The sequence below is a fragment of the Gossypium hirsutum genome, chromosome D11 (assembly GCF_007990345.1).
Source record: "Gossypium hirsutum isolate 1008001.06 chromosome D11, Gossypium_hirsutum_v2.1, whole genome shotgun sequence".
Classification (NCBI taxonomy): Eukaryota; Viridiplantae; Streptophyta; class Magnoliopsida; order Malvales; family Malvaceae; genus Gossypium; species Gossypium hirsutum.
Genome location: NC_053447.1, coordinates 53,872,197 through 53,944,285, shown reverse-complemented (window position 1 = coordinate 53,944,285; position 72,089 = coordinate 53,872,197). Strand labels below are relative to the sequence as shown.

The following is a 72,089-nucleotide window of genomic DNA, read 5'->3' as shown; positions in this document are numbered from 1 at the left end:
CTAGGTTTGATTTTCACGAACACAGTGCCCTAACTTTTCAAAACCTACATCCAAAAGAGAATCTCTCTTCAATGAAACGATCATACCTTTTTCCCTCTTATGACAAAGTTGCCTCTGCTCCAAACGAGTTAACTTCGACTCTGTAACGGACGAGGGACGTCTGATTTCATCGGTCACTATAGAACCTTCAAGAATATAAAAACTGTCGGTTCTTTTACCTTTTAATAAACGAGGGCTCCATGAGATACTTTAATGTCGCTCTACTCGATGTTGATTCTGTATCCTTTCAAGTCTAAAATACTCAAGGAGATTAAATTCTTTCGTAAATCAGATACATACCTGACATCTGAGAGTGTCCTAATTGTCCCATCGTGTATCCTAATTTTAACATTACCAATACCAATTACCTTACTGGATGAATCATTTTCCATGCGCACAATTCCACCTTCAACTGAACTGTATGTGGAAAATCATTCTCTATTTCGTAGTTCTTTGACGTGACCTAACTTTTTACAATAGCAACACCTTTTGTCTCGCTTCTTTAATGCTACCAAAATGGAAGTTTGCTTATCTGCCTTGCTATCTAAACCAAAGTCATTATCGAGTTTGTCTCTACTCAACAAATGATCCTTCACATCTTCGAATGAGAGTTTGTCTCTGCCATAAATCAAGGTCTCCTTGAAAGACTTGTATAAAGAGGGTAAAGAGCACAATAATAGCATAACCTGATCTTCATCGTCAATCTGGACATCAACGTTCTTTAAATCATTTAAAAGAGTAATAAATTGACTGATGTGATCTCTAAGAAGCTCACCTTCATTCATTCGAATTTGGTGGCCCCGAAACATTGAAAAACAGGTTGTTACATTAGCCTTTCCACGATTCGAGCCTGGTCGATTTATTTATTAATCTAAAATAATAATTTCATTCAATTATCAACTTCTAGCAACATAATTAACTAATTTTATGCAAATGTATCATTTTAGACATTTTTACAAAATTGCCCTAATATTTTACCTTTTATACAATTTAGTTCCAAAGTCCAAAACTTGCAATTTCACCATTTCAAATTAAAACTTAGCTCATATGAATCATTAACTACTTCACTACATCACATACTTGCTGTTATTTTACATTAGTTGAACTTTTATCACTTTAACATTTTATTCCTTTAACATTAAAATTACTAAAAATTACTCGACAAAATAGTCTTATTTAACAATTAAGCTTAATAATATATCATAAAACTTCAAAAACATATTAAACTCATCAATTACATAATCCATAACATTTGATAGTTTTACAAATTAATCCTCGGGTTAGCTAGATCAAGCTAAAACGAGCTCAAAAATATAAAAATTACTAAAAATGGGAAAAAATTACCTACTAAATAAGAAACCCTAGCTTGGTTGAAACTAGCAAGGTCCTCTATGGTGTATTCGATTCTCAACAACAACAACAAGAAAGGAAACTAATGACCTCATTTGAAAAATAAGGGAAAGAAAAGTAAGGGATGGAGGAAAGGTGATTGGGAAGAAAGAGGAGAAGAAAGCGAGCCTGCATTCAAACTGTATTGTCCATGCTTCATTAACAGACTTGGATTTTAGGAATTGAAAGAAATTACTTCTCAAAAAAGTAGAGGGAGCCTACAGAAGAATGAAGAGTGGCTAATACCATAACCAAATTTGCACATGTTTCAATCAAATTTGTTATGTTTTGGTGTTTCATGAAGAAGTTATTTCAATGGCTGATTCAAATGCAATGAGTACACAAAGAGTAACCATGATTCAAATAAAAAAGTACATACTAATATTACAAATATATTTAAATTTTCCATCTTAATATTCTATTTCAATTCATCATTCTCGCCATCATCTTCCATCTTGATCTTCTTTTTCAACCTATCATCATTTAGACATGTCATTTTTTGCTCAACTCATGGACAGGTCTAATAATCTTTGATCAACATTAGACTTCTGATGCAATCAATTACTTTGGATTTGTAAATTACTTAAACAATAATAACAAATTGAAGATTTGTATAAAATTATAATTATAATACTAATTAAAAACAAAATTATAAATTAAAATTAATAGTAATATATAATTATAAAGTGAAGCTTTTATATTAGACAATGATAGGGGAAAGTGAATCGTGAGTATTATAATTTTACCTTATTATTGATTAAAATGATCTTTCATCACTTTTCGGTATCTTTGCCCTTTGACTATGACTTGAAATATTCTCCTCATTATTACTTTAATACTTCATTATTGTTGAGACACTTCAAACTTACCAATATTAATAATCTCCAATTGTTTAATGCTATTTATAATGATAAATCTTAATTTTAATTGGCATATAACTATTAAACTAATTAAATGATAATTTATTTAAAATAATATATATTATTAATAATTAAGATACTCAATTGTGTATTTCAAACCATTAAAAACTCTATTATAAAAAAATGATATGATTTTATCTATTACTTTTATAGACAATTTTATCTATTATTCTAAAACGAATACTATTATTTTAAAAAGCACTTATTTATTTAATGTTATTTTAATAATTAAATGAACATTAAAAGATATTCTCTTCGATTTAAAGTTTTTCAAACTCATGCTTTTATATATATTATAAAATTTTAATTTTCACAAAATATATTTCAAAAATAATGAAATATGTAATAATTGTTTAATATGACTTGCTAATTTTAAAAAACAAATATTGTCAATATAAAAAAGGCTCTATTTGGCAATTGGCTCATAGTTGATAGCTGATTGCAGTGACTAGTTTGACCAACTGATTCTATTAGCTGTTTATTTAAAAGTGTTTGGTAAAACTTAGCTGATAGTTGAAACTTGATATGTGTAAAATGACAATAAGGGCATGACACATTTTATTGTTAAGTATTTATTTATTTATAACACTTTAGTCTTTATTGGGTGAAATTATTAAAATAAAACACTATTACTAAGGAATTAAAACATCCATTATGAAAATTAATTAGTGAATATTTTTGAAAATTTAAATAGAAAATTTTCTTAAGTTCCTTATTTGCAAATATTAAACTTGTGTAAATTGATAAATATTAATAGTATTTCAATATAATTGTAAACTATATTCTTAGTGATAATTATGTCATGTTCTTAGTATGTAAATTAGTGATAATTATGTCACACCCTGAATAAATTTGTCAAGTAGCATATTTCAACTAATATAAAGTTGTATAAGAAATCATTTTACACAAGTAAATTGAAAATAACTTAAGAGTACATAAATATTCAAGAAATAGATACATGTGGCAAAGGGAGTAATTTTTGAGCAAGCATGGTGTAACACCCCAAACCCGGCCTAGATGTTATGGCCAAATTCGGAGATGTCACAGGGTAGGATTTTGGAAGCAGAGTCGTTTCGATAATTCATTAAATTTTTATAACCTCTATTCGTTTACAACCTATACCAAAAGCGTTATTTAATTAATTCATTTACCAAAGTGTATTTTTCAGCGGAAGTCAAAAAAATCGTTTAATTTGAAAATCTCATTTGTATTTTTGAAAAACCTTTTGTTTTAGTAAAAACCATGTTTTTAGCTAATCATCTCAATTAAAGTGTTAAATCAAAAACCCCGAATCCAAAAATAAAATCAAAGAGTCCGAAGAGTCCAATTAAGAGTCCAATTATTACAAAATTCCAAGAAATAATTCTTAATTTAAAAATAATAACTATAATTTTAAACAATTTACGAACTCGTGGTCACCGTAAGGCTCCATCACATCGATCCGTCTAAGCCCGTGGATTACCTGAACAGAACAGACAAACAAATGTGAGTTTTCGAAAACTCAGCTTGTAACCCTACAGTTCAGACGTGTAATTCATACAGATATCACATACATAGTCAGATTCAGATTTGTATTCGGACTTAAGTCCTTTACAGATACAGTTACAGAAAATAGAATCAGATATAAAGAATCATACCCCCAACCTCTACACACCAACTCCGACCATCCCATCACACCATGTGGGGTTAAAAACACCCACACATCCTTACACACCATATTGTGTCATTACGACACATATTAGATAATATACAGCCAAGCTACCAGAATATGGGCGAAGGTCACCATAAAAAACACTTCTTGCACATATATAAAACCCACCACAGTCACATATACAGATATAACAGATACAGTAATCCCATGCATAACATGCTAATATACATATGTCATATATAATTAACAAAATAATCAGACATGCACAACAGAGTCCTACTCAGAGCAGAATATTAGATCACATAGTTTTAGGGTTTGGTTAGCTCTTACCGACCCTACGGTAAACCCACAGCCGATCGGAATGAACCGTCCGACCATAAGAAAAAATTTTGAATTATGGGCCCACACGCCCAAACAGGCCTCACCTGCACAGCATATACGGTTTGGCCCAAAACCCACACGCCCATGTGGCATGCCCGTGTGGGCTCACACACCAAAACTTGGCCTAACCCGTGTTGCCCACACGGCTACACCCACACCACCACACGGTTGTGTCTTGCGCACAGCCATGCCCTCGTCAAACACACGATCGTGTCTCGCACACGGCTAACCACATGGCCAGGCACACACCCGTGTGGCGTCGACCGTAAGATTTTTTGACTTTCTTTGAAGCTCGATTTTCATCATTTTGGGAACACACCTGGTATGGTTTGATGCGAAACAATTCTGACTTTCTGAAGCCTAAAAATAGAGTACCCAACAATGAATTTAGCAACCAATTCACAAATCTCTCAAAACTAAACAGAGCAATGTGCACTTACTTATCGCTAACACACTCGTTCACCCGCACAGATTAGGCTGTTGAAGTGAAACTACTACTTCACTGTCTTCTCCTACGCAATAAATACACCAAAGTTTCAAACTTTAGAAATCAAACACTAAAAGAATACAAACAAAAGCCGACTTACCGATTACATAAAAAACCAAGGATTCGAAACGCCCAAGAGTAAGGATTATTGACAGAAAAAAAAGCGGAGGAAAGAGTTTAATTTTCTCATCAAAGAACAAAGAAAAAGAGAGACGCATTAATGAGGATTTCATTCTTTTTGGGAAGAAGAAGAACGCCAGAAAAAGAAACATGGGATTTTTAGGGAGAGAGAAAAAAATAAAACAAAATAATTTAATTTAAAACAAAATCCTACTAAATCCCAACTCTCCACTAACCCACTAAGCAACAACTAATTCAAAATTCTAACTGCACTAAAACTCTATTATTCAACTGAGCAAAAATAACATCCACGCTCACGCAGGGATTCGAACACTAGACCTCCAACACACTAACTTCCATACCATTCGAACCAGCAAGCTCATTCTAATATGAATTAACAGACAATTTAATATAAGCCCACTCAACAAGGGTAAGGCTTGGATCTAAAATAAAAAAGTTTTGCCAAAAGGAAGACTTGAACCTAAGACCTCATACACATACCCAGAACACTTAGCCACTGAAGCAAATACACATTTGTGTCACAAATTTACAGAAACAAAAATAAATTTATCATGGCGTTACAACTCTACCCCATAAAAGATATTTCGACCTCGAAATTTACCTAATCAGAACAGATAAGGATATTGCTAACGCATCGAATCCTCAGGTTCCCACGTGGCTTCCTCAGTGCCATGATTCTGCCATAGAACCTTCACTTACGGTATGGATTTCCTTCTCAGAACCTTAATATCCCGATCCAAAATATAAACTAGCTCTTCCTCCAAACTTAAATTCGGTCTAATCTCGATCTCCTCAATAGAGACAACATGAGATGAATCAAACCGATATCACCTGAACATCAAGACGTGAAACTCATCATAGATACGGTCTAACTCTGGAGGTAGCTCTAACTGATAAGCAACTGGTCTTACACGCTTCAGAATCCGATATAACGCAATGAACCTAGGGATCAACTTGCCCTTACAACCGAATCTCATAACTTTCTTCCACGAATAAACCTTAAGAAATACAAAGTCACCCACAGAGTACTTAATATCTCTCATCTTCATATCTGCATACAGCTTCTTTCTATCAGAAGCCACTTTTAGACGATTTCGAATCAATCTAACTTTATCTTCAGTCTTGGAAACCAACTTAGGACCCAAAACCCAACACTCACCCAACTCAGTCCAACATAGCAGAGTACTACACTTACGACTATACAAAGCCTCGTATGGTGCCATCTGGATGCTAGACTAGAAACTGTTATTGTAGGCGAACTCAGCTAGCGGTAGAAAATCCTTCCAAGTACCTCAAAAATCAATCATACAACTCCGAAGCATATCCTCCAGTATCTGGATCACCCTCTCAGATTGCCCATTGGTCTGAGGATGGAACGCAGTACTAAAGTCTAATCTCGAACCCAGAGCCTCATGTAATTTCTTCCAGAATCGAGAAGTTAAGCAAGGATCTACGTAAAAAAATTATCGAAACAGAAACCCCATGTAGTCCTACAATCTCAAAGATATAGAGATTTACTAACTTCTATAGAGAATAGTTTGTTCGAACCGGAATAAAATGAGCAGACTTGGTCAATCGATCCACGATGACCCAAGCAGAATCCTTCTTAATGGGTGCTCAGCCTTAACTTGCTAGCACGTCAAACAACGAGCAATGAAATCTGTAACCTCATGCTTCAATCCCAACCACCAGTACAGCTCACGGAGATCCCAATACATCTTATTACCACAGGGATGCATAGCATAAGGGCTACTATGCGCCTACCTCAAAATCTACTACCTCAAATCAGAATTATTTGGTACACAAATCTGACCTCAAAAACACAAAACTTCATCCTTATTCTATCTAAAATCAGAAGTACTGCCACTCTCAACCTGACGAAAAACCAAAGACTCATCCTCCAACTACTTCTATTGAATCTGCCTAATCCAAGTCGGCTTAACTTGCAACTCGGCTAGTAGGCCCTCATCATTAAATAGAATAAGACAAGCGAACATCGCTCTTAATCTATCATCGTTCTATGACTGAAAGCATCAGCCACCACATTGGCCTTACCAAGATGATACTCTATCGTGCAGTCATAATCTTTAAGCAGCTCAATCCATCGATGCTGTCTAAGATTCAACTCCTTTTGAGTAAGAAGGTACTTAAGGCTCTTGTGATCGGTGTAGATGATACACCTCTCACCATATAGATAGTGCCTCCAAATCTTTAACGTAAAAATTATAGAAGCTAGCTTGAGATCATAAGTCGGATAATTTCCCTTTATGACTTAAGTTGATGGGACACATAAGCCACAACCTTACCATCTTGCATCAGTACACATCCCAAACCTCTCACCACTCTTTACCAGATTCAGGCTGTATCAAAACAGGAGCTTGAGCCAGAAAAGACTTGAGCTTCTCGAAACTCAATTGTTGCGCATTAGTCTAAACAAAACGAACACCCTTGAGCAGAAGCTTAGTCAAAGGAGCTGCAATTAGAGAGAACCCCTCGAAAAACCGTCAATAATATCCTGCAAAACCCAGAAAAATATGGATCTCAGATATATTCTTAGGCTGTTTCCAATCAAGCACAACCTCAATCTTTCTAGGACCAATTCGGATCCCTTCAGCAAAAACTATGTGCCCTAAAAAAGTTACATCACGCAACCAGAACTCATACTTGCTTAACTTAGAGTAGAGTTATTTCTCTTGGAGCATCTACAGCACCAATCTAAGATGTTCATCATGATCGTCCTTAGTCTTAGAGTAAACCAAAATATCGTAAATGAAAACCAGGATAAATTGATCTAGATACGATTGAAAGACTCGATTCATCAAATCTATGAATGCAGCCGAAGTTGAACCGGTGCCCCACACGGCAACACACTAGAGCGGATTAAACCACGATCCAGAAGCTCTTGAAGTTGAACCTTAAGCTCTTTAAGCTCCTTCGGTGCCATATGGTATGGAACAATAGACACCAGAGCTGTACCCAGTATAAGCTCAATGCTAAACTCAACTTCTCAATTCGGAGGTAAACCCGGTAACTATTCGAAAAAGACATCTGGAAATTCCATCACTATTCTGATATCCCCAACAGAAGAGTCCCTATAAACTAAAACACTGATGAAAGCCATAAATGCCTCACACCCTTTTCGAACCAATTTCTCAGCCACAAAAGCGGAGATCACATTAGACAGATAATCTCAACGCTCACTGATCACAACCACTTCCTTATCATCCTCGGTCCTCAGAACGACCCTCTTAGACGCGTAATCCAAGCTAACTGGGTGCTCAACCAACCAGTCCATACCCAAAATTAAGTCAAACTTTTCAAATGGAAGTTCCATTAGATTTGCCAGAAATACAACCCTTTGCACTTCTAACAGTACATTCCTATAAAGTCTATTAATCTGAATAGACTGCCCCAACGGACTCAGTACAGTAACCTCATTAGAAGTGCTCTCAATAGAAATCTCTAAGTTTTTAGAAACAATACTAGCTACATATGAGTGTGTAGAACCTATGTTCATCAGAGTGGTATAAGGTACATCAAAAATAAAGAATGTACCCATGATAACGTCAGGAGTGTCTCTATCCTCTCGGTATCGAGTGGTATAAACTAACACAGAATGTCTCGCCTCAGTCTGACTAGTACCTTTGCCCAGTGCTTTCTGACCTCACCCTATACCATTACCACCCTTAGCCAGTCCAGGGTCCTTAGGTGGCTGCTAAACCACCCTCCAAGGTAGTACAAAGCCAAATCCCAAAACTTTCATTTGATCAGCACTCTATGGACACTCTCGAATCTGATGCTCTAAAGATCCACACTTCAGACAAGCCCCTAACCTCCTCCAACACTCGCCTGGATAGCGCCTACCATAATCACCACATGATTGAATCCCTGTAGGAGCAATAGGAACCCCCACTCTAACCGACCTATTAGGTCTGCCCTATTTCTTAGGCCTCTGAACAGAATTAGAGGGTTTCGAATCCCTCTTATTCTTACCTCTCTCTCGGTATCTGTTTTAGCGCTCCACGCGCTTAACCTCTTCGGTGATCTTTGCCTTATCTACTAGAACCGTAAACTCACGATTCCTCTGCAGAGTTGTCAGAACCCTCAACCTGTCCTTCAGACCATCGTCAAAACGAACATAGTTGTTGTAGTTAGCCACCACCATACCTCGAGCATAGCGGCTCAACCTCAAAAACTCGGCCTCATACTCGGCCACTAATTTATCACCTTACGTGAGATTCATAAACTCACGCCTATGAGCACCCACATAGCTCGCCCTCACATAATTCCCCTGGAAAGCAGTCTCAAAAAAGTCCCAGTTTAAATGATCGGCTGAGTACCCTTCTCAACCGATAATCATCACTGATAAGCCTCGTCGCGAAGCAAAGAGACTGCACCCTTAAGTTTGTGCTTAGGAGCACAGTTACTGTCGTTCATGATCCTCTCGGTGGCCTCCAACCAATACTTGGCCACAGTAGGGGTGATTCTAGTGACACCTTTAAACAGTACAACTCCATTAGACCGGAGTTGTTCAGTTACCGACCCATTACCCTCAGATCCAGAATGGGGTCCAGCGACCCTCTCCAACACTCTCAACATGGCTTGGGATAGGGCATCGTCCCCAGTCGGGTGGCTTTGAGACCCTGCCTCAGTGGCAGGTGAAATCGATGTCTCACTCATGTCTAAGTTTGGCATACTGTCCAAAAAGGAAGACTCAGCTCGAGCCGCCTGCGGCCTCTACCGCACCTACGAATTCCATAATTGCGAATTCCACGAGCGCTCATCGTATATTTCAAATTTTATCTACATTATAAAATTTTATGTATCAGTTCCAGTATTTATTAGTAGATATTTTATGCGTAGATTATCAGAAGTTCAGAAATGTTTTCAAAGGTTTCAGTCTCTAACTAACTCAGTATAGTTTCAGACAATATTAACTACAGTGTTTTTAGAATATTCTATCTAAGTTCAGAAATACTTATAGGATCGGCGCCGGTGACTCAATGTACCACATACTTTCTCAAATTATCCAAATTATTTTAAAAAAACTCAATTCTTTTTTAAACGCAATTTTGGAACCCAAAATTCAAAGCCCGAGTTTTGCAACCTGACTCTGATACCACTAAATGCAACACCCCAAACCCGACTAAGACTTTATTGTTGAATTCAGAGATGTCACAATGTAGGGTTTTGAAAGCAGAGTTATTTCGATAATTCATTCAAGTTTTATAACCTCTATTCGTTTACGACTTATACCGAAAGCGTTATTTAATTAATTTATTTACCAAAGCGTATTTTCAGTGGAAGTCAAAGAAATCGTTTAATTTGAAAATCTCGTTTGTATTTTTGGAAAACTTTTTATTTTAGTAAAAACCATGTTTTGAGGTAATCATCTCAATTAAAGTGTTAAATCAAAAACCCCGAATCCAAAAATAAAACCAAAGAGTCTGAAGAGTCTAATTATTAAAAAATTCAAAAAATAATTCTTAATTTAAAAATAATAACTATAATTTTAAAAAGTCTATGAACTCGTGGTCACTGTGAGGCTCCGTCACACTGATTTGCCAAAATTCGTTGATTACCTGAACAGAACAAACAAACAAAAGTGAGTTTTCAAACACTCAGTGTGTAACCCAACAGAATTAGACGTGCGATTCATTCAGATATCACATACACAGTCAGATTCAGATTTGGATTCAGATTTAAGTCCATTACAGATACAGTTACAAATAATAGAATCAGATATGCAGAACAGATATACATAATCTTACCCCCATCTTCTACACACCAACTCCGACCATTCCATCACACCATGTGGGGGTAAAAATACCCACTTATTCGTACACACCATATTGTGTCATTACGACACATATCAGATAATATGCAGCCAAACTGCCAGAATATGGGCTAAGGTCACCATAAAGAACACTTCCTCCACATATACAAAACCCACCCCAGCCACAGATACAAATATAATAGATACAGTAATCTCATGCATAACATGCTCATATACAGATGTCATATATATAATTAATAGAATAACCAAACATGCACAACAGAGTCCTACTCAGACCAGAATATCAGATAAAATAGTTTTAAGGTTTGGCTAGCCCTTACTGACCCTACGGTAGGCCCATTATGCCCGGACTGGCCTTACCCGTGTGGCCCACACGGCCTGGCCCAAAACCCACAAGCCCAAACTTGGCCTATCCCGTGTGGCCCACACGGCCTATCCCAAAACCCACACACCCAAACTTGGCCTACACCGTGTGACCCACACAGCCACACCCACACCACCACACAGCAGTGTCTTGGCAAGGTCATGCCCTCGTCAAACTCACAGTCGTGTCTCGCACACGGCCAACCATACAGCTAGGCACACGCTTGTGTGGTGTCGAAAGTAAGGTTTTTTTGCTTTTGTCGAAGCTTTATTTTTTACGTTTTGGGAACACACCTGGTACGATTTGATGCGAAACAATCACGAGCCTTCCAAAACCTAAAAATAGTATACCCAACAACGAGCTTAGCAACCAATTCACAAATCCCTCAAAACTAAATCAAGCAATGCGCACTCACTTATCCCCAACACACTTATTCATTCGCACAGATTAGGCTGTTAAAGTGGAACTATTGCTTCGCCGTATTCTCTTACGCAATATATACACCAAAGTTTCAAAATTCATAAATCAAACACTAAAAGAATACAAACGAAATTCCACTTACCGATTACACAAAAAATTAAGGATTCAAAACACCCAAGAGTAAGGATTAGTGACAAAAACAAAAAGTAGAGGAAGGAATTTAATTTTCTTGTCAGAGAACAAAGAAAAAGAAAGACACAATAATGGGGATCTCTTTCTTTTTGAGAAGAAGAAGAACACTCGAAAAGAAACGCGGGATTTTTGGGGAAAGAGAAAGAAAAACATAATAAAAAAATAATTTAATTTAAAACAAAACCATACTAAATCCTAACTCCCCCACTCCCCCACTAACCAACAACTACTTCAGAATTCCAACCCTGCCAAAACTCTATCATTCAATTGAGCAAAAATAACATCCACGCTCACACAGGAATTTAAACACAAGACCTCCAACACACTTACTCCCTTACCACTCGGATATAAGCCCACTCAACAAGGGTAAGGCTTGGATCTAAAATAAAAAAGTTTTACCAAAAGGAATACTTGAACCTAAGACCTCATCCACACATCCAGAACATATACTATCCAATCCTCCATTTGTTCCCAAATATTCTAAAACAGGCCCAAAACTCTGTTTACCAAACACCCCCAAAAATAAATCAAGAACACATGTTACAAATAGGTTGAGAATAAGAATACATATAACTAAAAAAAGCATTCAAGTCTTACAACGTGCATAAAATCACACTTGAAGTAAATGCAACATAGTTGTTCACTTGATCCTTATTAGACTTAGAGTTGCTAAAGGTGTGTTCATCACTCCATGTAACACACAACACTTTATTTTTCTTCTTAAGAGTGTTAGCACATTCAGCCTGAGTATGACCATAGTCAAAGGCTTTCATCATATTGGATGCATTTCTTATTTTCTTTCTTATTCTCCTATTTGACAACAACACCTTTGCTCTTAACCTTAAGAGTGTTCTTTGATGTTTCAAATTTATTGAACCTTCTAGCTTGCTTCCTAAAGGCTTTATTAAAATTCTTAGTTAGAAGATCAATATGCTCTTGAAGTTTTTCTATTGTAGAGGTATTGGAAATTTAACATTTCATCAACAACTTGGAGTGTAATGCTTCTTTCTCTCTTTGACTTAACCTCTTGGATTCATCCAGGTTCAACTTGAAAGTTTGTAAAGACCTTATCAACTCATCAATCTTCAGGCTCTCCAGACCTTTAGCTTTTTTAATAACAGTCACCTTAATTGAAAACCTTTCAGGTAGTGACCTCAAGATATTTTTCACAAGTTTAGAGTTTGAGTACTCTTCACCAAGGGAAAATGCCTGATTAGAAAAGTCACACAATTTAACATAAAACTCTCTTATCATCTCAAAATATTACATTCTTAAAGTCTCAAACTTTGTGGTTAGCGTCTACATCTTAGATTGCTTTGTAGTATTTGTTCCCTCGTGAGTAGTTTGGAAAATTTCTTAAGCTTCTTTACATTCGAACTCTTTCATGTCAATACCACATAATATGGAATGCAAGACCTAAGAGTTTGCATTGTCAACCCTCTCTTCTTTAGTTGTCCACTCAACCTCAAGTTTAGGAACCTTTCCAGCATTAGAATCTACAATAGGGGCTTACCACCCAGTGAGTACAAAATGACATGCTCTCTCATCAACAGAATTAGCGTAGGCTTTTATTCTAGCCATCCAATAGGGATAATTTCCATTCTCAAGCATAAGGGGACGGGTAGTTGAAGAACCTTCAATTGTTAACAAACAACAACACTAGGATTTACCACTAAATACGATAAATGTTTGATCCTATCCAAATTATTTCTACCTACAGTTGATGTTTGCTTAATTAGAAAATTATTAATGGAAGTACTTGATCGTAGTGGCCATTACGACAGGGAACTACGAAAACTGTTGCAAATAAAAACAAAGGATGCCAATGATTTGTTTACACAGTTCAATTTCTCTACATCTATGGAGCTTAGTTCAGTGCATAATTTCAGTATTATTAATCACAAATAAAACAAATGATTCACAATCTATCAATTTCCGAGTATAGAGATCTTACCTTTATACCTAAAGGCTGAACACTCAACTGTAAATCCTCCCTTGAGAACTTGGGCAATAAACACTTAACAATGTTTACAATTCAACTTGCACTCTCTTACAAAACATATTCAAGTTCTCTCAATAAGGCCTCATACAAAACTTAGACAAGCCTTAAAGCATATAAAAATTTTAGTTTGTTAACATAGAATTACTCCTTGAAAATAACTATTATAATATAAACATTAAAAGTATAATCAATTGAAGATATGTTCTCCAAAATTAGCAATGTAATCTCGATTGAATCTCCACATTCTAAGGGTTGATTTGATTCATTCTAATCCAATCCAATCCGATCCGATCATCAAAAGCCAATTTTCATATATGGACCTTAGTATATTCAATATAACAACACATAAATAGGTCCAAAGATTTTTTTTCATTAAATTGCCAATCCAAATAAGACAAGTAATTAAATTGCCTCGGAAGCAGTTTGCAGTAGGCACTACTAGATGTCACTCAACTTTAGTATTCACATCTTGTCTAAAAAATATTTTTTTAGAATGTGAAATGTTGATGTCAAAAGCTTAAATAAATAGCAGCGAATAGGTGAATGAGAAAGCCAAAATAGTACAAGAAGAAGTCATTCTTTCTTCTATGACACATTTAGTTATTAGTGTAATAATATGAGAAAATTGGTTTTTTAACATTAATCTCATTATAGGTTCTTATCATATGAACTCTTTTTGATACAATGCCTAGAACTACTCATAGCCCCTTCCCAACCCTTAAATAGGAGGATAATGCTTATGCGTTGTGAACTAACTAAAAATTTTACTAAGGCAAGTGTACCGATTAATTAATAGTATAACTACGGTGAACAAGGATATCGTTCCCATTAAGACTATAAGTATTTCGAATTACCATCTTTCTATTATTTAATTGAATAATTTGGGTGATGGATTAAAAACTAAAATTAACTAAATTAATTAACTAATGAACATGGCAAAGAACAAAACACGAAAACAATTTAATAACAATCAAGAAGCGAAACAACACCCATGAAAGAATTCACCTAGATTTCATCTGTCATTATTAATCTAAATTACTCAATTTCTTTAATTAGTAATTTGATCAGCAGAAATCCCTAAATTATGCTAATATCTCTTTTGAGAATAAGAGCAACTGACTCTAAGTTGATTAATTGCAATTTCTTCCTAATTAAAACCCATATTATCATTTTAACTCGTGCTATGGATTCCCCTATTAGATTTGAGTCTAATCCGGTAGATTTATGTTGTCATATTCTTAGGATTGCATGCAACTCCACTCAATTACACAAGATCTACTCTTAAACAGGGTCTATTTCTCCTCTGATTTAAGCACATCAAACATGGATCAATAATATAGAAATATTAAACCAAGAATTAAACACACATAATTGTGAATAAGATTTAAGTATTTATTGTGCAAAATAAAAATCAAATGACAGAATCCATCATAGGGTTCATCTCCCTTAGGTATTTGGAAAATTAGTTCATGCTTGAAAATAAAAATATCCAAGATATAGTATAACCAAAAGAAATAAAGAAACTCATGATAATCTCCTAAGAATCAACTGAAAATCTTCAATCTTGATGAAAATCTGTTTCATAGTTGGCTTCAATGGTATTTTTCAAGTTGTTTTCTTGAGTATTCTGTGACGGCTCACTCTTATCTTATTATTTTTGTCATATATACGATTTAGAATGCCCGAAAAACCTAAAAATCACATTTTTTCAAATTCTAGTGTGCAATGCCATGAAAATGACACGCCTACCACATGGTCGTGTGGGTCATACAATCGTGTGGCCAGCACGTGTGGAATGGGTCAGCCCGTGTAGCTCCTGTAGCTTACTCCAATTTTTTGGTTTTCACTCCTTTTGCTCTCAAGCTCTCTTAAGCATCAAAACATGAATTTAAGAGATTAGGAACATAAAATTCACCATTAACATCGAATAATCACCCAAAAATGCATTAAGAACTATCGAAACCACTTTTAATTTTGGAAAAAAACAAAAAATTAGTTGTCGATAAAAATTTGGAGTCGCCACCAATCTTTTATTAAGGTGTGATTGGGTCACCTAAAAACGACTTTGGTCTACGAATTTTAGTAAAAAATGGGTCCGGGAGTCGGTTACGTATGAGGAAGGATTAGCACCCTCATAACGCCCAAAAATTGGCACCTAGTTAATTAATTAATGTCTTAATGTCGAAAATTTGAAAATACATAATCCTTAGCAAAAATTTAAAAACGTTACGTATTAAGACCCTTATCATTTCAGAGAAAGAAAATGCCACACCCAATGCGTTAGGGCACGACATTCTAATTTCCTCAAAAATGAATTAGGCCAAAATACTCATGTAATAAAAATTTAAAAGAATATTCATTTATTCAAGATTTAAGAAATCGCGGCCCAATACGTTAGGGCACAATTCCTCCAAAATCCCAAACTCAGAATATTTCCTTTATTATTTTTTAGAAAAAATCTTCATTTCGAGAAATCAATGCGTCACATCCAATACGTTAGGACACAACGTGTTGAACTCCCAATAATGAGTTCTTTATTTTTTGATTAAAGAGAAATGCTCGATTGTTAGATTTAACAAAGAAAATCGGAACCCAATACGTTAAGGCTCAATTTCCTTGAAAATCCTAAATACAAGCATTCTCTCAATTTTGAAAAGTTTGAAATCGAGTAAAAAAAATGATGTGATGCTACATTAAATATACAATACAATAATAAATATTACAATGGTATAGAAATAATGCATACAAATAAATAAAACTAACATTCATAAAAAAAAATAAACAACGTCATGCAAAGTATCACATAAACGAGCAAAATAATATAAATGAAAACACCAATTAATAAACAAATGAAAGAACTAATAAAAAATAAAGAATAAAAGGTACATAATATATACATTGAACCCCTTTTTTTGAAAAAAAACAAGTGGATTTACACATAAAATCTAGAATTATAAAATTTACATATAGCAAAATCTATAATGCATTTATAAAAATAAAGAAAAAAAACATAATTATACTTATATATATAATAAAAGTAAAAAAAATAAGTAAATATTTAATCATTTCAAAAACATAAATATATACATATAAATATAAAAATATTCATATATAGAGAAATATTCATTAAAAAAACAAAATATATATACACATATATAGATAAAAAATAATTACATATATATAAAAATTACATTATCAATTAATTTAAAAAAATAAAGAAAATAAAAAAGACTTAATTGAACTGTAGACAAGAATCTGGGGAAAATCTGTAAATAATTAAAGTCTGGAGGACCAAATCGAATGCGCCGAGAATACAGAGGGGCTAGAAAGGAAATTTTCCCTTCTCCTCTAAAACGGCGCCGTTGAAAATTGGACCCCATTGAAATTGAAATAAATAAAAGGGTAGATCTAAAAAATAAAAAAAAACTTAATTGGGAATATATTAAAAGGCGGAGGGGCTAAAACCGCAATTTGCCCCTTCGCTAAAAAACACGCAGATCCTAGGCCGGGTCGGGTCGGAGTAGGGTCAGCCCCCTAAAACGACGTCGTTTTGGGCGTCTGAGGGCTCTCCAAAACGATACCGTTTTGGTACCCTATATAAGCCCTCATTCTTCCAAAAAACTCATTTTAAAACCCTTTTTTAAAAAAAAAAACAAAATCCTTTCAAAAATTCTCTCAGCCCCTCCGTTCTCCTGTTAGGGCCCGGTCATTGGCCGGTCGTCAACCACCACGTCGCCGCCGATCTCTGGCACTGTCACCACCGTATGCGGTGGCCGAAAAAGGGGAAAATCCCCGGTTTGGCCTTCTCGACCCCTCTAAGCCCGAATCCGGGTTCAAAATCTCAAAAAAAAAAAAACAACAGAAAGCGCGAGGAGATCACAAAACCTTTCGGTTTCTGGCCACTGATCCTCGGGGGTGGCTCCCTCAATCGTCTCGACGTCACTTTCGAAAAAAAGGTTGTTTCTTTCCTTTTATTTAGTTTATTTTTTATTCGAATAAAAAAATAACAATAGATTAAAATAAAGCAAGATGAAAAAAACTCTAAATGTAAACCTTGGATTGATTTTGCTCTGTATTGTATTCTCTATGAAAATAATCGTTTTCTTATTGATTTTCCCAATCCCGATTACAGTGTGTTGGTGGCTTTTTTATAGCCGAATGAAACAATTAAAAGAAGAAACAAAGTATGTTTTCTTTTGATTTGCAAATCTTTGATTCTTTCCTTTTTTTGTTTTTCCTTGATGTGCAGGTGAAGATCCATGGAGATTCAGAGGGCTGCAGCGTGAGATGTTGCTGTTGCTAGGGTTCCAAAAACTGTTCTCGCCATTTGGGCGAAACTGTAATTGGGCTTTAGGTTCGGGTCATTTATTTTAGGCCTATTTCGCTGTAATTTGGTTTGGGTTTTGGGCCCGTTTTGTTGTAAAAGGACCGTTTTATTTTCTTCATGTAAGCCGGGTAAAATTGAGGTATTACAGCTATCCCTCTTTGCTCGTTATCGTGTAATGGAAACGGAGCAAAGACTTTAAAAATGCCCAATTTTGCCCGGTCTTGGTAGTCTTCTTCTTCAAATAGCCTCATTCCCTCCTACTGCATCTTCAGAGGTATAGGAACTAGTGCTGCAGTTTACTCCACTGCAATGTTAGGGAGATAAGACTAGATTCGATCTGCTCTCTGCAACTTCAGAGAGATAAGATCTGTGATTTTAATCCGCTCCACTGCAACTTCAAGGAGATAGGACTGTCGGCTTTAACCTGCTCCACTGCAACTTCAGGGAGATAAGGTTTGCCATCTTCAGTCTACCCCACTGCAACTTCAGGGAGATAAGACTAGATGCGATCTGCTTTCTGCAATTTCAGGGAGATAAGATTTGCCGTCTTCAGTCTGCTTCACTGCAACTTCAGGGAGATAAGACTTGCTTACTTAGTCTGCTCCACTGCAACTTCAGGGAGATAAGATTAGATGCGATCTGCTCTCTGCAACTTCAGAGAGATAAGATATGTGGTTTTAATCCGCTCCACTGCAACTTCAAGGAGATAGGATCATTGGCTTTCGATCTGTTCTCTAGGGAACATGACCTATAAAAATCTATTCTATGAACTTAATTATGCCTAGTGATTAGGATGTTATGATCAAAATGAATTCAATGTGTAACACCCCTTACCCGTATTCAATACCGGAATAGGGTACGAGGCATTACCAAAACACATGCACTTGTAAACGTATTTAACCGAGTTATAAAATTTCATTTAAATTAAAACTTTCAAAATAATTAACATGCTTCTATAACTTTTCACAGTATATCATCAAAATGTTATAATAATAATAATTAGGGCTTACGAGACCCGATACATACTCATGCAATTTAATGCTTCATTTCCATTTCCCTCAATTCGCAATTTCTCATGCTCACGATTTAGATCATATCACTTGAAATTTCCATTTAATTCACGTACAATTCAATGACATCAAGTTCAACACTAATACGTATTTACCATTTAGCTCAATGTTTATTGATTATACCATTCAATAACACATTTATGAAATTCTCAATTTTGCAACGAAAATATCATTTTAGCTTGAATAACAACATCGTCCTGATATAAATACACTACCACTTATCCATTTACTTTAATTCTTTTGGGCCCATTTGTCACTTACCATCCTTAATCAAATTAGGGAACGGTTACGGAAAATTGAGTACTTCACTTTCACTTTGCCATAGTATAACTATGGTCTTACATATGATCACTTATCACTTGTCCCTGATCAGATAAGTGTAGCTAGGCTACCACTTATCACTTTGTCACTTGATCAGATAAGAGTAGCTAAGGCTACCACTTATCACTTTCTCACTTGATCAGATAAGTATAGCACTTATCACTTTTTCACTTGATCAGATAAGTGTAGCTAAAGCTACCACTTATCACTTTGTCTCTTGATCAGATAAGTGTAGCACTTATCACTTTTTCACTTGATCAGATAAGTGTAGCTAATGCTACCACTTATCACTTTCTCACTTGATCAGATAAGTGTAGCTAATGCTACCACTTATCACTTTATCACTTGATCAGAAGTACTCAAATCCGGCGTTCCGCTCAATTTGATCATTTATTCATATATCAGGCTTACCAACATGTGTTAATTCATAAACCATTCATGACATCATTTCATGCCACATCATTTATTGAATATACCATACACACATACTATGAAACTTTATTTTCACACATGAGTTTAAACCATGACCAATAATGCACAAATATAAGTATAATTCATATTTCATCGTTTATCAATTAAAATCAAGCATATGACCAATTATACACAAATCATTCATATATTTCCCAATTTTCCTCCTCCTCCTCTCCATTCCACATCCTTAATGTGTATAACACACTTAAACAACATTAGCTATAATTTCACTATTCACTCACATGTATATTCAAAACTGTTTATCCGAGTCAGAGACACTAAATTACTTTTATCCGGATCTACAGAGCTCCAAATTAAGATCCGTTAATTTTTTCTGAAACTAGACTCACATATCTTCATATCATAAAATTTTCAGAATTTTTGGTTCAGCCAAATAGTACAGTTTATTCTTTAAAGTTTCCCCTGTTTCGCTGTATGACAGTTCCGACCACTCTTCACTAAAAATTAATTATATCATTGTAAAGAATTTGGATGATGTTTTTGTTTGTCTCTTATAAAAATAGACTCATTAAGGATTCTAACCATATAAATTATAACTCATAATAATTTTTGTACGATTTTTAATGATTTTCCAAAGTCAGAACAGGGGAACCCGAATTCATTCTGACATTGTCTCACAAAATCTATTATATCTCATGATTTACAATTTCATTGCTCACACCATTTCTTTTATAAGAAACTAGACTCAATAAGCTTTAGTTTCATATTTTATTCATCCTCTAATTCAATCTGTACAATTTTTGGTGATTTTTCAAAGTTACACTACTGCTGCTGTCCAAAACTGCTTTAGTGCAAAATGTTGATTTCCATTTTGCCCCAAATTTCACAGTTTATACAATTCGGTCCTTTCTCAATTAACCCCTCAATTAATCTAATTTTCTCAATTAATACTTTACCTAGACATTATAAGTTGTTACTCAACTATTGAAATCCAGAATTTCCACATATAACTCTATCTTCAAACTCTTTTACTATTAGGTCTCAAACATTCACTTTCTATTCAATTCTTTCAATAAAATCAGCATATGAACAATTTAAAGCTCTAATTTCATGATAAATCATCATATAATTCTAGCACATATTCATATCAACTTTCAACTTCTTTCATAAAATCAAAAACTAATGAATTTAACAAGTGGGCCTAGTTGTAAAAGTCATACAAATACAAAAATTTCAAGAAATAGTCAAGAATTGAACTTACTTGTAATAAAAATATGAAGAACCGGCTTGAAGAAGCCCTTCCATGGTGTTTTAGCTGATGAGAATTCAGAAGAATGAAGAGAAATCTAGATAATTCCTCTTTGGTCCTAACTTTATTAAGCAAATTTTGCAATATTTCAATTTTGCCCTTAATTCTTCTCAATTTCTTGCTGATTTCATGCCTTTGCCGTCCAGCCCAAATAGACCTTGGGTCTATTTGCCTTTTAAGCCCTCTTCCTTTTATCATTTAAGCTATTTAATCATTTCCCAAAATTTTGCATTTGTTACAATTTAGTCCTTTTTGCTCAATTAATTATCGGAACTTTAAAATTTCTTAACGAAACTTTAATACTAACTTTTTAACACTCCATAAATATTTATAAAAATATTTATGGCTTGGTTTAAAATCCCTGAGGTCTTGATACCTCATTTCGATTCTAATTATTTTAATATTTATTTCTAGTGCACTATTCACTATTTCAAAAATTTTCCTAACTTCACATTTAACTTATACTTACTAAATTAATAATATTTTCTACCCATTTGTCGAATTTAGTGATCTCGAATCACCGTTCCGACACCTCTGAAAATTCAGGCCATTACATTTTTTTTCTCATCGGATTTGTGGTCCCAAAACCACTGTTCCGACTAGGCCTAAAATCGGGTTATTACACAATGCTCCTAACTAGACATGTATGAATGACATTTGAATGAATACAGAATGTCATTTTCTAAGAATTATCACTCAAGTTATTATTTAAAGTTTATTAAGTTTTTGTCGCTGACGCCTTTTGCTTGGCTGACATCACCAAAGAAACATTCAATCAAATTGCCCTCCATTGTGAACTTCAAAGCTCAATCCATTAGGACGCAGAATTTGTACCATCCTCCTTCCACTGTGACCCAATGGTAGGAAAATTTGACTCTTCTCAGTCATCTCTTATCGTAATTCAAGAATGTAGATCATGAAACTCTTTTGCACCAATCCCAAGGTGTCATACCAAATGCTCATGCACAAATGAAGAGTTTTCCTTCTAGAGGGAATTTCCTCCTACTCGGTGATTGAAGCTTTGTCACTAATCAAGAATTCTTGTCATCTCATTCAGTATTTAGACAACCAAATCCGAAAAGGCAGTCTTAATTTAGATTTTTTCCTTCTTAGGCTTTTTAACTTTTGAACTTGGTACGTTCTAAACAATAGTCCTGTTTCAAGTTACTAAAATATTTAGAAATTCTCAGAGTAATATGCAAAACTTCTTTTTGTGAAAATTTATTAGTCCATCGATCATTATTCTAATGCGACATGCTTGCACAAAGATCAAAAATACTGAGTAAGAGATGAATTAATTTCGGTCATAACTCGAATAATAAAAAGGAATTTATTGATAGTAAATGTCTTGAAAAGAAAAAGTATTCAAGAACAGCAAAGAATGAAGTATTTACAAGAACCAACAAACTTGGTGCAAATAAGATGAAGGCTAGGTACTTTGGATATCGCCGCTTGAACTTCTCTGTATAAAACAAGAACCATTCTGAATTTAACGTGTGTTTAGGGGATCTACAGTACTGTGTCGATGCCCCAAGACGTCGTATATCCTTTTCTTGTTGACTTAAGTGTAACAGGATCACCATATGCCCCAATCTGACAGTGTTTGAGCCGTCCTTTTTGGGTTTTCAACTCAAACCCCTTTGGTCCCAAGACGCCCTTTTCAGGTTTTCGCCTTGGCCTCTTCATTTTTTTTTTGAAAGCGCCCTTTGCGGGTTTTCACTTTGATTCCTTCTTTTCAGGTGAAATACTTCTTGACCAAATTTGAATTTACAGAATTCAGAAAATTTTTGCCATCCATTTCACTCAAAATCAAAGCGCCTCCAGAAAAAGCCTTTTTCACAACATAAGGTCCTTCCTAGTTTGGCATCCATTTCCTTCTAAAATCTCTTTATAAAGGGAGGATCTTTTTCAAAACCAAATCTCCCTCATGAAATTCTCTAGGACGAACCTTCTTATTATAAGCTTGCATCATTCGCTTCTGATACATTTGACCATGACGAATAACTTTTAGTCTTTTTCCTTCTATCAGATTTAACTGATCATACCGAGATTGGATCCATTCAGCCTCATCCAACTTTAGCTCAGCCAATACCCGGAGAGAAGGAATCTCAACTTTAATGGGTAAAACTGCCTCCATTCCATAAACCAAAGAAAAAGGTGTTGCCCCAGTAGAAGTCCTGACAGAGGTTCGGTAAGCAAGAAGAGCGAATGGTAACTTCTCATGCAAATCTTTGTAAGTTTCAGCCATTTTCGCCATAATTTTCTTGATATTTTTATTGGCCGCCTCCACTACACCATTCATTTTTGGGCGATACGGTGATGAATTATGGTGTCTAATGTTGAACTGACTGCAGACTTCCGCTATTGTGCTGTTATTCAGATTCAGCACATTTTCAGATATGATTCTTTCAGGCATTCTATATCGACATATGATCTCTTTCTTCAAAAACTTACTGACTGCTGACTTCGTGACATTAGCATATGAGGCTGCTTCTACCCACTTAGTGAAATAGTCAATAACCACAAAAATGAAACGATATCCATTAGAAGCCTTCGGTGATATTGGTCCAATGACGTCCATACCCCACATGGAGAAAGGCCATGGAGAAGTCATAACATGAAGAGGTGAAGGAGGCGTGTGCATTTTATCCCCGTAAATTTGGCATTTATGGCATTTCTTGGCATGATTGATGCAATCTCTTTCCATGGTGGACCAGTAATATCCAAATCTCATGATCTGTCCAGCCATTGTGAATCCATTAGCGTGCATTCCACAAACACCCTCATGGACTTCTTCTAAAATTTCTTTAGCCTCTACAGCGTCCACGCATCTCAACAGTACTCGATCCTTTCCCCTTTTATATAGGATCTCTCCATCTAGGACATGGTCAATAGCTAATCTCCTCAATGTCCTCTTATCATTCTCCGTTGCCTGATCAGGATATTCGCGATTTTCACATATAGTAATATATCTTGGTACCAGAGACGATTATCATTCTCTATTTCTTTAATGTAACAGTGGGCCGGGATGTCATAAATACTAATTTGAATGGGTTTCATGTCCTCCAACTAATCCACTTTAATCATGGAAGCTAAAGTAGCAAGAGCGTCAGCCATCTGATTTTCTTCCCGTGGGAGATAACAGAAGGTAATGTTGTTAAACTCTTCAATCAATTCTAGAACCAATCTCTGATAACGGATCAACTTAGGGTGTCTTGTCTCTCATTCCCCTATTAGTTGGTATATTACCAATGCTGAGTCTCCGTACACTTTTAATGTCTTGATTTTTCGCTCTATTGCTGCCCGTATACACATGATGCAAGCTTCATACTTATCCATGTTATTAGTGCAATCAAAGTCCAATTTACTAGTGAAAGGATGGTAATCTCAAATCGGAGACACCAGGATTGCCCCAATCCCATTGCCTAACGCATTCGATGCTCCGTCAAAGTTTAATCTCCAAGAATGATTTTCTTGGGGATCCTCTTCAGCATTTGCCACATACATCTAATCTTCATTCGGGAAATCAAAGTCCAGAGGCTCATAATCTTCTAGAGCTCTGCTAGCCAAGAAATATGCTATCGCACTCCCTTTGATGGCCTTCTGGCTTACATATACTATATCAAACTCGAAAAGCAAGATTTTCCATCTAGCCATTCTTCTCTTCCACGCCGTTGATTCCATCATATACTTTAATGGGTCTAATTTTGAAATTAGCCAAGTCTTGTGATAGAGTAAGTATTGCCTCAACCTCTTGGTTGTCCAAATCAAGGTACAACATAGTTTTTCGATAGGCGAATATCTCATTTCACAATCAGTGAATTTCTTACTGAGATAGTATATCGCCTTTTCCTTCTTTCCAGTCGCGTTATGTTGACCTAGCACGCATCCCATGGAGTTATCGAACACCGTCAAATACAAAATCAATGGTCTATCGAGGCTAGGTGGTGACAGCACTAGAGTATTGGATAAGTATTGCTTTATCTTTTCAAAGGCTTTCTAGCATTCTTCATTCCAGACATCAGGATTATGTTTCTTCAAAAGGCAAAATATGGGATGACATTTCTCGATCAACTGTGAAATGAACCGAGTAATGTAATTCAGTCTTTCTAAGAAACATCGAACTTCTTTCTGAGTACGTGGTGGTAGTAAATCTCGTATTACCTTGACTTTGTCTGGGTTAATCTCGATTCCTCTTTCACTGACTATGAAACCCAACAACTTTCCAGACCTGGTTCCAAAAGTGCATTTTGTCAGATTGAGCTTGAGCTGAAACTTCCTTAGTCTTAAGAACAATTTTCTTAAGACCTGTACATGGTTTTCCTCTGTTCTGGATTTGGCGATCATATCATCAACATACACCTCAATTTCTTTGTGCATCATATCATGAAACAAAGCTACCATGGCTCTCTGATATGTTGCTCCCGCATTCTTTAATCCGAATGGCATTACTTTATAACAAAATGTTCCCCACAAAGTAATGAATAAAGTTTTTCCCATATCCTCCAGATGCATCTTTATCTGATTATACCTTGAGAACCCATCCATGAAGGAAAACAGCGAATATCCCGCCGTATTATCGACCAGAGTATCAATATGTGGCAATGGGAAATTGTCCTTTGGGCTTGCTTTGTTCAAATCTCTGTAATCCACGCACATTCGTACTTTTCCATCTTTTTTGGGAACTGGAACGATGTTGGCTACCCACTCAGAATATTTGACCTCCTGTAAAAATCCAGCATCAAACTGCTTCTTGACCTCCTCTTTTATTTTAAGCACAATATCAGGCCTCATTCTTCTGAGCTTCTGTTGAACTAGCCTGCAATCCTCCCTTATAGGTAAGCGATGCGTTACAATGTCAGTACTCAATCCGGGCATATCCTGGTATGACCACGCGAAGACATCTTTGAATTCTTGGAGTAATTCAATGAGGTCTCGTCTTGTCCTTGCGAAAATTTCAGTTCTAATTTTCACCTATTTTCCTTCTTCCAAGCTCACAATTTCTACTGATTCTTTGTGAGGTAGGATTTGTTTTTCTTCTTGTTCTACCATCCTCATCAAGTCCAGAGATAAACCACAATCTTCATCACCTTCAAAGTCGTGCAATCCTTCTAAACACATGTTTCGTTCAAAAGGATACTCTGAGTTCGTAGCGGCGTCATTCACGTCGTTAATATATAGGGACCTAATATGGTTACAAAAGAATGTATGAATTTATGTACAATTAATTGTGTAATGATTATAAATGAAAGAATATATTTACTTGTATGAAAAGAATGAAAGAATATTTGCTCGAAATAATTGCAAAGATGTTTTATTAAAATAATGATATTCAAACATAAGCCTATTTCACAAAAGAGTTCTTGTAATTTCTAGGCTAAAACAACAAGTTTTTTATGAATATTACTCTAAGACAGTTCTAAAGACTTTAGGTATTTCTTCCGCGGTGTAATTATCTAGAACACTCCCAGGCTCATAAGGACGAATATCTAACCAGCTCCTCTCCTCATTCACATGCTCATGAATGGCATTGATGTGCATATTTCCCAACTTCTCTTTAATGCTTTCCTCAACTGGTATCTTTCTCTTAGCATGAATAACTCCTCCAGATACAAAGGTTTGGGATACGTGTGGAATTATCATTGGCTCCCATTTGGTTTCCTTCCCATTTAGACGTGCCCTATTCTTTCCTGTCTTTTTTCTAACTCCTTTTCTTTCTCTGTCCTCTATCTAGCTTGTATCCTAAGCCAAAATAATCTTGTTTTCCTTTCAGTATTGGAACCTCAATCCTCCCTTGAAGATATCTCCCCAGCCCTTTTCCAGGTAAAGCTCCTTTTCCTACCAACAACTGTAAACCCATCTCTGTATTTTTTGATAATTTAGGCACCAAAATTTTGCTTCCTTTAGGAACAAATGCCACATTTACAAAAAGATCGAAATGAGCATTCTACTAACTCATCATTAGTCTCCACGTACGGCATCTCATTGGATACAACTGCTATTATATCCTCTTCGGCGTTTATTGTCACTAGCCGAGCTTCTAACACTAACTTCAGCTTCTGATGTAGTGATGACGGTACTGCCCCTGCCGAATGTATCCATGGCCTTCCTAATAAACAATTGTAGGAAGGTTTGATATCCATCACAATAAAATCTACCTCATAAATTGTTGGGCCAATCAGTAGGGGTATCTCAATTCTTCCCATGACCTTTCTTTCTGTACCGTCAAACGCCTTCACCATATTTTTTCATGTGAATAATGGCAACACGTTCAAAGCTGATCCATTGTCAATCAACACTCCTGGCAAAATATGCCCCTTGCATCATGCAGTGATATGCAAAGCCTTAGTAGATCCCATGCCCCCAAGAGGTATTTCATCATCATTCAAGAATATGAAATTATCAGCACTGATATTATTGACCAACCGATCTAACTTGCCGACAGAAATATCATTGGCCACATAGGTCTCATTTAGCATCCTCATCAACCCACTTCGGTGTACTTCTGAATTCAAGAGCAAGGTTAGTACGGATATGTGAGCCGATTGTTTATGCAACTGTTCGACAACATTATACTCACTGTGCTTCAAGAATTTAAGGAATTCCACGGCTTCTTCCTCCTTCACTGGCTCGTTGCTAGACAACACAGGCTTAGCTATTTTCCCCTCTTGTTCCACTATTATGGCCCTTCCTTTCACATGTTCTGGATCGGCACTCACATCCTGATCCTTTGTAGTCTCCATTCCAGGGACAGTTGTATTGCACTCATTCCACGGAACCTTCCTACTATCTTGGTAAGAAAAGGTTGCAGGTTTCTTTATTATGATTCTTGGCATTACTGGCACTCTCACTTCATCATTCCTTGGTCGCGAGATGATGACCACAAGCTAAGTTACTCTTGGAACCTTTGTGGATTCGGATGTGCAAATACTCCCCTCCTCCTTAGCTTCTTCATAAAACTCCATTTCCTTATTAACCATCAGGTCTTGAACCAAGGCTCTGAATTCTGTGCATTCTTGAATCTCATGTCCCTCCTTATGATGGAACTCACAGTAGTTTTCCACCTCTTCAAAGCTTCTTTTTGAATCCAATACAAGCAACCCTCTTTCTACCATCTTCTTCTAGATCCATCTCAAAGGAATCTTCACTTCTGCGATATCTTCTTTGATTTTCCTACCCATGTAGCCTCCTATCATGTTCACTCCATTTTCATTATGATTAGGTAACAGATTCTCTGTACTGGGCGAATCATCCACTTTAACAACACCCATGCTTATGAGTCTTTTTACCAGCTTCTTGAAAGCCGTACAATGTTCTATAGAATGCCCCATGATTCCTGCGTGATAATCGCATTGTACGTTTGCATCATACCACTTGGGGTATGGAGGCTGCAGAGGTTTCAAGTGGTAAGGGGAAACCACGTGTGCATTGAATAGATTCTGATATAATTCCCTATACGACATCAGAATCGGCGTAAATTGAAGCTTCTTCGTATTTTTCCTTGTGCCGGATCCTCGTTTTGATGATCCTTATTGGTTAACAGCCACTTTTCCCAATTGATTCACCGTAATCGTCTTTGAATATGAACTTGTGTTGTTGACCTCATTCTCCTTCTTCTTCGAGGTCGACCTCCTGCTACTTTCTCCCGCATCTATCTTCTCACTTCTGATAGCATTTTCTATCATTTCGCTATTCATAACTATGTCAGAAAAGCTTTTAGTAGCACTTCCTAACATATGTGTAATAAATGGGGCCTTCAATGTGTTAATGAAAATTATCGTCATTTCTCTTTCTAGAAGAAATGGTTGAACCTGTACGGCAACCTCCCTCCATCTCTGTGCGTATTGCCTAAAACTTTCGCCAGGTTTCTTTTTCATATTCTGCAGAGTGATCCTATCAGGTACCATGTCAGTCACATGGCTGTACTGCTTTATGAACGACTATGCTAGATCTCTCCATGAATTAATCTGGGTACGGTTCAATCGATTGTACCACTTGGATGCTACCCCTGTGAGGCTATCTTAGAAGCAATGTATCAAGAGTTGGTCATTATTGACATAACCAGTCATTCATCTACAGAACATGGTAAGATGAGCTTCGAGGCTACTAGTTCCGTTGTACTTCTCAAACTCTGGCATTTTGAACTTGTAAGGGAGTACTAAATCTGGAACCAGGCTCAATTCTTTAGCATCCATCCCATAGTAGCTTTCCGCACTTTTCATCGCTCTAAATTTCTCTTCCAGCTATTTGTACTTTTCCTCTAACTGTTTTCACAACTCATCATTCATTTTCTCCTTTCCAGTCGTCTCATCAAAATCAGAGATAGCAGGATTAACAAGGTTGGTTCCGGGGTTAGAGCCTGATCCTGCCTGAAGATTCATTAGCATTGCAGCGTCTCCCTAAAATTGCTAAGGATTAATGGTGATAGAGGACCTACGCGGGTATTTCTCAACTTGCTGAAAGGTAAAGTCTGGAGGATAGACAGGTCCCTCATTGTCTCTTTCTTCAACATTGAGCACAGAGCCTTTTCCTTTATCAGTTCCCTTGTTCAACCATTGAGCTAACTGAGCCATCATACTCCCTTGAGATTCCATCATTTTGTCTATCATTTTTTACTGCTCATTCATTTGCTGTTGAAGTTGCTCCTGCATTTCCTTTTGGAACTGTTCTAGCTTTTCCATCCTTTGATCCATGTCCCTAGTTTTTAATCGAGCACCGTAGCGGTGTTTAGTAGGCTGGTTGGTTTCCAGATTAACTGAGGAGTGATTTAAATTAATTAGAATCTTTTAATATTTTTAAATGCATATAAAGTAATGCAATGCATGAAATGAAAAAAAATGCGTCAATTTTGATTCAATTCCATTTAAGAAAACTTTACTAGAAATTAAATTTCTTTACATAAAGTGAATTACAAATAAGACTTTGCCCTAGTACCCAGAACTCTAATCTTTCTAAGTAACAAAGCTAATTCTTGCCCCCGATCCGATTCTAATTCATACTTCACACTCAGCATGTTAGCCTGTACTGCTAAAGTCTGTATGTGATCAGCTACTTCTCGAATCTGGACTACGGCTTCTTCCATAAGATGATCTCTGTTCCTAACTTGACTCTGAAAGTAGCAGAGCTATTCATTATTATGACTTTCATTTGCTTTCAAGTGCTTGATCTGGATCTCACCATTTTGCAGCATCGTTTCTAGCTCTTCAATTCTTTTCTTCATTTATTCAATCTTGCTCAAGCTTGCTTTCAACTCTATTGCGGAATTTCGATTTTGATACTAACGAAGAGATCCTTCCAACACGATCACCCTATCCTTTAACTTGCCCTTTTCCTTTTGGCTTTTGGACAAACTATTTTCTAAAGCCTCGTTTCGCTTCTGGAACTCTTCGAATTTTTGTTCCCATCTATCGGCTTTGTCCATTTCTTCTCGAATTTCTGCTCACCACTATTCTGATGTTTTTCCCAGCCCAGCAGTTCTCATTGACAGACGCAAATTTTTATAATCCGTCTTTAGACTACCCAGCTCCTCCTCAGCCTTATTTTTCTCTTTCCTTAATTTCTCAGTTTCAAGCTTCTGAGCATCTATGTCCAATCTCAAGTTCATCTTTTCCTCCTCCATTTGCTCTATCTTCTTTTCTAAATCCGCATTTCTTCTCTCAAAATCTTGTCTTATGATTTCCAACTCAGAAGGGATAACTCACAAATGTTCCTCTATTGGTTGGCGGCCTTCCTGACTTACCTTGGGTATATTGTCGTTGATTCTCTTACCCCACCATTCATTATACTCAGGAGTTGTAATCGGACCCACAGCTAACCCTTTCATTCGGTGAATCTATTTCCATGCGCTAGACATCTCTTGAATCTTCTTTCTATAACCATCATCTTTGTACGAAAATTCACAATCAGCTATCCCTTGGGTCGCAGGTATAAATTGTCTTGACCTATACTGTCTCAGCACCAATAATGGGCATATCCAATAGCTCCCCAAACCCCAAGTAGTGGAACCCAATCAAAATTACCACACCTATACAGGATCTCATCTGGAAGCAACCAATGAGCTCTCCACTCAACGTCTTCCTCCTGAAAATTTTAAAGAATTGCCATCCACTTCTCCTCTGAAATGTCGTCTCTCCTCGGCGTAGCTACTATCTCCTTTAGTGGTGAATAATTTTTAGAGAAAGCCCGATATGAAACCTTATCCACCTTCCAAAAATGACTAAGAAACCATACAAGTAGAAGCTGTACACATCCAATAAATTTGCCCTCACCTGTTTTCCGGCATGCACTCAATGACCTGAAGGTTTTTGCCAAAATTGCCGGAATCGGTGTAACCTTCTTATCAAGCCGGTCAAATAAATCGGTGACTGCTTCATCCACATGCCCTAAGGCCTTGGGGAAGACAACCAAGCCATATATACTTAAAGCAAAGACATCTAACCTCTTTCTCACGTCAAGGTGCATTAGAATTGCATCTTTCAAACTTCTCCAAGGAACGCATTTACTATCCCCCTTTTGCTTAATCCGTGCAGCAACCCACTTCTCACTCATCCCTGTTATACCCATCAACTTCTTTGAAAATGTTTACACATTTACCGCTCTCGAGTAAACCCTGTCCACTTGAAACTTTGAACATCGGAGTAAAGCCACATATTCTTCTATCGTAGGCACCAAATCGACTTTCCCAAATGTGAAGCAGCTGTAAGCAGGATTCCAAAACTGGGCGAGGGCTTGAAACAAATGCTTGTCTACCTTCACATCAAGCAAATAAGACAAATCCCCATAATTGTCATAAAATAACTGTCTAACCTCATTATTCCACTGATCCCAGATTTCCTTCAACTCCTGCAAATTGTTTTGAGTTACACTGATGCGAGTAAAATCCCATAATTTCGATACATACCCATCGGTCAAGCTATCACCCTTTTCTTACTGCGTTGTTTTAGACCAAGTTCGGACAGCCGCATTGTCCTCCACTTTATCAAGAAACCCTTTTTCCATGACAAGCTTTCTATCTAGCAATTGAATCTGAACTGATGCCTTTTATGATGAAATGAAATGCCATGTCATGCAATCAAAATAAAACACAAAAGTCAGTATCAAATATAAGCATATAATCAAGGAAGAGTAAAACGTCTATTAGGACATCTACTAGGGTTTAGTGTGGTTCTACCTATGGCAAGCTCCTAAGGCTCATTATATGCGGTTTGGCTCTAAAGTAAAGGTACCCGAACCAGTAGATTCATCGATCTTCACCCATTATAGACTCATATAGATCAAGTTCAGTTCAGGGGGACACATTTTCCCTATGACTATACAGAGATGAAAATCTCACGAAGGCATAGGTACCGATGTATCCCGAAAGCGATCCACTATCCTATACGAAGGTGAAAACCTCACAAAGGAATAGCTTCTCACTCCCACTTAGAGGGTAAAATTATCCAGTACATGTAATGTACAATGCAAAATAATTTAAAGTACTTAAATCAATTAAGCATGAATGCAAGAGGATTTTTAAAATGAATTCCATTTATTCGACTATAAGACAAAAATTAATCAACTTTGTGGCTCGACTCTCTTATTTTTTAAAAAAATGTTTGTCCCCAGTGGAGTCGCCAAGCTGTCGAAACCATTTTTATTTTTGGAAAAGAACAAAAAATTAGTTATCGATGAAAATTTGGAGCCGCCACCAATCTTTTATTAAGGTGTGATTGGGTCACCTAAAAACGACTTTGGTCTACGAATTTTACAAAAAAAAGGGTCCGGGGGTCGGTTACGTATGAGGAAGGATTAGCACCCTCATAATGCCCAAAAATTGGCACCTAGTTAATTAATTAATGTCTTAATGTCAAAAATTTGAAAATACATAATCCTTAGCAAAAATTTAAAAACGTTACGTATTAAGACACTTATCATTTCAGAGAAAGAAAATGCCACACCCAATGCGTTAGGGCACGACATTCTAATTTCCTCAAAAATGAATTAGGCCAAAATACTCGTGTAATAAAAATTTAAAAGAATATTCATTTATTCAAGATTTAAGAAATCGCGGCCCAATACGTTAGGGCACAATTCCTCCAAAATCCCAAACTCAGAATATTTCCTTTATTATTTTTTAGAAAAAATCTTCATTTCGAGAAATCAATGCGTCACATCCAATACGTACAACGTGTTGAATTCCCAATAATGAGTTCTTTATTTTTTGATTAAAGAGAAATGCTCGATTGTTAGATTTAACGAAGAAAATTGGAACCCAATACGTTAGGGCTCAATTTCCTTGAAAATCCTAAATACAAGCATTCTCTCAATTTTGAGAAGTTTGAAATCGAGTAAAAAAAAAGATGTGATGCTACATTAAATATACAATACAATAATAAATATTACAATGGCATAGAAATAATGCATACAAATAAATAAAACTAACATTCATAAAAAAAATAAACAACGTCATGCAAAATATCACATAAACGAGCAAAATAATATAAATGAAAACACAAATTAATAAACAAATGAAAGAACTAATAAAAAATAAATAATAAAAGGTACATAATATATACATTGAACCCCTTTTTTAAAAAAAACAAGTGGATTTACAAATAAAATCTAGAATTATAAAATTTACATATAGTAAAATCTATAATGCATTTATGAAAATAAAGAAAAAAACATAATTATACTTATATATAATAATAATAAGTAAATATTTAATCATTTCAAAAACATAAATATATACATATAAATATAAAAATATTCATATATAGAGAAATATTCATTAAAAAAACAAAATATATATACACATATATAGATAAAAATAATTACATATATATATAAATTACATTATCAATTAATTTAAAAAAATAAAGGAAATAAAAAAAGACTAAATTGAACTGTAGACAAGAACCTGGGGCAAATCCGTAAATAATTAAAGTCTGGAGGACCAAATCGAATGCGCCGAGAATACAAAGGGGCTGGAAAGGAAATTTTCCCTTCTCCTCTAAAACGGCGCCGTTGCAAATTGGACCCCATTGAAATTGAAATAAATAGAACGGTAGATCTAAAAAATAAAAAAATTTTAATTGGGAATATATAAAAAAGCGGAGGGGCCAAAAGCGCAATTTGCCCCTCCGCTAAAAAACACGCGGATCCTAGGCCGGGTCGGGTCGGAGTCGGGTCAGCCCCCCAAAATGACGCCGTTTTGGGCGTCTGAAGGCTCTCCAAAACGGTACCGTTTTGGTACCCTATATAAGCCCTCATTCTTCCAAAAAACTCATTTTAAAACCCCTTTTTTAAAAATAATAAAATCCTTTCAAAAATTCTCTCAGCCCCTTTGTTCTCCGGTTATCGGCCGATCGTCAGCCACCACGTCGGTCGCCGATCTCCAGCGCCGTCACCACCGTATGCGCTGGCAGAAAAAGGGGAAAATCCCTGGTTTGGCCTTCTCGACCCCGCTAATCCCGAATCTGGGTTCAAAATCTCAAAAAAACAACAGAAAGCGCGAGGAGATCACGAAACATTTCGGTTTTTGGCCACCGACCCTCGGGGGTGGCTCCCTCAATCGTCTCGACTTCGCTTCCGAAAGAAAGGTTGTTTCTTTCATTTTATTTAGTTTATTTTGTATTCAAATAAAAAAATAACAATAGATTAAAACAAAGCAAGATGAAAAAAACTCTAAATGTAAACCTTGGATTGATTTTGCTCTGTATTGTATTCTCTGTGAAAATAATCGTTTTCTTATTGATTTTTCCGATCCCGATTACAGTGTGTTGGTGGCTTTTTTATAGCCGAATGAAACAATTAAAAGAAGAAGAAAAATATGTTTTCTTTTGATTTGCGAATCTTTGATTCTTTCCTTTTTTGTTTTTCCTTGATGCGCAGGTGAAGATCCACAGAGATTCAGAGGGCTGCGGCGCGAGATGTTGCTGATGCTAGGGTTCCAGAAACTGTTCTCGCCATTTGGGCTAAATTGTAATTGGGCTTTAGGTTTGGGTCATTTATTTTAGGCCTATTTAGTTGTAATTGGGTTTGGGTTTTGGGCCCGTTTTGTTGTAAAATGACCATTTTATTTTCTTCATGTAAGCCGGGTAAAATTGAGGTATTACAAGAACGATGTTAAAATTTGTTACTTTTGACATTTATCAAATGCGCTTCAACGCACTCAAAACCACATTCTTTTACATTGGCAACAATCGAGCTAAGGCTCAATCACCACCATCATCAACGATAACATCAATAGCCAACATCCAACTAATTTTTTCATTTATTAAAATTTTATATAAATCCAATTAATTTTTTTAATGTTTACATTTAGTATGATATATTACTATAGATTTAATTTTAATGTATTATAAATTAGATCATATATAAAAACAATGTAATATTACAAACTTAGAAAATGGGTCGGGCCATTCAAAGTTAGGCCTTGAATGATTAAGCTCAAGCGTGATACATATTTGAAACATGTCTAATTTTTTTGCTTAAGTCCATTTTTCAACTCTTCTAAATTTTGAACAAATCTTAGAAGTTGGGTGGATAACCCAATTCTTAAACAAATCGATTTATCCAAATTTATTTTTGCATATATGAGATATGTGAACAATTATTTTGGTGTAGATTACATCCTACTTTATGATTTGAATGTATCGTAATTTTTTTAACGAAGAATGTAATGTCTTTTTTAATTATCAAATAGACCTTTTCTACTTTTTTCTAATTCACAATAAAATTATCTTTAAAAAATCAAATTATTTTGTGTAATAAGGTAAAGGATACTGTTACTGTTTGAAATTTACAAAAAGCTAAAATATTGTTTTTAATGAATATAAAATTAAAGGTAATAGTCGTGTCCATTGTTAAGTTACTATGCTGATTGGCTTATGAAGAAAACAAAACCTAAAACCTACATGAATTTGTATATGGTATTGATAAATGTATTCAAATTATAACTTACAAAGAAAACAAACCCATTCAGACATGTTACAAATAGATACAAAACAAGAATCAGTTTCCATAGTTAAGTTGGCTTAAATGCCAATTGGACTACTTAATTATTATAATATTGAATGTGCCGCTTTAAACAGAATTGACATAAATTAAGAAATAACCAGTATCCTATGAATACAATAGGGTACCACTACAGCAAAACAGGCTTTTAGTGGCGTTTTTTAGGCCTATAGTGGCGCTTTTAAGCGCCGCTAATACTTTTAGCGGCGCTTGCTAAAGAACATGACCTTTAGCGGCATTTTCTCACAAACGCCGCTGAAGAACATTACCTTTAGCGGCGTTTTTATCAGAAACGATGCTAAAAACATGACCTTTAGCGACACTTTTCTCACAAATGCTGCTAAAGAACATGACATTTAGCGGCGCTTTTGTCATAAACACCGCTAAATGTCATGTTCTTTAGCGGCGCCTTTCTTTTAACGCTGAGCGTTTTTTGTAAAGCACTGCTAAAGGTCATGTTCTTTACCGGCTCTTTTTTATCAAAAATGCCACTAACTTTGGCAGATTTTTAAAATCCAATTTTCATTTATATGCAACCCTTCTTGTAGCATGGAATCCAACCAAAAACAGCAAATCTAAATGATACTTCAAATTCAACGAATGATATATGATATAAATTGATAACTGAAGTAGAAATCAAATTATTCTTACAATAATATTAAAATGTTAAAAATAATCATATAATAGTCTAAGATGGTGGAGTTTGCTACTGCTGAAACATCTTCATCATATTCTAAAGCTGTAGCTGAAGTGCATCGTACTTTTTGCTCTACTCTGCTTCCCTCGCTGCTGTCTCCGCTTGAAGTTGAGTAATTCGTTCATCTGTGATCGCTTGCATCTGTGCAATTTAGTCTCTTAACCTCTAAACTTCAGCTTGAGCCTGACTCCCTGAAGGCATGTATTGTTGTGAGCTGGATCCAAAATATTAGGTTGGGTTAACAAAATACCCTTGAAATCGAACCCGACCATACCTTTCAAGACCCAAAACTTTAGTAATAATCTGGTTATCAATGTCATCAAGATGAACAAAACTATCACTCGAAGCAATCGCTTCGTACTCCGCCTTTTTATCCTTTAGTTTCTCCTAATAAATCAATCAAAGAGTTAGAAACGCAATATATATTATAAAAACAAATGCAACATAACTTAACATTATTTGCATTACAAACAAAGAATTAAACCATTATAATTAAACACTATAAATATTTAAAATAATTCAAATTTTATTAAGTAAACATACCATAATTTCTGCAGCTTCAGAAGTCTAGTTAGGGAAACATAGGAATAAATACCTTAAATTTGCTCAAATTCGAAGTAAACTTCTGGAAAAAAAAGAAGAAGAAGCAAATTAGTACCGAAAATGAATAAAAGATAAAAGTATAAAATCATGTTCTTTTTTTCCTATCACAAATATTCTAGCATGCAATTATATTATCAACTACACAAAAAATACATAAAAGAACTAAAAAGGGAAAAAAAATTAGCACCAAGCATTCATAATTAAACAGATTATAATTACTGTACAAGCTTAAACATATTGTTCCTATTCCATTACTTGTCAAAGAAACCCACCAACCAGTAGTATATCATATTGTTCCTATTCCATTACTTGTCAAAGATATTCAAATATTAATCATTTATATAAAATCATGTCAATAAAAGTACAAGTAAATAAATATATTTACTTACAAATAGTAATGTATTATTTGTATTTATATATTTAAAGATGTTGTTATAAGACATTATTATAACAGGCATCCACGCACTTATACCTAATTTTCAGATCCATTTAGTTGCTGCTATAAGTCAAAAGATTTAAACAAAGACAAGCTGACACATACAAGTATCTGATACTGGTACCTCAATCAATGTTTAAGTAGGTTTAGAAAGAGGTGTTAACGAGACACTTGCACTTGCAAGTTACTCAAGTTGAGTCTAAAAAAAAGTATAATCTGACTAGATCATTGTAGAGTTAAGCTCAACCTTTGAGTGAATCCAATTCAAGTACAATTTTTTTATTTCTAATTAGTATTGAAAATTTTAGATTCAAACACAACCTTAAGCACAAATAATTGAGCTCCTTTTTTACTAGATAAACAAATCTAATCAAGTGAACTTAGTTTCATCATTATCTCATACTCCTAGTTTTAAAAATAAAACTCAATCAAGCTATCGAGCTCAAGCTTGAGCTGAACTTTGAACCTTGAAGTTTGAATCTAACTTCAGCTCGAACTTATTATTGCTTGAACTAGATTAGACTTGATTAAACCTCCAAATTTAGGGATGTAATCAAATACTTGATTCACAATTTGCTAGACAAGTTAAATGACTTTTAAGCCTTATCACCCAAAGGTTTAATCCAAGGATTTGAAAGCCATGACAACTACTTTTAGGTATTTACCATGACTTGGTTATGCTAATAATAGTTACAGAGACAAGCATAATTACATGTACATAATAATAAAAGAAAATCTATTTGGATGAGGCTTGGGTGAGGATCTCAAATGGTTTATCATCCTAATGACCCAGCTTTTCAATAGTTCACTATTTTAACAAGTCGCTATAAAGCAAATACAGAATAGCATAGAATCATAATGGCTTAAACGACCTAACATGCAAAGGAGGGGGGCCATGGCGTAACAAAGAATAGAACGACCTAACATGGAAATCACCGAAATATACCTAAAATGCCAACCCAATAACTCAAAGAACCGCCAGAATCCCCACAAATGAACAAAGCCTACCATGTATATCCACATACAAAAAACCTAACCAATAACAATAGACCGATTGAAACTTATAAAAAAAACCTAAGCAATAACAAAACAAACAAGAATTCCAAACAAATTCCATTAGATACAGAACACCCATTACTCCAAACACCCCAAATTCAAAAGGTAACCTAATAATAAGACCAATAATAAAATCTTCAAGGAATCAAAGCCATACACCCAATCAACGGAGAAATTAAGGATTTGTTGAGATTTTTACCAGTCAGCCCAAACGAGAAGAGATATTGGAGCGAGAAAAAGGCCGAAAAAGGTGAAGGGGTGAAAGATCGAAGGATTTGCAGGAGAGAATAAAGACGGAAGGAGAGTCGGGGTGGGTTGAGATTTAGACTTAGAACAATAGACCCAAAAAAAAAACACGACGGCATTTAAGTCAAATTGAAATTTCAGTATTTGCGGCGTTTTACAATAAACGCCACTAATTGCATAACATTTGCAGCGTTTTAAACAAAATGCCATTAAAAATTATGTTCCTGAAGTGAAATGGCACCGTTTAAGTCAAATTGAAATTTCAATATTTGCGGCGTTTTATAAAAAAGCCAGTAATTGCATAACATTTGTGGCGTTTTACAAAAAACGCCACTTAAAATTATATTCCTGAAGCGAAACGGCGCCATTTTGAAAATTTTTAAAACATACTAGCGGCGTTTTCGGTCCAAACACCGTTATTGCCTACCTTTTGCGGCGTTTTTTGTACAAATGCCACTAATGATTGACATATTTTTACAATTTGTATTTAATTTTTTATATATTTCATATCAATTTTAAATAATTAATTTTTGTAAATTTAAGTAATATAAATTTTAATCTATTAAAATTAATATTATCTCTTTTACAACTATATAATAAAATATTTAATATATAAATTCAAAAATACTAATTAATTCAAACCCTAAACCATAATCATTATCCCTAAAACCATAAACCCTAAACCCTAAACCCTAAAACCTTAAACCCTGTCCTTTAAACCTTATAACCCTTAAACCCCTAACACCTATCCTTTAAACACTAAATCGTAAAACATGAACTATAAACCCTAAACCCATAACCCTTACCCCTAACACTTAAACCTTAATCCCCAACCCTTAAACCATAATCCCTAAACCTCTAACCCTTATCCCTTAAACATTAAATCATAAAATATAAATTATAAACCCTAAACCTCTAACCCTTAACCCCTAATCCCTAACACCTAAACCTTAAACCCCAACCTTAAAACCATAATCCATAAACTATAATCCCTAAACCTTTAACCCTTATCCCTTAAACCCTGAATCATAAAACATAAACTATAAACCTTAAACCCCTAACCCTTAAACCCCAACCCTTAAACACTAAACAATAAACCATAATCCCTAAACACATAATCCCTTAACTGCTAATGCCTCTAAAGCTCAAAAAAAAGAGGTCGTTTTGCTCAACTTTTTTGCGACGTTTTCCGAAAAGCGCCGCTATTGCTCAATATTTAGCAGCATTTCTAAATAAGCGCCGCTAATGCTCAATTTATTGCGGTGTTTGTTGAAAAGCGCCGCTAATGTCACTAAAGCTAAAAAAATGTCGTTTTGCTTAGCTTTCGCCAATGCTTGACCTTTAGCGGTGGTTTACAGAAATTACCGCTATTGCTCGATCTTTAGTGGCGTTTCTCAATAAGAGCCGCTAGTTCCAGTAAAGCGCAAAAAAGAAAACAAGGTCTTTTTGCTAAACTTTTTGCGGCGTTTTACTGAAATCACCGCTATTGCTCGACCTTTAGTGGCGTTTCCCAATAAGTGCCGCTAATGATCGATCTATTGCGGTGTTTATTGAAAAGCGCCGCTAATGTCCCTAAAGCTCAACAACAAAACCACGTGTTTTGCTTAACTTTTTTGAGGCGCTTTTTCTTGATCTATTGCGGCGTTTTAAAGAAAGTGTCGTTATTGCTTACCTATTGCGGCGTTTTTGGTTCAAACGCTGCTATAAATGCCGCTAAAAACCTCTTTTGCTGTAGTGTATGTCTAGCTATAACCACCACCATCGTCAACGATAACATCAATTCTAACAAATAAACTATAACCGACAGCTAAAATGGTTTCTTTCCAGAATTCATTATGTAGCAAAAATCCTTGAATCACACCTACAAGTCTTTCTCCAGCAAAAATGGAGACATAAAACGAAGGCAATAGCCAACATCCAACGATTGAAACACTGAATTTTGACACCCGATATGAGATACACATGAACACCATTAAAATGAAAATAATTGTTGAAAATATACAGAGAATTTAAACTATTAAAAAGGTTGGAGCTATGGAAGATATTGATTGGTCGAAGCATGCAGCAAGAACCGCAAGTAATACTTAAAGTGCTGGGGAAAAGGTTTAAGTAGCGCTAGGGGGCAAATTACCAAAAAAAGCCAGTTTTTTTCAAAATTTACCGAAATGGGCCGATTTTTTGATTATTTACCGGATTGGGCCACTTTTCGGGAAATTGCATCCACGTCAGCACGATGTCAGGGTACGTGTCAAGACATCGCGTCCACGTCAGCGCGACCTACTAACGTGGACGCGATGTAGGCCGCGCGTGAACAGTACCCCAACGGTCAAAATTTTGACCGTTGTCCCCCCCAACAGTCAAAAAAACTATAAATACCCCCACCCCTTTATTTTTTTCACAAACAAATCCTATCTAATTTTTCCTCTCTAATCCTCTCAATTTCCTTCAAAAATTCTCTCAATTTCCTTCCAAAATTCTCTCAAACCCATATTTAATTTCAATTTCCTCTCAATTTCCTTCAAAAATTCTCTCAAATCCATATTTAATTTCAATTTCCCCTCAATTTCATTTTTTAAAATAATTTTAATTTTTTTTCTATTTTTTAAAAATAATTTTAAATTTTTTATATTTTCATCAATGGCCGGATCATTAATTCGTCTTGATAGGAATCACATATCGGTGGAGCAAATGAAAATGGTAAGTATTAAATTTAATTTTTAAATATAATTTAAGATTTTTTTATTTATGAATTTTTAGATAATTATTAATTTATTATTTGTTATAAAAGTTTGAAGATCGGGTATTGGAATGCAATATCCGGAATATGCATGCTCCTCCATCTCCATTAGTAGAGAACTACCTGCGGGAAGCGGGTTTCTGGCACGTGGCGACGGTAGGCCGAGGATGCAAGTTGGACCCGAAACTGATTAGTGCGTTGATCGAGAGGTGGAGACCCGAGACGCACACATTCCATCTTCCATGTGGAGAGTGCACTATCACTCTAGAAGATGTCCATCTGCAATTGGGATTGCCGGTGGACGAGCACCCAATCACCGGGTCTGCCCAATCTAGCAATTGAGAGGCGGTGTGCTACGAACTTTTGGGCGCTATTTCCGATAAAATGGATGGAGGTAAGGTCGAGATGGGCTGGTTACGTGCCACCTTCCCCGATCCAAATACAAATTCAACCGAAATTGAAAGAATCCGATATGATCGATCATACATTCTTCAAATAATTGGAGGTTATCTGATGCCCGACACGTCACGGAGCCGTGTACATCTAAGGTGGCTGCTAAAACTCGTTGATTTTAGAGGAGTCGGTGAATTTAGTTGGGGGTCTGCCGTATTGGCAACATTATATCGGGAGATGCACGGGGCGACGCGACCGAGGAGAGTAAACATCGGAGGTTGCCTGTCACTACTGCAATCATGGGCACGATTTCGCTTTCCATTTCTACGTCCTCGAATGAACCACCCATATACATTCCCACTCGTAACGAGGTAAATTTTATATTAAATTTTGGAATTATTATGTAGATTTTGTAAGAATAAAAGTATGCTAAAAATTTATTTAATTAGGTGGAACCATCCGGCAAGTTATCGTGGATTACCATCTAAACTAGAAGATATACGGCTTCTATTGGAGCAACGGTCGGAAGCAGAAGTAAGTATTATTGCAAATAGATATTTCCATACATTCGCTAGTCGATTGATATTTAGTATTTAGTATTTAGAATTATGTATATAACTAATATTTCTATCATGTTCATATAGTTTCAATGGACACCATACGAGGATCCGGCAATTCGGGCAGTAATCCCGGAAGAGTTTTTACAAAATCTGAACGCTTGGCACGCGAAAGTGGTGTTGATCAACTATGCAACCGTGGAGCCCCACCAGACAGACAGAGTGCTACGACAGTTTGGATGTAGACAACCGATTCCTGAGGACCTTGAGGTGTTTGACGATCACCACAAAATCGACCTTCGGCTATTAGGTACTGATTGGCCTAGATACTGGTCCGAGTACACGGAAATGTGGGAAAATCGGCATGAATATCTACCTACTCGGGAACAAATCATCGTTTCGGAGTTAGCATGCGTTCCAGAATACATGCCATGGTTTAGGCTCCATGGCAAGCCATATTTACTTACGCCAGAGGAGAGGCAGCGGCAAATACGTGTCGGAAGGGAAAGGCGCGGGCCTCTAAATCTAAGACGAGAAGACTACGAAGGCAGCCCCTCAATGAGGCCCAGACAGTCACCCGGCTCATCATCAGCGACCATGCAATCACCGGCCCCAACGAGAGCACCGACGCAGTCACCTGACGCAGCAATTCAACAGATGATACCCACGCAACCGCCTTTCCCTATGATGCCAGGTGTGTTTCCTAGCCCTTATATGTACCCTAACCCTTACATGTATCCTTTTCCGAATCCTATGGCAGGTTGGAGCCAAATGCCCGGTTCAGCTCCATTTCCTGTTATGCCGAGCGGACCGCCGATATCTAGGCCAGCAGCGCAGGAGGGATCGCAATGGGGGTCGTTGGGGAGCTCTCCTTTTTACCACTCGCCACCAACGTATGGCTTTCAAACACCGTCGCCGTTCATGATGCAAACACCTCCACATACACTATTCTTTGAAGGTGGATCATCGTCCCAAGTCCGACAACCAGATGTCGAACCGGAAGAACCACAATCACCATCAGAGGAAGAACAACCGCCGTCGGAAGCTAGAGGAAGGAGGAATCCAACGCGTAACCGTCGACGGCCACCATGTGGAACCGAATCCCTCGGGCATAGACATTGATTGTCATATTTAAATTTATTATCTGATGTAATAAAATAGAATTTTATTTAATATAATAAAATAGAAGTTCAATTTGATGTAATAAAAACCCTAATTTTTTTAAAAACCCTAACTTAATTAAAAACCCTAACCCTAACCTAACCTAATTAAAAACACTAACTTAATTAAAAACCCTAACCCTAACCTAATTTAAGTAAAAACCCTAACCCTAACCTAACTTAATTAAAAACCCTAACTTAATTAAAAACCCTAACCCTAACCTAACCTAATTAAAAACCCTAACCCTAACCTAACCTAATTAAAAACCCTAACCCTAACATAACTTAATTAAAAACCCTAACTTAATTAAAAACTCTTACCCTAACCTAATTTAATTAAAAACCCTAACCCTAACCTAACTTAATTAAAAACCCTAACTTAATTAAAAACCCTAACCCTAATCTAACTTAATTAAAAACCCTAACTTAATTAAAAACCCTAACCCTAACCTAATTTAATTAAAAAGTCTAACCCTAACCTAATTTAATTAAAAACCCTAACTTAATTAAAAACTCTAACTGTAACCTAATTTTACATAATTTGATAATTTTACTCACCATTAACACAATTGTTGGACTTAATAATTTTACATAATTTGATAATTTTACTAACCATTAACACAATTGTTGGACTTAATAATTTTACCTAATTTGATAATTTTACCTAATTTAATTAAATTTTTTTTGGCTTAATAATTTTACATAATTTTACATAATTTGATAATTTTACTAACCATTAACACAATTTTTGGACATAATAATTTTACATAATTTGATAATTTTACCTAATTTAATTAAATTGTTTTTGGCTTAATAATTTTACATAATTTTACATAATTTGATAATTTTACTAACCATTAACAAAATTTTGGGACTTAATAATTTTACATAATTTTGCATAATGTTAGATTTGGTAAAATGTTTTGACTGGTACTAACAATTAAGAATTTAAACTAATTTGATAATTTTACTAACAATTAATACAATTATCAATTAATAATTGAATAAAATAATTTTTTTCTAAAATTACATTCAACTATTGCAATTAGGGCATGATCGACTTGTATGGCCTGGGTTCCTACACCATCCGCACAACTTCTGTTGACTGGCTGTTTCTCGGATATCCATATTGTTCCGTATTCTAGTGGAGCAATGTCGACCCTTTGGTTTGCGACGCAATTCTCTATCTGGTAACAGCTTAAAAGGAGCAAGAGATACGGGCGACCACTTACGTTCATCTGGGATCGGTGGGAAAACGTGTCTCCATACGTTGTACATGTTTTCTAATTTGTACACTTCGTCCACATAACTCATCGGATCCAGACGGAGTTTCTGACAAGTTGCAATAACATGAGCGCATGATAACGAAGTGCATCAAACTTCCCACAGTCACAAGTCCTGTTTCGCAAGTGTACACGATATTGCCCGCCAACAACACTTTGGTGCGGTCTGTCAAACTCCATCACGCGAAACCATAAATTGTCTCGATCGTGACAGACTGTGTGCATGAAGTTTGCCCTCGCCTTCGCCTTGTTAATTTCTTGAACTACCTTACTGCACCATACATGGTCACCCTGCATCTGGCCTGCATAAGTTGCTGCTCACTTTGGAAATAGTGCCGCCAAACGGAAATATGCCTCTTGCACAACCGATGTTATCGGTAGATGGCGCATTCCCTTAAGAGCAGAATTTATGCATTCTGGCAGGTTCGACGTCATATGGCTATATCGTAGGCCTCCGTCGTATGCTTGTGCCCACTGTTCGAAACGTATGTTACAAAGGTAGTCTGCCCCTTCTCTGTTTTGGGATCGTAAAATTGCCAACATCTCGGCAAAACGATCTTTATTTATTTCATACCCTGTCAATATAAGATCATAGCGAATATTTTATACCACTTCTACCAATAAAACTAATTCAAATTGACAAACAAAATAATACAGTTATAGACTAAATACCCATGTTGGTCACTTGTCGTCGTTCGCTCTTAGATGGATATTGCATGTAGTAGTTCGAAGCAACGTGTCTTAGGCAATATCTATGGTGTGTGCGCTGCCACAAGCTTCTCTCTCGATCAAATGCAGCTAGTATACCGGTGCACCGATCTGAAATAACACAGATATCAGGTTGGGGGCACACGTGCCTCCTTAACCTCGAGAGAAAGAAATCCCAGTCATCAGACGACTCCCCCGGTGTTATTACAAATGCAATTGGAAGAATTCTCCCACCGCCGTCCTGTACCACTACACCAATAGCCGATGAGTATACCTACCAAACATGAAGGTACCGTCAATTTGTACCAACGTCTTACACTATGGAAATGCGTCTCGGCATTACTTAAAGGTCCAAAATAGGCGTTTGAACACTTGGCATTCACGTAGCAATCGGCCGTTGTAGTACACATGTTTCGTTTCAAGGTCTGTGATGGCACCTGGGACATATCTCTCTAGCACCTGGCACCACTGCCATATTTCATTATATGAGGCCTCCCACCCACTATGCATCTTTTCCAACGCCTTCTGCTTAGCTATCCAAGCCTTGCGGTAAGAGGGCGTGTACCCCATTTGGCTACAGATATTGGCAATTATCACCGGCACTGAAGTCCTAGGATCTGCTTTTATCGTGGGCAGTATCAAGCTAGCTAACATAGCTGAATCCATTTTGGGATGATCTTGTGAAACACCTACAGAGGGAGTACATTAAATAATGCAACATTGCAAAATAAAATTATTATTCAGATACATTCAATCCTGTACCTGCAGCATATGTATGTGGACCTTTGTACTTTTTTATCTCCCACAACCCTATCTTTTTCCTTAACGAGGCGACGATTTTCCATGAACATGTGCCGTCTTGCACCGCACACTTCGCCTCAAACTTATTAGATTTTGATTTAACGACATGGTAATTAACGCCGTTTTTGATGCTATGTTGTTTCAAAGCACCAATAAAACTATCCTTGTTGGTAAACTGGTTACCAACTTCAAGTTCACCGAAATCTACCCCTGAACTTGTACGATCGCGCAACCGGTGTAGTAGATCTGGAAACTCTAACGCATCATCTGCTGACTGATTGACATTATGCATGTGGGTTGGAGGTGAGTATACTCTAAATCGTGGATTTTCTTCTTCATCTGAACTCCTTTCAGCATCTCACCCTCTGTTGGAATCGACTCCGGTTCAAAAAATAATCTCACTTCTACACCATCCAGCCCGGGCTCTCGAGGTGGATCCACATCGGAGTCATCTTCTAACCCATAATCATCTGCAGAGTACGACGTCCCTTCACCAGTTGACGTCGTAGGTAGTACGTCATCCCTTCTTCTGGGCATTTGATAACGTCCCCAATTGGATGTAGATTGCCATCCACTAGAACTTGATATAGTTCCCCAGTACGTATTTTCAGCATCAAACGTCGAGCCACTGACGTACATGTCCCATCCACCGATAGAGTGTCTTGCGGGGGATGTGCATTCGACACCGCTACCGAACATGGGCTGTTCCGTATTTTGTAACCCGTTAACCGAGTGTCGGCCAGGGGTCGTGTATACATCTGGAACACCGGACGAAAGTACTTCAGTTGGTGACATAAATTGTACATATAACTCAATATAAGTTGCTCCACTAGCAAGAAGAGTCTGCACCATTGCCTCCAAGCTACGAGCACATTTTATGTCGAACGAGTCATATGTCACCGGATCAACACAAGAACAAAATCGATACGTGATTGACAAAACTTTCATTGGCGTCGTTCCGAAGATTTTACGCCTAATTCTTTTACGAAGTTCTGTCAAATCTATGTTCTGGTTAAATGACAGTCGCACTGTATTCTCCGACAAAAAAACAACACCATTCTCGGTGTGGAAAACCTCACCATCGTAGTAAATAACAGCACTAATACGTTCACTCATTTTGAAACTCTAACTTTCTTAGCCTCTCTAAATTGTTTCTGCTATGACTTATGCATTCTAAGAACATTTTCTGCCTAATTTATAGCCTCAGCCCAAACTTGCTACTGTAGCAAAATCGCATCCACGAGGGCGTGATTTCACAATTTCTTCCCAAATAGCATCCTGGTAGAGGTGATTTTATACTATTTGCTCAAAAACGTCAAAAAAAATTATTTCTTACATGACCTACTGTAGCAAAATCGCGTCCACGAGGGCGCGATTTCACAATTTCTTCTCAAATAGCATCCTGGTAGAGGCGATTTTATACTATTTGCTCAGAAACGTAAAAAAAAATTATTTCTTACATGACCTACTGTAGCAAAATCGCGTCCACGAGGGCGCGATTTCACAATTTCTTCTCAAATAGAATCCTGGTAGAGGCGATTTTATACTATTTGATCAGAAACGTCAACTCGAAATAATTTATTTCGGGACCTAAAAACCCTAAAGAGCCTAAACCTTAAACCCTAAAAGCCAAAAAAAACCAAACGTGAAAAATGCGTTTAGATCAGGACCTTTAGCGGCGCTTTCCCACAAACGTCGCTATAGCTCAAGATCTTTAGCGGAGCTTTCCCCACAAACGCCACTATAGATCAAGACCTTTCGCGGTGCTTTCCCCACAAACGCCACTATAGAACAGATCTTTAGCGGCGCTTTTCCCACAAACGCCACTATAGAGCAGACCTTTAGCGGCGCTTTTCCCACAAACGCCGCTATAGAACAGACCTTTAGCAGCGCTTTTCACACAACCGCCGCTAAAAACATATCTTTTAAAAAATAATTTTTTTAAATAATATTTATTTCTATGATAAATATTATATTATGTTTTAAGGATAAATAAAAAATATTATTTAAATTAAATTTTCTACGAAAATTTTAACTTTAAAACTAAATATAAAAAATTAATGAATTTAAATTTAGAATTTAAAATAATAAATTAATAATATAATTAAAATCCAAAAGTTAAAACTCTTAATTAAAAATAAAAATTTAAAATCAAAACTAAAATAAATAATACATATGCAAGGTAATAAAACATACAATGCATTTTCTTAATGTAAATCTTGGTAATAAAAAATATAATACATTTATTTAATCAAGGAAATCTTGTAATGAACTTAAAGCAATGAGCGTCAGAATTGAGAAGAAAAAAAGAATCACGATACGCAAACGAGATCCAGAACTTCTGTTCCTTTAGACGCCCACACTGGATAGTCCCCGCTTCAACGCCATTGGCTATCAAAGCCTAATAACAACAATAGCAGCAGTAAAATCACTCATCAAAAGATGGAAAAAGGATAATTACAAGTAACAGTGAGGAGATCACATGAAACTGAAAGCAGTAGATCCGTATCGAAGCTAGTTGGAATGGAAATCCATGGGAAAGCAAGCATAGATTAAAACTTCATAGAACTTTCTCTAAAAACTTCATAATAAACTGCTTCAGTCTACTTTTTACTTTACTTAGTACAACAATTACATGATATGCCAAAATAAAAAATATGGGTCTGCGCCACAGAATCCATAAAAAACTTCATAGAACTTTCTCTAAAAATTTACTTGCCAATGTTCTCAACCTTTTTTCAGGAATTTGGAGCATGCAGAAACCATATAATTTTTGTGCATCAGTTACTTGAAAGCTAAAGGACGAGTAGAAATAATTGGTACTTAGAGCCTCAAGGTGAGCTTAATAAAGTCAAGAATGAGAGTTACCAATTTTCTCAATGCTCATGAGTGTTGGATACAGGTTTTAACTTACCAAGCTTGTTGCTTTGAGAATAAACGACTTCTGTTACTTGAGGGCTCACCATGACTGCTCCAATCGGCATATATCCTGCTCCAATCGGCATATATCCAAACATTGTCCCAACTCCCAAGCCTCCCAAATGCAGAAATAACCTACAATGCAATGCACAAAACCTCACTTATGAAAAAACCATTCAATCATCTCTCATATGTTACTTGGACTTGAGCATGAGTGTCGGAGGAAATGGTTATAGGAAATATTTCAAGCAAAATGAAGAGCCAGGGATCGAGATTTAGCAAAAATACCTCGTCTGCAATGAAAAGTATGTCGTATTTTTTCACAATAGCTTGTACCTGCATGGTATTTGACAATGCTACATTAGTAAAGCCATGTTCATTATTATCAATATAAGCTTGTAATGAGGGCAATCAGTGTGCAACACAAATGGAGGTGGCAGGTTGAAGTTTTGATACAGAGGTGGAAGTCTATAATGGTAAATCTATATATATATATCTCTGTTAAACAATCAAGTAAAACCATTTTTTACCAATAAAAATAAGTACCATTTTTACCCTGAAAGACTAGCTGATATCCAAGTTGAACCATGGTATCTAAAGAAATTTAAAGAAAGATAAATTATGTTATGCAAGTGAACTAAATAATGACACATGGTTTGAAGGTTAGGATTTTTGAATTTTACGCTTTGGCTCTAGCAATAAATTTCTTCTTCTCTAATCTTCCAAGTGCATTATTATAATACCAAACAAGCTTCACCTATACATATAAATTCAAGCATCAAATTAGACTCGTTACTGATATGAATGCTTGTAAAGACAAAAAGAACTTCAAACTAACAATATATGTTATATAAGTGAAAAACCTGAGTATCATTTGCTTCAGATCCACTATTTGCCATGCCTATTTCCAGTTTTCCCGCCCCTGGTGAGGAAAATGGAAATTTAGATTTCAACCCTCAAAAATGTTTGAGTTTCCATTAGTCGTCCATAGTTTATGTATCTTTTAGATTTTTTTCATTTGAAAATTGAAATGAACTAATTAAAGTGACATAATAAATATACATCTAACAATGTTAGACACAATAAGTAAAGTTTAAATAAAGAAGTTATGACAACAAATTATGATATGATATGAAGACATAAATGCTCTGAAATAAAAAAATGACTTGTAAATAATGAGACAACAATAGAAAATACTAGAAAGGAATTAACAAACAAGGAACCTGTTTTCAGCCTACTGCTGCAAGGTAATTGAACTTTTGATTAATGAAGTAGCTAGACTCAAATGTGAAGGAAATCAAATTTATAAACTCTAGTAGAAGAAGAGCGGGAAATTGTTGCTTTAGTTCAAAAATACTGCTACTTCTAAGCTTGTCACAAGTGGAAAATGCAAAAATTAAATAGATTTGACTTAAAGAATGATTTTGACACTTGCTGCACTAACTTAACTTAAATAACAAGTACATTTCTCCAAAAATGGAATTTGGAAAGCTAGAAATAAGTAATACCTAGGCACAAATGTGGAAGCAAATTAACATGACATTGGTAAAAATCGAGATACTGTTGCTTTAGTTAAAAAATTGATTCTACTTCTGGGCTTTAGATATAGAATTAAATAGATTTTGTTTAAAGAGAAAATAATTCCAATCCTTGTTGCACTTACTTATAAGGTTAAATAACCAACACACAATCCCTTCTAGCTCCTATATAAACAAATAATCAATAATCCTATTCACTACATCCCAATCTGACAAGCTTAGAGTAGTCAATAAACCAATTATTCATTAATGTATAATAACAAAAGAATCGAACATTTGGTCTCTATAATGCAAATTAAATGACAGGTTTAGATGAAATTAAAATAGAAGACACCACCCTACACTGTAGAACATACAAAGATAAGGAAAAGAAGTAGCAAATTATTTCTTACATGCATTGTATGAGTCTTCCCGCTACTTGTCATGCCATAAGCAAAAATGGTGCCTGAAGCATTGCAGTTTCTTGTTCAGTCTTCTCAAACAGTGCCTTACGAAGCTCACCAACTTCTTGCTCTAAGTGCTCTACCTAAAGAAGAAAAACAGATGTTCAGTATGAAATAATATTGTATTCATCAAAAGGAAAACCTATATACTACCTGCTATTGAAGATCTGGAACAAAAAAAGAAGAAGAAGAAGAAAAAAGATTTTTTTTTAGCAAAGACAGAAAAAGAAATTGAAACAAAAATTCTTCACCTTCTTCAATATTTTTTTTTATCTTTTTATTTCAGCGAACAGCCAATGGCGTCTTAGTAAAGGCAATGTAAAAGAAAGGGGGGAAAACAAAGTGCAAAAACCCTAATAGATCGAGAGAAAAGGAGTAGCTATGGTGAGTGAATTCAGTGCAGTGAAATGAAAAGGAAAAAGAAGTGTGATTGGTGTAGGTGTATTGACTGGTGTTGTAGGAAATGGGAGATTTGGGGGATTTCAGCTGAAGAAAAACAAACTTTTATTTGGGGATTTAGGGCGCACGATGGAGATGAGAAGAAGAGGGACTAACGAGCGGGTAACCGAAATTCATTTTTTGGACTGAGCGGGATTTTGATTTGCTTTTTTTGTGGCTTTTTTAATAAAAACGCCGCAAAAAATCATTTTATTTTTAATAAAATGATAAAATATATAATATTATTTGTATATATTTTGAGGAAAATTATAATATTATTATATATAATCAATGCAACATTTTTAAGGCACCTTATTAAAAAATGGTAAAATAATTTTGTAGTCTTTAATGTTTGTAATTTTTATTAATTTGGTCTTTTCTTTGAAAGTATATAAATATTATAAAAATAAAAGTTTAAAATCTTTTTAAAATTTCTAAAAAAATTTAAAATCTTTTAAAATTGATTTTAAAATTTTAAATCACGAAAAATATAAAACCTTTCAAAATTTAGAAAAATATATGTTATTTACTCTTTAAATGATAATTAGAAATGTTCACTACCCATACAACCCACCTAGTCCAACATATGGTTAGGCTTAGATTTATATTTTTTAATCTTAGGCTAGCTGAACTTAGCCAGTTTTACCATTTAAAATAATAAAAATATTAACAAGTTATATTGACATTATTTTTAATAATTAAATTTAAATATAAAATATTTTTTATTGTTTTTAAACAATGAAATGGGTGATTCGGGTAAAACGAGCTTGAAGTTGGAAAAGTTTTTTAAATTGGGCATTGGCACAGCTTGGTCTGGCTTGGCCCACTAATTAATTCGATATTTTAAAACCTTTGCAAAGTTTAATCTATTCAATCAATTCTTACTTGATGATCACGGCGGGGACAAGGCAAAACACGTAAAAAACTGAACCAGATAAAAAAAATGAACCGAGCACTAGAAATACTGAACCGGGAAGGGATAAGATGGGGATATCCTTGGATATAGCTTATATCGATTTTGAAGAACCAAATCTTCACACGATTTTGAAGAACCAAATTAATATTATCTCTTTTACAATTATATAAGAAATTAATTAATATATAAATTAGAAAACACTAGTTAATCTAAACCCTAAACCATAAATTTAAACCCTAAAACCTTAAAACCATAAACCCTTAACATATAACCTCTAAACCTTAAACCCCAACCTTTAAACCATAAACCATAACCCATAATCTCTAAACCCATAATCCATAAACCTTAAAATGGCAACACCTAAACCTGTCTAAACCATGCATATACCCTAAACCAAGGACCTAAACCCAAAATCCATAAACCTTAAAATGGTAACACCTAAACCTATTTAAACCATATACCCTAAACCAAAAACCCTAAACTATAGTGATAATTAATTCAACATTTTAAAATTAATACTATCTCTTTTACGATTATATAAGAAATTATTTAGTGATAATTAATTCAATATTTTAAAATTAATGCTATCTCTTTTACAATTATATAAGAAATTATTTAATATATAAATTAAAAAATTAGTAATGTACCCAAAAAACTTTAAAATTATTTTAAATAATAGTATTTTAGTTTTTCCATTTTTAACAAATATTTTAAATTATTTTAAATCCATGAGCATTATTAGCGGCACTTTCCCAAAAACGCCGCTAAAGCCCTAGGCATTAGCGGCGCTTTCACAACTTTCACAAAAACGCCGCTAAAGGCCTGCGCATTAGCGGCGCTTTCCCAAAAACGCCGCTAAAGCCCTGGGCATTAGCGGCGCTTTCCCAAAAACGCCGCTAAAGCCCTGGGCATTAGCGGCGCCTTCCTAAAAACGCCGCTAAATCCCCGAAAGCCGGTGTCGTTGGGCTTAGATTTTTTGCGGCGCTTTATTGAAAACGCCGCTAGCTTATTTTTAGCGGTATTTTTCATAAAGCGCCGCTAAATCTCAATCTTTAACGGCGTTTTCCAAAAAGCGCCGCTAATGCTCAATCTTTAGCGGCGTTTTTTATCCAAACGCCGCTAAAAACCTATTTTGGTGTAGTGGCTAAGACTGGCTTGGTAGGTTGCAGTTAGAAGGAGCCCTAAAATGACTAATAAGGCATTGCAGTCATCGCCTGATATATTAACCATATCATGAAAAATTAGTAAGGATGCCTTTGTCACATACTTGACAATTTGTTTCTCCAACTCAAGACTAAAGTTTGAAACTCTTGGAATAAAGCAACCCCGTAGAACAGTAATGCTTTCTCTGCCATTATGGTTTTGTGCAACATCCAATGCTGTCAACATTTAATTTTAATTTTTCAATACAAAATGAATATGGTTCTAAACTACACAATCTTGATCCCACCCAATTCTGAAAAAGAATGGTTGTGCTTTAAATGAATAACACCTCACGCTGTCAACATTTTCTTATAACCTAGCAATTTCCCTAGATGTCAGGAACAAGAGGAGAGCCCTTCGGGAAAATCTGAACAAAAGTAGTTGACAAAACATTAATGTTTTCCCTCGATGTCTGTATTATAAAATCCCTGTAGTAGTCGGATTATATTTTAATTTTTTTTAAAGAATAAATAAATTAAAATTTCATCCATGTGAAAAATCGATAATCAAATAACTCAAAATTTATTTAGGTTCTGTTTGTTTCACTGAAAATAGTTTCCGGAAAATGATTTCTGGAAAATGACTTACTTTTCTGGAAAAGCTAATATTTTCTGGTGTTTGGATGAATCTGTATAAAATATTTTCTGGTGTTTGGATGAATTTGTGTAAAATATTTTCTTTTGTTTCATAAAAGTCGTTTTCAATTAAGCAAACATACATTTGAGATTTTTTTTATTTTTTCATTGTTTAATTGAGTTTATTTTATATCTATAATTTTATATTTTACATTGGTTTTACATATATTAAAAATATTTTGTTAAATTTAGGTTTATTGCAACGATTATTTTTTAGTTACATGACTACCAACTGAGTATTTTTTATTTAAAAATGCGACTTTAACAAAATTGACAAAAAAAAAATCAACAATGTCAGTAGTTGGACTTGATTTTCAAATTTGGAAAGTAGAGGGACTAAATTCTTGAAAATAAAAGTGCATAAACTAAATTGTAAATTTGTGAAAAGTATATAGACTTATGACATATTTTAACATTTATACTACAAAACATTTATTATTAATATATTTATAATTGTAATAAATATTTAGTATTAAAATATTAATATTGATATTTTCAATAATCTGTGAATAATATTATTTAAAATTATTATTTTTAAAATTTACTATTAAAATAAAATTTAAATATTAAATAATTTATTATTTTAATAAATTATATTAATTATATTAATAATTAATTATATGAATAAATATAAATAATTAAATACGTATGTTTAATAATATCAAAAATATAATATTTTATATTAATATTTTAAATATTTTTAAAAATTAAAATAAAATTTATTATCAATATAATAATATTAAACTTGATTTAAGTTAATTTTTATATAAAAGTAAAATTATCTATTGAAAAGCTCTTTTCTAAAAAATGACTTACATTCTTCAAAAGGATAAGTCATTTTACAAGGAAAAAAAGCTTATTTTCCATTTTCCTGTAAATTATTTTCCGTTGACCAAGTTGTTTTCTCTAAAACAAAAATAGAAAAATACAAAAAAAATTTATAAAATCTTTTACATATAAACAAACGGACTCTTAATTGATGATTTCAGTTGGGGGTTTAGATGCATTCTTCTCCTTGTTGTTTCAGAATAGTAGCTTTATCAACACGCCAATTTGAATGGCAACGTGAAGTCCAAAAAAAACAAGGAAGAAGAAGAAGAAAAAGAGACAAAACTGCATAATTGTATTCATAACAGGCAACAGTCATATATAGTTCTATTCAAGGAAACCATTTCAGTGAACAAAACTGGAATTAATAGAAATAAGGATTAAAGGACTTGCCTCATAGTACACTTGAAACCCAAAACCAAATAATTAAAAAATTAAAAAATAATGTCGATGGAGAAAATCGGTGGATCTGGGCTTGTGGATATCAAATGTTGTACATAACAAAGAAAGGACGCATGCTTATCATAGTGCTTTTAGCAAGGCTTGCCGGGTTTGCAGTTGAGTGTTCCGGCATACTTGGTGAGTTTGGGGGCCATCTCACCGGGATTGAAAGGCATCATTTTGTTGGTACCGTATTTCTTGCTGGCTTTGGGATCACCGGATGAAACAAAAAAGGCACCGTTCTCGAAATGGTCACCCTCTGATATCCAGTTCCATTTCTTCCACACTTCGGGTGGTGCGAACACCCTTTTGGTCACCTCCCTAGACGCGAAGGTGGATGACGCGGTATACCTGTTGCCCTGGCTGATAATTGTAGGATTGCGACTGCCGCCTATTGCATACATGAGCCAGTGAGTGTAGTCGTTGTTGACGACATGGATAAAACCGTGTCGGCACCTAGGCATCCTCTCTACCAATCCTTTACCGAAGTGGTTCAAAGCGACGGTTATCTGCATCTTCTGGTCCTCAGTGTAGGAGTCGCTTGCTCCGAACAACAACACCTGCAATATTTCATTATACTTCTTGTTCAAAATCCTCGTTCCTGCCTAGTTTAAATAGAAGAGAAAAAAAAAAAAGAAAAAGGTTGTAATTACCTCATTGTGGTCAGTGAAATGGCAGTTGGAAATGGTAACGGCAGTGGAACCCTGAATAACATCGATAAGACCATCGGAGCAATTGGTAACCGAAAGATGGTCGAGCCAAATGTTGGTTGCTCCGAACAGAGAGATCCCATCTCCGTCGCTGGCAGTCCTTAACCCGAAGTGGTCTTCAGCATCCCTGATGGTGCCACCAGTGCCGGTAATAATGTGATGGATATGGAGGCCATGGATAATGACGTTCTTGACAAACTGGACCGTAATACCAGCACCCTTAGCAATCTGCACATTGGCTCCCCTAGCATCAATGGTCTTGTTGCTTGTAATAATGAGCTCCTGTTCCAGGGTGATGATCATGGATCCTTTGAAAGTGATCCAAAGTGGTCTTCTTTGGATGACAGCATGACGCAGAGTTCCAGGTTTGGGGTTAAGAATATCATCAGAAGGGTCAGTGACCACGTAAAACTCACCCTCCTTTCCACCGGTAGTACCACGAGCAAATCCAGGGGCACAATCGGCCAGCCTCTTCCTGTTTTTTTCCCAGTTAGGATCACACCGCCAGCAGCTATCAACGGGGTTGGTTATTTCACATGGACCATTTTCTTTCGTTCCCTTCAACACCCTTCTGGTGCTATTAAGCTTAATCATGGTTTTGGCAAATTGGTCGTTGTAATGGTGGACCACCTCCTCAGGATTGGGGTGATAAGCCTTGTTCAGGTTCTCAATGGCTTCCAATTTCCGTGCCTTCCAATAATCGTCATATTCAGCAATGTGAGCTTGAGGGGTTGGGATTTGGACAACAAAAGACAAGGAAATTAAGAGAAACAAGCTATAACTATGAGCAGCCATCGTGGTTTTATCTTCTTCTTTTTTTTTTAAAGCAAAATTGGAAAAGGTCTAATCAAAGCCCAAATCCTGCAAACAACAGGTTGGTTGCAGACAGGACCTTGATAGGAGAAAAAAGCCACGCCAACTAGTTGAACTCAAGCTTGGCCTGCATGGAAGATGATGATCATGGTGGCGTTTATACTACAGGGATTCGTTAAAATTAGCAAACACACGCTTAATAATTAAAAAAGAAAAAGAAAAAACACTTGGCTACGAGTGTTTCCAACGGCTAAAAATAGGGGAAAGGGGAAAACGTTCGGATTTTCATTTTTGATAAAAACAGCTGAGAATTTTCCTGCAATTTTAGCGCCATTTTGAATGCATAATTCCCTGCCGTTGGAAATTACAGATAAATTTTGGTCTAATTCTTCTCTAATCCCTGTACTCTTAATTTTTTAGATTCAATCTCTTTACTTTTAATTTCAAGAATTTAATCCTTTTACTTCTGATTTAAAGTTTTAAATTTCAATTAAATCTAAATATGTGATATCAATTGAGCTTTAAATTTTTAATTGGACCTTTCGATATAAAAAAAAATAGGTATTAAAATTTAACTAAAGTTTATTAGTAGTTTTACCTACTAGATTTTAATTTTTTTTCTTAAACAAATTATTTAGATTCTAATTTTTAAATTAGATACGTAAAGGATTAATTTCATGAAATTTTAAAAACTAAAAACATTAAATTTTAAAACTCTGATGAGAACATAGATTAGAGGCATAATTAAACCATTGAGGTGATTTCTAATACATATTTCATTATTTCTCTTCAAGAACGGATGGTAGATAAGTAAAACTAGGGTAAGCGAAATTTGATTAGACTCAAAAAAATAAAAAAAATTAAATTTTGAATTATTCGAATCGACTTAATCGAGTCAATTTGTAACCTCCCAAACTCGACTTAGACGTTAGGGCTAGGTTGAGAAGGCTACATTAGCCACCGAAATGGCTAAGCTAACTTACGTTACTTTTGAAGACCTTAAATAAACTCATTTTATAGAAAAACAATAGGTGACGGTGTTGTTTTAGAAAAAAAATCGTTGTTCATCACTTTACTTTGTAAAAACTTGATGTTAACTAACATAGCGGGAAAACCATTATTCATGTCATTTTGAAAATCTAGTCATCTTATCGATTTATTTTAAAAAAAAAACGGTTTTTTTGCAATGCAACAAAAATTAGGGATCAATGTCAAATTTTACTTAAGCTAGGTATCATGCATTTTTTGGTTTTATGCTTGAGAAATCCATGCATGCAAAACTCCCCAAATGAAAAGTTACCAAGCCACAAATCAGAAATAATTGAAAGTTACAAACCCAAAACCAATAGAGACTTAATAATACTTATAAAAAATAGTATGAGGTCCAAGGTGATTCTCCATATGCTGGGTCTGGTCCTAGTTTTGTGGTTTACTTGAAAAGTTAAACACTATGGAGGTGAGCTTATGAAAGCTCAATGTTAGTCGAACAGCTATTTAAATGGACATAAATATCAAATACAGTGAAACATGTTAGCATTAATAGAAGAACACATAATCATCATTGGAATTTCATATCATTACATAGTCATTATCAAATCGATGTCAAATGGTGTATGAACATGGGCCATCATTCATTTGAGTAACAATCATTAATTTCGATACTATTCAATACAACACAATAAAATACGTAGCATAAATCAACAATATTCGAGAATGTCGTGAGCATGATGTAATGCAAAAAGGTTCCTACCTAAATCATTTGCTACATTCCACGAGCTCCCCAGAACCCGTTTGCCAAACTCCAACGAATGTGAGCAAAGCTTAATGTGGTAAAACCACCGTATATCATAAATGCAGAAAATCTGTTGAATAACCTATAATGCGATAAAATTGCCAATTCCCTCGGTACTCTAGCTGCAGTGCACAGACTACGTATAAATGCAGACTTAATATGCTACCGGTACTTCATGGAACTCTTTTGTCAACCACAATAATTTCCACCCCAATGCACATGTAATATGTCACACAATCTCATACGTAGCCATAATTCAATACTTTCACATTTAACTGGCATGTTCAACACGCCCTTAATTATCAAATACTTTCAGAGCATGGAATCAATAATCCAACTTTCATATTACCATTAAGATGGTATCGTTCACAAATCACAATTTCATGTACATTCACAACTTTTCTGTGTGCATGTATAGCGGTCTTTCGAACGTTTTATAATAATTCACTTTGTACGAATATATCATGCATAAGCCTTATTTTCATTCAAAAACATGCTATACATACAATCAACCATACATCAAATTAACCAAACATTTATGACAATGTCAATCCTTCAATCATTCAATCAAACTAGCAATATTGCTACCATGTCAAATAGTTAGGGCTCGAAATGTACCTGATTCGGCCATTCACAAATTTAATTACTTAACTATTAAGCCAAGTCCAATCAGCAAACTAAATCACCAATTAAATCATAATAATAATCATTACCAATCAAGTTATTGATTTTAGGACCTACACCTTATTTTACGCTCTTTTGTAGCATATTAGCGAATCTTATGGTTTCTCTAATAAACTTTAAAACGAACCTAAATTAGAAATAAATATAAAACTCAATTAATACACCTCTTAAACAGCCCCTAAACACCGGTTCAACCCATTCGTCACAAATACATCAAATTTCTAAACCCAAACTAGTTAGATTTCTTACACTGATTTGAGGCGAATTGTACACGCGAACGTCTTTTGGTTTTACTGCTGATTTGGGGCATTTAAGTCGGCACCTAACACATTTAATTACTGAAAAATCAGTAGCTAATGTATGATTAAAAAATTCCTTATTTGATCAATTAACAACTTTTCCCAATATCTAAACCGAAACTATTCACTAGTTTACAATTACCCACACTTACACTTCTCGAATTGTCAAATTTGAAGTACCGATTGATGAAGATTGATTTTCCCTAATTAACACATGTTTCAAGGCTGATTATGTGACAGCCCTAAATTGACCCTAGTCGGGAAGTGGTTTCGGGACCACAAAACCGAGTTATGAAAATAATTAATTGTTATATTCTATGCTTATTATGTGTGTACATGCATATGTGGAAATTTCATTCCCTAATTTTGCCAATTGTATGAGGAATTATTAAATAGGGATCAACATGAGACATGGTGAAATATGATAGGCTAATTTTAAAGGGCTTATTAGTGCATGTCAACACAAAGGTGGACTTGCATGTCAAATTTGCCCAATTCCCTTATAGTGGCCGGCCAAGATGGATTGATGATGGGCAATTTATTTGTTGAATTAGATATTATAATAGGAAATTGGGTTATTGGAGACATAATGAATAATAGGAAGAATGGGAAGAAAACAAAGTCTTAACTTTGTTCTTCTTAGCCGAACCAAAAGGGAGAGAAAGGGGAGCAAACATTCGGCCATTTGAAACCTAAGGAAGGTTAGTAAATCAAGTTAGATTTTTTTTTAAATTCTAGTTTGTTTTAGGTTACTCATCATGCTACTTACTTAGCCCATGCCAAAACTTTGAATTTGGATGGTTGAATTGAACATTCGGTTATGGTAGATAAGGAAGGAATTTGATTTTTATCTTTAAGTTTTGATGAAGAAATTGTTGATGAAAGAAGTTGATCTTGTTAAAAACTATAATTTCTAATACTCATATGTGTAATAGCCGAACCTAGACTTTGCTTAATGTCTTGAGCAAATGCCGATTGGGTGTTTTGAAATGGATAAATTAGGTGCTTGATTTCCTAAAGGTTCGGCATAGTACATGATATTTTTGTTAGTATGCTTTCGAAGAATTTGAGTAGTGTTATGTATAAGTAAGATTATTACGTACGGTCTTGGCGGTATATATGTACAATTGATCTATTTAGCTAATAATATCTAGGGTGATAAATAATTAAATAATATGTATACAAAGAATGTGTGAAAGAGTGAATTGCCAATAATCTCTTTAGGACAGCAGCAGTAAAGTGATTTTGGAAAAATCACCATAAATTGTGGGAGTTGAGTTAGAAGCTGAGTGAATTATGTCATTAAAGCTTGAAGAGTCTATTTTCTTACAAAAGAAACTATAAAAACAAAAGAGTTACCGATCTTGAGATATTTGAAGTATTGTGGGGCTGAGTCAAAATGACTGCTGGATTCCCTGTTCTGTTTTTAGAAAATCATTATAAATTGTAAAAAAATGATTATGAGATAAAATTTATATGCTTAGACTCCTTAATGAGTCTAGTTTCAAATGAGATTAAATACAATACATTTGGAATTCTGTAAAGTGAGAAATTGGATTCGTAGTGAAGAGTGGTCAGAATAGTCAAACAGTGAAATAGGGGAAACTTTAAGAAAAATCTGGTATTGATTGGCCAAGCCTAAAATTCTGAAAATTTTATGGATGGAAGATATACGAGTCTATATTCAGGGAAAATTAACGGCAAGTGATTTGGAGTTTAGTAGCTCCAGTTATAAGTAATTTAGTAACTACTGCTCAGGAAAACAGCTCGTAGTGAATATGTGATTTTGTTGTAAACATTAATGAAAGTTTGCCGATGAATTATTTATTGATTATTATAAAGCTTACTATAATCTATGTGTGTGAAAGTCGGATCAATATATATATATTATTCTGAAAGTAATACTTGAATAGTCGATTAATGACTATTTTAAATTTTGTTGAACTTAAGCTCAAGAGCAAAGGGGAACTAGATCCGATAAAGGGAAGGAAAAAGTAATTGAATAGCCGTTGAAGTCGTCCGACGACATTTGAGGTAAGTCTTCGAGTAATGACCCTACTTGAATTATATTGAAATGAATAGTCATACTATGACGGATAGTCGAATGTGCTTAGAGACTATCTTATAAAGCCAATTGAAATCATGCTCTTTGTGTGTGGCTACTGAGCCGAAAATTGAAAGGTTTAATAAATGTTTTGTGTTTGAGCCTTAGTAACGAAGAAATGATATGGATGTGTTATGATTATTTATATATGTGTGCATGAGCATTGGATTATATCCGGGCTAAGACCCGAAGGCAATTATGCGAGTTGATATATCCGGGCTAAGACCCGAAGGCAATTATGCGAGTTGATATATCCGGGCTAAGACCCGAAGGCAATTATGCGAGTTGATATATCCGGGCTAAGACCCGAAGGCAATTATGCGAGTTGATATATCCGGGCTAAGACCCGAAGGCAACTATGCGAGTTGATATATCCGGGCTGTGACCCGAAGGCAATTATGCGAGATGATATATCCGGGCTAAGACCCGAAGGCAATTATGCGAGTTGATATGTCCGGGTTAAGACCCGAAGGCAAATGTGTTTGCGGCTGTATTCGGTTAAATACCGAAGAAACTTGGGTTTGAATGTGAGCGTTTTGTGCTGTAACTAATTTAATAATTATGCTTGACCAACCCGAATGATAAGGTATGCTTGCATGTGCATTGGAAAAGTCGGTTCGTCTTAAATAGTATTCGTGCGATCGGCTAACGAATTTTCGGCTTTTAGAAAGGTTGATACCTTGTGTATCTATGTTGATGAAGTGTGAAGTAAGTATGATTATGAGAATGTGTGTTAATAAAGTGATTTAGTTAGCTATGTGAATGTAATACTGTAGTCAAAGCCGATTTCATTACTTGAGACTTACTAAGCTTAAAATGCTTACCCGGTTGCTTTGACTCTCTGTTTTATAGATTTTGTTCGTTAGCTATCGGATTCGGGATCAGCGAAGTCGAAGTCATCTACACTATCAAGCTCTTTTGGTACTCTTTTAGTTGAACTCTGGATATGGCATGTATAGGACTACCCCCTGTTGTTTAAGTTCTTTTGTGATGTATGTGTATAAAGCCATGCGAAAATGGCTTGTAGATGTGGAGTATGGCATTAGACCATTTGTGTTTATGTATGTATATATATGGTTTCACGATGTGACTATGGATTGAAATGGAAGTGTTGGGCTAATGATCAGCCATTGGAATGGCTAAATATGATCACATGTGGACCTATGTATGGCAAAACCCTAGTTGGTCCATGGTAACCACCAAATAGGTAAAGTTTATCTTGAAAACAGATTTTGACAGCAACAGTGGTGTAGAATTGAAAAATCACATAAATTCGTAGGAGTGGAATTAAATAGTGAATAAATTATGTAATCGAACCTTGATGAATCTACTTTCATATGGAAGTAACGAAACAATTATAGGAACAGTACAGAAAGAGATATTCGGGTTCTTGTGGAACAGGGCCAGAACAGTTTCTGGATTCACTGTTCCGCCTTTGGAAATTCACTATAAATTGACCAGAGATAATTAGGGGTCATACCATATATGTATGGATTCCTCTCTGAGTCTAGTTTCCATAGAAACAAACGGCATTAGTATTGAAGCTCTGTGCAGAGAGATATCCCAGTCGTAATGGGAAAAGGTCAGTGTAGTCGACCCCTGTAACATGAGAGACTTTGACTAATAAACTGTACTAATTGGCCCGACCAAAAATTCTAGAAAAAAATATATAGGTGGGGACATGAGTCTAGTTTCAGGGAAAAATCACAAAACTTATTTTCGAGTTGTGAAACTCAAGATATGATTTTTGAAGAGACTAGTACTCAGACTGGGCAGTGTCTGGAAAAATTTTTAAAAGTCTGTCAACACCTCGTATTCGACTCCAGTGACGGTCTCGGGTTCGGGGTGTTACAGATTAGGAGGGGTTCAAGAACCCAAGGTCATGCTTGAAAAATATGGGAAAGAAATAAAGAAAAACAACCCCCATTTCTTGCCACTAGGCACGTACACCACTACCCACGGTGGCCAAATTGGGGCTGATTTAAGACTACTTTCAAGATCAATTAAAAAGCTGGAAAAAATACCCATTAAATCATTAAAAATCTCCCAAATTCTAGATCTAGAAATTTAGGTTTTTATTTAACAAGATTTATCAAGAAATTGAGAGAAAATGAGATCTTACACAAGCTAGATGATAGAGGCGGCAATGACACTTTTTGGCAACGATAGGAATCGATCTTGGAGGTTCAAGATTTTAGATTTGGGGTTGAATATATTAGGGAAAAATGGTAGCAAGGTGGTGAAGGAGATGATGCAAAATCTTGTGGCAAAAAAAGAAAAGAAAAGATGATAGATCTAGGTGCTTATGGGCGACGACAACAATGGAGGAAGAAAGAAAAATTGTAAAACAAGAAAGAGAGGAGGAGAGGAGAAGGGAGGGACAGCTAGGGTGGATGAAATATGATTAAAGGCTGATCAAAATTATTAAAAACAATATTTATACCTAGGTTTACAAGGGTATGGACGACACACACATAAATTTTTTTTTTTGCAAAATTTAATTATATTGTAAGAGAAAAGATTCAAACTTGGAACCTTAATTTAATTTCCATGTTTTCTCATATTTCTTTTAACTATTGGGCTATTTCCTCATTTTTGAAATAAATTTGTAATATTTATTTTAAAAATAGGGTGTGTCACATACTAGAATTTGAGACAAAATTTATAAAATAATAAAAATGGTGCGATATAAGGGATTTAAATATGAGTTTTAAGAAACATTTCACTAACACTTGTCCAACAAACCAATACCTCATTTATTTCCTAAAACTGCACAAATAATCTAAAAAATTAGGGCATATCCACTCTCTCAATTCACAAACTCGATTCTCCTAACTCCTGGTTTTTGGATGTTACAGAACTTGGTTTTTTCGAATTTCAAGTTCGAATCGAGTTAAATTTTTGAATTTAAATAACTGAAATAATTCGAATAAAGCTAATATCAAACTACCTAAAAATTTGAATAAATAAATCAAATTTCAAGTTCAAATCGAGTTGAAATTTTGAATTTCTCCCCCTTTATCCCCCAAAATCAAATCCCTTCACAAACTTTTTATCCCCCTTACCTCCAAAAAGTTTTACTTCCCCCTCCCCCAATTTTACTCCCAAAATCAAAATCCCTCAAAAATATTTTATTTCTCCCTCTTTACCCCCAAAAATCAAATCCCCCACAAAATTTTTATCTCCTTTACCTTCAAATTTTTTTACTTTCTCTCCCCCTTTTACTCCCAAAAATATTTTATTTCTCCCCCTATACCCCCAAAAATCAAAATTCTCTCATTCTTTTTCATTAGTCGCTTTTATTTGTTCACTTCAATTTTTCTTTGTGTGGTCATGTTTAAAAACTTTAAAGAAAATTATTTAAAAAAGATTACATAAAAATAAAAAAAACCAAAATCATTTTTTAAATTTAACTCGAATAAGTATATTCGATTCGATTCGATTTAAATTTCATCTCACTCGACTTGATTCGAGAAAATTTCAAATCAAATTAGGATGATAAAATAAGATTCGTCAACTCGATTAACTCAAAAAATTTTAATTTGATTCAATTCGATCGAACGCTCACTTAAGTAAAACCCTTCAACTCCTTTGAAATTATTAAGGCCGGAAAAAACTCAATTTGGCTGGTTAAGACTTGATATAATTTCATAAGGTTGAGTTGTTTGTTGAAATCATGTTTTGGGTGGGTTCAATTTTTTAATTAAACAGGTTGGATTGAGTTTAAGAAAAACATGAGATGATTATCAAAATTTTCTCTTATATATAATATATATGATAATAAAAAGTTATATTAAAATTTGCCTAATATAATTATATTTAGAAAACAATTAATAGTATTATTAAAAATAATAAAAAATCAAAATTATTATTCTATTTTGATAAAATATAAAAAATAAAAATGGTAGCATATTAGGTCGAGTGGGAGTCGAACGTCGCTTTGATTTTTCAGGGTGAGCAAATTAATATTTAATTTGGAGGTATTATAAAGTTGGGGTTAGGGCCGGCAATACCGGCCACTCCAGAAATTACAAATAAATTTTGGTCTAATTTTGTTGCCACCCTATAATTTTAAAATTTTGAAATTGATTTATTTTACTTTTCTATACGATGCTTAGAATTATTCATGACCCTTTTCCAATCTTTAAACGCACTGAAGCGCACTCAAATTCACGTTCTTACATACTAGCAACAATGCAAATGCTAACTGAATTAAGACTCAATCAACAATTCTCTAGCTTTTAATTTCAAAGAATTTAATATTTCTACTTGTTTGATATAAAAATTAAAGTTCAATTAAAATCGTTGTCACTTGATTTCTATTAATTATGAAGATGTATTGTAATACCCAATTTTAGCCCGGGCTAACATATGGAAACATAATTTTTGAGGATAAGCAATCTTAGATATGATATGCAATCCTAGATATGATATGCAATCTTAGATATGATATATGCAATCTTAGATATGATATGCAATCTTAGATATGATATATAATCTTAGATATGATATGCAATCTTAGAATATATAATTTTGTAATCTTAGAGATTTAATTTGTAGATACCCTTTAATCTCAGCCGTTGATGTAACTGATCTGTACCGTTGGATTTGGGGAGGCTCAACTATAAATAGAGGCCTCTCCCTTCATTGAAAAAAAGGAGAAAAGGGGAAGAGGAATAAAAAAGAGAACGATTGGTAGTTTTTTTAAAGGTGGCTTACTATTTTTTTCTTTCGATTATTTTTTTTACTTATTTATGATTTTAAGAAAGGGGAGAAAGTGATACCACTGCGAATTTTATTTATTTTATTTATTTTATTTAGCCCCTCCGCCTTTTAATGTTTTTGTAATTAAGTTTTTTTATTTTTCTTAATTTACCCTTTTATTTATTTTTATTTCAATTGGGTCTAAGTTGAACGGCGTCATTTTAGAGGAGAAGGGAAAATTTCCCTTCCAGCCCCTCTATGTAATTCGTGCGTTCAAATTAATCCTTTTACTTTTATTTATTTACAGATTTACCCCAGTTTTTTTATTGCAATTCAATTTAGTTTTTCTTTTCTTTTTTTGTTCTTTTCATTTATTTTATTAATTAATAACGTAATCATTTTTTTTATTTTTATTTTTTTAAAATCTATACATGTATATTTTATGCACATATTTTTAACTTATATTTTTCTCACATTTATATATGTATATATATGTATATTTATTTTTTTTAAAAAATTAATTTTGATAATGTACTCATTATTTAATTTTTTTTATCCATGTATATTCCTTTTATATGTACATGTATATATATTTTTTAAAACGAATATTTTCGAGTTACTTCAAAGAGTTCAAAGATGTCTTCATATGGTCATATCAGGATATGCTTGAGTAAGCACTGACATTGTAATCGGAACAACAATACGATATCAAGAATTTACAGTATGTTCAAGATTAACATCATGAACGATGCATTTAGAATTCTTTGTCGGGACAATGCCTTCTCCTTTGGCTCATCATGGTTTAGCCTGTCGAAGTCAAGTTGCCATTTCTCCGTTGTTGGATTTCATCCTAATTGAAGAGGAAGATCCAAAATTTTCGTCATAGTTAAATTTTTCCCCAAAAGGCTCCATGAAAGAAATCTGATTACAAAGAAGATCTTACATTGGTTCTGATCGAAAGGGATAACGAGGACTTGTCTAATCCTATGAGTTCAAATTCAAAAAAAAACAAAAAAAAACAAAAAAATAAAAAATAAAAGTGAAAGAAAAAAGAAAAGAAAATGGAGAGGCCAAAGTGAAAACCCGCAAAGGGCACTTTGAGACCAAAAGGGATTTGAGTTGAAAACCCGAAAAGGGCGGCTCAAATATTGATCAGAATGGGGCACGAGGTGATTAGAGCAACTCAAAGTTTAACCAGATTGGGGCATGTGGTGATCTTGTTATACCTGAATTATCAGGAAAAGGTAGGCAACATCTTGGGGTATTGGCAGAGTATTGTGGATCCCCTAAACACATGTCAAACTCAAAAGGATCTTTAAAAAGTTTGTACAGAGAAGTTCAAGCTGCGATATCTGGGCACCCAATATTCATACTGAATTTTTTATTCTTGGAATACTTCATTCTTTTCCAAGATACACATTCACAATCAATTTCTTTGCTATCCTTGTTTACTATTTTTGATACACTTTTTGCAAGAATAATGATTAATGGACTAATAAAACTTTCACGAAAGAAGTTTTGCATATTACTCTAGAAGTTTCTAAATAATACAGGAGCCTGAAACAGGACTATTGTTTAGAACGCACCAATTTTAAAGGTTGGAAATCTGAGAAGGAAGAGTCTAAATGAAGACTATCTTTTTGGATTTTGTTGTCAAAAACATTGATCAAACAAAATGACAGGATGTCAGATGGGTGACAAAGTTTAAATCACCAAACAATAAGAAGGGGTTTCCTTGGAGAAGAGAATCCTTCATTTGTGCGTGATCATTTGATATGACACCCTAGGAATGGTGTAGGAAACCAAAGAGTTTCGCATTCTGTATCTTCGAATTGTGATAGCAGAGGATTGAGAAAATGCCAGATATTTTTACCCTTGGGTCACAGTAGAAGAAAGAGGGTACAAATTTTGCATCCCAATGGATTAAACTTGGAGGTTCACAGTGGGGGGCAGCCTGGCTAAATGTTTCTTCAGAAAAGCCAGTAAAGCAAGAAGGCGTTGTAGCACGTCAATCACAAAGCCTTAATAAACTTCGAGTAATGACAACCTAAGAGGGATCATTCTCGGAAAAATAAATTTCACATTCATGCAAAATTCACACATGTCTAGTTAGGAGCATTTGATGCATTTTGATCATGCCATCCTAATCATTAGGCATAGTTAGGTTCATTATACAAGTCATGTTCCACAGAGAACAGATCAGTGAAAGAGCAGATCTTGCCTTCCTGCATTGACAGTGGAGCAGATCAAAGACGACGAATCTTATCTTTCCAAGATAGTAGGAAGCAGATTTAAGCCACCAAGCCTTGTCTCTCTGAGCAGCAGCGGAGAAGGTTGAAGATTGTAGATCTTATCTCCCTAAGCAGTAGTGGAGCAGATCGAAGACGGCGGATCTTATCTTTCCAAGATAGTGGGAAGCAGATTTAAGCCACCAAGCCTTGTCTCCCTCAGCAGCAGTGGAGAAGGTTGAAGATTGTAGATCTTATCTCCCTAAGCAGTAGTGGAGCAGATCGAAGACGGCGAATCTTATCTTTCCAAGATAGTGGGAAGCAGATTTAAGCCACCAAGCCTTGTCTCCCTGAGCAGCAGCGGAGAAGGTTGAAGATTGTAGATCTTATCTCCATAAGCAGTAGTGGAGCAGATCGAAGACGGCGGATTTTATCTTTCCAAGATAGTGGGAAGCAGATTTAAGCCACCAAGCCTTGTCTCCCTCAGCAGCAGCGGAGAAGGTTGAAGATTGTAGATCTTATCTCCCTAAGCAATAGTGGAGCAGATCGAAGACGGCGGATCTTATCTTTCCAAGATAGTGGGAAGCAGATTTAAGCCACCAAGCCTTGTCTCCCTCAGCAGCAGCGGAGAAGGTTGAAGATTGTAGATCCTATCTCCCTGAAGTTGCAGTGGAGTGGATTAAAACCTTAGATCTTATCTCTCTGAAGTTGCAGAGAGCAGATTGCATCTAGTCTTATCTCCCTGAAGTTGCAGTGCAGCAGACTAAGTAAGCAAGTCTTATCCTCCTCAAGTTGCAGTGGGGCAGACTGAAGATGGCAAGTCTTATCTCCTTGAAGTTGCAGTAGAGTAGATTAAAGCCAATAATCCTATCTCCCTGAAGTTGCAGTGGAGCGGATTAAAACCTTAGATCTTATCTCTCGGAAGTTGCAGAGAGCAGATCGCATCAAATCTTATCTCCCTGAAGTTGCAGTGGAGCAGACTAAGTAAGCAAGTCTTATCCTCCTGAAGTTACAGTGGGGCAGACTGAAGATGGCAAGTCTTATCTCCCTGAAGTTATAGTGGAGTAGATTAAAGCCGATAATCCTATCTCCCTGAAGTTGCAGTGGAGCGGATTAAAACCTTAGATCTTATCCCTCTGAAGTTGCAGAGAGCAAATCGCATCTAGTCTTATCTCCCTGAAGTTGCAGTGAAGCAGACTAAATAAGCAAGTCTTATCGTCCTAAAGTTGCAGTGAGGCAGACTAAAGATGGCACTAATTCCTATACTTCTGAAGATGTTTCATGTTCCAGCAAGACCGAGCAAAATTGGGCATTTTTAAAGTCTTTGCTCCGTTCCTGTTACACGACAACGAGCAAAGAGGGGCAGCTGTAATACCCAATTTTAGCCCGGGCTCACATATGGAAACATAATTTTTGAGGATATGCAATCTTAGATATGATATGCAATCCTAGATATGATATGCAATATTAGATATGATATATGCAATCTTAGATATGATATGCAATCTTAGATATGATATATAATCTTAGATATGATATGCAATCTTAGAATATATGATTTTGTAATCTTAGAGATTTAATTTGTAGATACCCTTTAATCTCAGCCGTTGATGTAACTGATCTGTACCGTTGGATTTGGGGAGGCTCAACTATAAATAGAGGCCTCTCTCTTCATTGAAAAAAAGGAGAAAAGGGGAAGATGAATAAAAAAGAGAACGATTGGTAGTTTTTTTAAAGGTGGCTTACTATTTTTTTCTTTCGATTATTTTTTTTTACTTATTTATGATTTTAAGAAAGGGGAGAAGGTGATACCACTGCGAATTTTATTTATTTTATTTATTTTATTTAGCCCCTCCGCCTTTTAATATTTTTGTAATTAAGTTTTTTTTTTATTTTTCTTAATTTACCCTTTTATTTATTTTTATTTCAATTGGGTCTAAGTTGAACGGCGTCGTTTTAGAGGAAAAGGGAAAATTTCCCTTCCAGCCCCTCTATGTAATTCATGCGTTCAAATTAATCCTTTTACTTTTATTTATTTGCGGATTTACCCCATTTTTTTTATTGCAATTCAATTTAGTTTTTCTTTTCTTTTTTTGTTCTTTTCATTTATTTTATTAATTAATAACGTAATCATTTTTTTTATTTTTTTAAAATCTATACATGTATATTTTATGCACATATTTTTAACTTATATTTTTCTCACATTTATATATGTATATATATGTATATTTTTTTTTTAAATTAATTTTGATAATGTACTCATTATTTAATTTTTTTTATCCATGTATATTCCTTTTATATGTACATGTATATATTTTTTTAAAATGAATATTTTCCTATATTTTTTTAATGAATATTTTCATATTTATATGTATATATTTACGTTTTTTTAATGATTAAATACTCACTTTTTCTTTTTTAAAATATATCTATTTTTTATTATTTTATATATGTACGTATAATTATATTTTTTCTTTA

At 35.1% G+C, this 72,089-nt stretch overlaps 1 protein-coding gene and 1 long non-coding RNA gene across 2 annotated transcripts; both read right to left on the bottom strand.

Annotated features, from left to right (window-relative positions):
- Positions 1-37,140: 37,140 nt before the first annotated feature.
- On the bottom strand, positions 37,141-39,357 carry LOC121223115 (uncharacterized). Its single transcript, XR_005920511.1, has 3 exons — positions 39,231-39,357; positions 37,480-37,561; positions 37,141-37,323 (listed from the first exon to the last, which is right to left on the bottom strand). It is a non-coding gene; the product is annotated as an uncharacterized lncRNA (long non-coding RNA).
- A 16,755-nt stretch (positions 39,358-56,112) lies between these two features.
- LOC107961874 (probable pectate lyase P59) lies at positions 56,113-57,946 on the bottom strand. The gene is made up of 2 exons (XM_016898037.2): positions 56,931-57,946; positions 56,113-56,837 (listed from the first exon to the last, which is right to left on the bottom strand). The coding sequence occupies exons 1-2, from the start codon at positions 57,780-57,782 to the stop codon at positions 56,370-56,372; spliced, it is 1,320 nt and encodes a 439-aa protein (XP_016753526.2). The 5' UTR covers positions 57,783-57,946; the 3' UTR covers positions 56,113-56,369.
- Positions 57,947-72,089: the final 14,143 nt, after the last annotated feature.

Bases quoted from the DNA above. Each gene is read 5' to 3' on its own strand.
- LOC107961874 (XM_016898037.2), bottom strand. From the start codon at position 57,782: ATGGCTGCTCATAGTTATAGCTTGTTTCTCTTAATTTCCTTGTCTTTT. The intron at 56,838-56,930 runs GTAATTACAACC...GAAATATTGCAG, and splicing joins ATTTCACTGACCACAATGAG to GTGTTGTTGTTCGGAGCAAG.